This window comes from Sturnira hondurensis, unplaced genomic scaffold (assembly GCF_014824575.4).
Source record: "Sturnira hondurensis isolate 20B ecotype Veracruz unplaced genomic scaffold, ASM1482457v3 Scaffold0006413, whole genome shotgun sequence".
Lineage (NCBI taxonomy): Eukaryota > Metazoa > Chordata > Mammalia > Chiroptera > Phyllostomidae > Sturnira > Sturnira hondurensis.
In genome coordinates, this window is record NW_028079044.1 from 26,814,438 (window position 1) to 26,875,520 (window position 61,083).

The window sequence follows — 61,083 nt, forward strand, 5'->3', positions numbered from 1 at the left end:
TGTCCTTTTTCCGTGTTTAGATACACACTGTATCAGAGTAGCCTACAGTATTCGTACAGTAACATCCTGCACAGGCTGTGGTATTGGAGCAAAAGGCATACCACACAGCCCACGTGCACAGGGGGTCATCCCAGCCAGGTTCATGTGAGTACACTATGTCCCCACAAACTGCTCAATGATGCATTTCTCAGTACATGTCCCCATCCCCACTGTTAAGCTGTGCACAGGACTTAAGTTTAATGGCAGGGAAAACAGTCATGCACTGCACGACGTGACATTTCAGTCAGTAATGGACCGCATATATGATGGTGGTGCCGTTAAGATGACCGAGCTAAAAACTTCCTACTGCCTAGTGACGTCACAGCCATCCCGTCCCAGCACAACGCATTCCTCTCTCGTGTCTGTGATGCTGGTGTGCACACACCTCCTGTGCTGCCAGTCCTATAACAGCACCATTAGGTTTGGGTCAGGTGCGCTAAGGTAGCTCAAACTGAAGTTTGAAGTTTTTACTCCTTTAAAACTTCAAAGCTTGAACCATTTTATACTCAAATTTTGAGAAATAGAATATATACTTCTCTACCTTCCTACAACATAGAGGAAAAATTTTCCTGGTGATTGAGAAATTACTTTCATCTTAATGAACTGCCAAGCCACTTAGAGTGTAAGTCTATGATCAGATGAAATATAAGTGATTCGAATGCCTGTGGGTTACACAGATTTAAACCATGGGGTGGAGGTGGGGGGGGGGTGGTTTTGAGTGCCAAAACAGGAAGCCAAAAGTGAAAAGCTTTCCAAGGTACAGAGAATTTATAAAACTTAATCATGCAGACTGACAATGTCACAGGAATTTTTGTTTTAAAAGATATTTTCAGAGAGGGGAAGGGAGGGAGAAGATAACACCAATGTGTGGTTGCCTCTCCTGCACACCCAACCTTGGACCCAGCCCACAACTCAGGCACATGCCCTTGACTGGGAGTGGAACCAGCAACGCTCTGGTTCATAGGCTGGCACTCAATCACTGAGCCACACCAGCCAAGGCAGGAACTGTTTTATTTGGGTTTACTTGCTTCCAAAGGCAACAGAGCTGGTGGTGTTCAGACCATTCTCAAAAGTGCATTTAAATTGTTAGGGATAGCCCTGGCTGGTATGGCTCACTTGCTTGGAGCATCATCCAGTAAACTGGAAGGTCACAGGTTCAATTCCCAGCCAGGGCATATGCCTAATGTTGCAGGTTTGGTCCTCAGTTGGGTGCAAACGAGGGGCAGCCAATCGATTGTTTCTCACATCCATGTTTCTTTTTCTCCTTTTCAGTAAGAAGCATACCCTCAGGTGAAGGTAAATTTTTCACAAGTACAATACCTTGGATAAGGTATACTAAGATGAAGTCTTTATTCTTAAGACCTTTCAGAAACAAGACTTAAAATGGCTGTGGCTGGTGCGGCCCCGCTGGTTGGAGCATCCTCCAGTGCACCCAAAGGTTGTGGGACTGACTCCAGCTGGGCAGGGTGTGTATGGGAGGCAACCAGTCAACGTTTCCCTTTCTCCCTTCCTCTCTCTACAAGCAACAACAAAAAAGTCCTCAGGTGAAAATAATTTTAAAAAGCCTTAATATGAATGCTAACTTTTTGACATTTAATCAGTATAAAAATCACACCAAAGACATCCTCTTCTGTACAGAGTAACTGCTGTCACTGTCTTCTACCATATAAACAAGGGCTGAAGCTACCAATCTCCCAACCTATTAAAACTTCAATAATATAGCCATAGACTGGCATCATCTCAAAAAAATATTCAGATGGTTTAACAAATAGATACACCTTCTTTAGGAACTAAAAACAAACTCTAAATACATAAAATACTTTAAAGGTACTATCTAATGCCTCATCCTTTCCATTAAACCAAGACACTCCGGACAGTTATTATTAGTACCTTTGTCATAAAAGAGGTTCTTATGCTAATTCCATCTTATCAACTATTTACACAAGCCAAGAGAAATAAAATAGCATAACATCACTGTGCACTGTTTAAGGAGTTTTTATTAAAGCAAGAATTTTATAATCCAAATTACGATTCCTTGCTCAGTTATCAATTCTGTTATTTAAAACAGAATTGACATTCTGAGCTATTCCACAGTAAAGAATTACAAAATTAAAGAAAGGAATGTTTTAAATTTTTGTACTTTGTTGAAAATTCTTTTCCCAGGGTCTATAAAACATTAATTTGTTTTTATATTTTACTATTTTTTTTTGTTTTTTTTTGTTGTTGTTTTTAAATCAGTCAGTAATCTAGGACTAGCATGTTTGCTAGACCTGGCATTTGCTCGGTATATAAGGTCCAAAGTTTCCTTTCCTTTTTTTTTTATTTATTTTCTATTTTGCAATGTTTTTTTTCCATAATATTTAAGTTTTTCGATGTTTAGATATTTTTCTTCGGTGAAGCGCAAGTTTCATGGTCCCTGATCAATCTGTAAATGTGGGGGAAAAAAAGATTACAATCATCAAGCTTGCAGTGAGACCCAATCTTAATTATTCCAATCACTAAAAAGAGAGAATCATTACCTAAGTGATAGAGGTGCTAGGAATACCTACAATGGCTATCCTATCATAATACAGAAATGTATTAAAATTAACATAGTACACCTTAAATTTGCCTGTTGGGTATCAAACACACTTCAGTAAAAGCAAAGCCCACGAAATGAGCTTGATAAGACAACCAACACTAGCACTTGTCAGCAGCAAATTAAAGCAGTGGGCCAAACTCAGCCTGCAGCCTATTTCTGTGAAGTTTTACTAGAACTGAACCACACTCACTTGTTTACACACTGTCTGTGGTGGTTTTCACACTGTAACAGCGAGAGTCACTGCCAACAAAAACTAGGCCCACAGAGCTCAAAATACTTCCTATCTGGTTCTGGACAGAAATGCTTCGTCAATCTCTGGTCCAGGTTATACATCTACATTACCCTGTTTTCTTGGGAGTCACGAAGGGCACTAACAGCAGAGGTTCAAGATCAACTGTCATTGCTGCCACCCAAGAAAAGGTATAAGCTAGGAAAGCCCCCTAAGAGTTAAGTACACAAAGGGCCAACTCCTGTCAGAGGCCATTTAATAAAACTTCCTATACAAAATGTTTAATCATGCTTTAATTTTAAAAGTTTAAGTCAATACCAGGGTAACAGGTAAAATTTAATTCTTTTCTATTTCTACTTGTCCTTGAAAAATCAGCACTACATTTGAATTTAATAGTGAAATAATTTTCTGCTGTTTCAAAATATGTGCAAACTGTTATAAAAGATTAAGGAAACAAACTCAGAACAATGAACATGAGGGCAAGCTCACTTTAAACAGTTGGAACACCAGTGGCACTGTTCACTGCTTTCTGGGCGGCCTCCTTAGCTTGGTGGGCTTGTAGCACAGCTACAGCTTCATCGACCTTTAAAAAAAAAAGGTGGCTCTGAAAAGGAGTAACTAGAAGAATCTCAACTTAACTATACACAACTGTCCATCAAAGGTGAAAGTACAAAGAATTGTTTTAAAAATATATATTTTTTACATGTACCCTGACTGGGAATCAAACCAGCAACCCTTTGGTTCTCAGGCCGTTGCTCAATCCACTGAACTACACCAGCCAGGGCTAAAAGTAGAAAGAATTCTTAATCCAAAAACCATTCTAACTGTATGTATCCCTATCTGTTGGGTTCAATTCCACCACTGTTCTAAGAATTATGAACCCTCTTTTGTACTTATTCTCTCCCACCCAAAATTCTCCAGAGTTGAAAAATATTAGTTAATTATCACTATCTTTTTTCCCCAGTAAAGAAGTAGCAGTTAAGAGAGCCTGGATACTAGAATCAAACTGGATGTGAAACCAAGTTCTGCCACTTCCTAGCTTTGTGAACTTGGGCTAATTATTCAATCTCTCCATGCTTGTTTCCCCCCCACTTATAAAATAAGCATAATAGGTTATTGTTAGAACTTGCAGTTAATACTTCCAAAGCTCAGAACTGTGCATGGCTTGCATAGGATGGGGTAAAAGTAGGTTTACAGTTGCTCATTTGGAAAACAACACAATAATTAATAAATAATACTACAAGCACAAACTGTTTCATGTACTCACAACTGTAAACCTTCTTTTGCCCCACCCACGTATAATACTTCAAAAGCCTGGAAATACACATAGTTAAGAGATTACTAGATAAATTATAAATTTAGATTACTTTAGAACGGAGAGACTTACTTTAGAACGGAGAGACTCCGGAGACTCAAGCATATGGAGAAGTTCTGAATTATCAATCTCCAACAACATGCCAGTGATTTTACCAGCAAGAGTAGGGTGCATGGCTTGAATGAGCGGAAACAGCCGTTCACCTAAGGACAAAAACATTTAAAAAACCCTTCAATCAAAACAAATCACTGAAGCGCACCTACCATGTTAAAACAGGGATTAAGAACCTTTTGCATATAGCAAATACATGCTAACCCATGAATGACTATATCAATATTATCTTTTATGGAAAAGCCATTACTAAAACAGACTGAGATCCACCCCAAGACAATTAATTCTTGGCAGTATCAGTTTATATTAAATTGTTCAAACTCCTCCCAAACATGCGGTAGGAGTGCACAGCAAGTAGGGTGCAATACCCTATTACTCTATCCATCAGATAGCTGTCTGGGTTTAGTTAGGCAAACCACCTGTGCCGTCATTACCATGCACACCAACCCAGAGCAATCTTGCCACCATAGTGTCATTATTAGGTGCAAAAGAGGTCTAGGTATCTATTTTCTACTCTCAAGTGAGACAAAGGTACCTACCCAACATTTGCTTTTGCTCTTGAGGAGGGGCAGATGCCAACATGGAAGCAGTCAAAGGCTCCTGACCTTGTACATGAACAGCAGGCTAGATATAAAACAGGAAAATGCCTAAGTTTACAGTAGAGAAAGAGTAATGGCAAGTCGAAATGACAGTCATCACTGCAAAATCCATGAAGTGATAAAGACTGAAATCTAAACAAAGTGAAGCTCAGTGAATCAGAAATACAGCCTAAGAAAGCTATTAACACTTATTTACTCAATAACCACATGGGACAATTCCCTTTAAAAACAAACAAACAACCTAGAGTACTCTTTGGAATCAGTTTTCTGTTATGATCAATGACAGTTTTGGTACCAGGGGGTCAAAAAAAGGGTAAGCCACATCTCACAAACTTGTTTTTATTCTTTTTTTTCCTTTGAGAGCTGTGCCAAGCAAAGCTCTCAAACCTCACAAATAAATTCGGAATAGGAAATGCTGAATGCTGGCCTAATTCCTACAGTATAAGGCAGATGAGACATTGTTACATGCTATCAACTAATGGGACAATTAAGTTCTAGATCACTTAAGCTCCCCTCTATCACATGGTTGTCAATTTCTTTGATTGCAACCAAGGTTCTGTCGTGTTTACGAAGAAACCAGTCAGTCTGTACCTGCTGCATGGTAACTTGCGGCTGTGCATTAAGATGCTGTTGAGGATTGCGAACTCCCGCAGCGTATTTATACTGTGGAACGGCGCGGACAGCAGGAGTAGCTGCAGCAGCTGCAGCTGCAGGACGTGGACCCATTGTCTGTGTTGATGTGTTAGCTAAAAAACCAAAAGAAAAACAAACACCCCGCATATTTTTGTATATTTACTCTGCAACTTCAAAATGGAGATCCATTTTTACAGGCAGGGTTAAGACTCACCAACACGCTGTGTGGACATAACTCGTGGGACCTGTGAAGAAGTTGGTCTCATGGTACTAAATGGTGGTCTAGGAGCGGCTGGGCGGATAGCACCGGGCATATTTTGGAATGCTGCATTTAAAAATACAGACACACATTAACTTGGCAAAACTCAGTGAAATGTTCATGCTATTTTAGAGTTGAGGCTTGCACAAAAGGCTAAAAGTGAACAAATATAAACATGATTTTAAAAAAAGCTTTAGTCTCACTCACACCTGTAGTTAGTTTCTCCAGACTTAACAGATCAGAACAGCACTAAACAAACACTCATGTTAAGTACTTATTAACAACCGAACATGACACATGAACCTCATCCCAAGTGCTCCTGCAACACGGCGCTGTTCCACGCAGGCTACTGCCTAACCAAGCATGAAATAAGAACTGGATCCGAACAAAAATAAAACAAATAGGAAAAATCAGACAAAGCCCCACCCCCCACAGAAAACCCTCAAGAAACAAATATATATAATATATATATAAAAGTTATATTAGAGAGAATTATATATATGAGAATTAAAAAGAAAGTTGGATCCATTCTCAAACTTATATAGAACCATCAGACTAGCATAGAAATCACTCTCAATAAAGACAGGAATAAAGTATTTTTCAGATCTTTTTTTTTAAGGCTAGGATTCCTAGAATGATTACTAGTAACCATAAATTAAGAAAAAACAAGTTAACATACCATTGAACTATAACAGCTAATTGGTCTCATGTATTCTAGAATCATGTATATTTTCATCCCAAATAATCTATCCCCTTAAGAAAAAAAAAAAAAAAAAGAAAGGCTTACGATGAGGTCTGGCACCCTGAGCAGTCCAGCGAGGACTCGGTCTTAGTTGAGCAATTTGGCTAGGAGGGTAGTATGCAGCACGGTTCTGAGTCTGCAGAAAACAAGTAAATATATCAGTGAAAGAGAAAAGCAAATAATGCAACTAGCTATATGCTTTCAAAGCATTTAGCAGGTTCTCACACTGTTTAAGAATTTTTTAAATTTCAAGTAGTCCCATATATTATCACTTTTGGCACAAACAAAACATGACCAAATGCAAAACTCTACCTGTGGGATAGCTGCCATGAAGTAACCTGAAGGAGGTGCTGGCTGGTAGGGGTTGATCACGGGGTTCGGCACAGCTCTCACACTCGCCATTCTCTGCATGTACTGGTTAGTGAGGTGAGCCTGGCGTTCTTCTTTGCGCTGAGCTAAAGCTACATACAATGGCTTGGTAGCCACGATTCTACCATTCATCTCTGTAACTGCTTTAGTGGCTTCTTCGGGGGAGGAGAAACATACAAAACCAAACCCTTTGCTGCGACCACCCTCCATCATAACCTATTGAAAAAAAAATATTAAACAAGGTTAATGCAATGGTAGAAAAGGGCACAAATGGAGAGTATTAAAATTATAACCACTGACTCAAATAAATAAACCTGTTAATACTTCCACCATTTTTTCCACAATTTTTCCTTAATATCCAAATATTAATGGCAAGCTACACACACCCATTATCCTAGCCAAAGGAGGAAGTGAAGGGGTAGAGGTACAATAGCAACTTCTTAAGATATTATTAAGATCTTCAATAAGGTCTAAATATCTAATACATTCAAGGCCTACCTAAATTTAACCCTTAGCACCACTGGAAATATCCACAATTAAAACCTGACTCTTCTAGCAATTCAAGTTAACAAATGCTTCACTACTCTTTAGAGAGGAGGTGGTGAGGGGAGGGAAAGCAATCGAATCTTATAAAACTCATACAGCAATAAAACAGACTCCAATAATCTCGCTTACATGTGAGGAAAAAAAAAGAAAAAAAAAACACCCTCTCCCATCCCAAGTTCATGGATACAAAAAACATGGTGTGTGCCAGCTGGGGTAAGAAAATTGGGTAAGGGGATTAACGGTACAAATTCCTAGCTACAAAATGAACCATGAGACAGTAGGACCTATAATTAATAATAATGTATATTTGAAGTCTGCTAGATCTTAAAAGTCTTTTCATCACAACATACACAAATACTGAGAAGCTCTGTTGTAAACCTGAAACTAACATTTGTAAGTCCATTACATCTAAATTTTTACTAAAGATTTTCCTTATTTATTTTAGAGAGAAGGGAAAGAAGAGAAAGAGAGGGAGAGAACATCAATGTGCAAGAGATACACAGATCAGTTGCCTCTCACACACCCCCAGCTGAGGACCTGGCCCACAACCCAGTCATGTGCCCTGACTGGGACTTGAACCACTGACCTCTTGGTTCACAGGCTGGCACTAAATTCACTGAGCCACACCAGCCAGGGCTCAATTATATCTAAATTTTAAAAAGAGTCCAGAAACATACCCATGCAACTATGGGAATTTAGGAAGTTAAAGTTAACATTTTAAAAATAGTGGGGAAAAGATGGACTTTGAACTATTTAATACATGGTACCCTGGGATAACTGGAAAGAATTAAGTTAGCTCTCTTATTCACATCACATTACAAAATGAAATCACCAGACAGATTCTCAATCTGAACATAAAATGCAAAAATATAGGAAAACTCTGAGGTGACACAAGATCCTGAAGTCCAAGACTGAAAGAAAATATTTGCAACACTAAACAAAGGGCTGACATAAAACTGTCCCAACTTAATCAAAGACGACCAATGCAATATAACAATGTGCAAAGAAAGGCAAAAACAATAAACACACGAGAAATAGACCACCATTTTCTACTAAACCGGTAAGACTAGTTAGTAGAAATCTGTTTACCCACAAACCGGCAGCTTCAACCCTAGAACTTTAGAAACACGGGCACATGTGCAGAGATAACTACAGAATACGTATGGTACAACCCTGTTTTCTAAAACAGATATAAACTGTTTGGACAAGCATGAAACATTAACGCCACCTGAACTCCCTCTCGGAGACAGAATGAGGAACACAGGGGTCGTCCTTTCCCTTTTTCCCTTCCGCCTCAAACAATGTGTTTTCTTGGCAAGCATTATTACCTCCTCCTCTAAAATAAATTCCTGCCAAATTTTTCACCTCCTTTAATCTACAAAGGACTTTTAAAAAAGGGTTCAATAAAGATTCTCCTTTGTGAAACATGTACGCATCACCATACATGCAAAATAAACTGATGCACAATATTCACCTTAAAAAACTCTCAGGGAACAATACTGAGGACAAACACACTCAAGAATAAATTCTATTATACTCCAGGTACCCTTACAAAAGCACAGGCTGAAACACAAGGCAAACACATTACTTGCTCCCCCGGTCAAGGGCGTTCCCAGGAGAAGCTGAGTAGAAAGATGAGCCACAGGTCATTCCAGAGCACTGAGTTTTAATTTTTCCTATACTCTTTTGAGAATACAACTAAAGTTTTAGGCACTTCTCCCACCCCCTTCACATCCCCACAGCAAATACACACGCACAAAACTACATACGGAGGGATTCTTGAACCTTGAACACCATAAAAACCACCTAGGAAAGAGGTACTTCAACCAAAATTCCGGAAATTAGAACAGAATCTTAATGCTGTATTTCTCACTTTCTAATTTCAAGTAAAAAGAAAAATGACCCCTCTTTACTTTATAGGGCTTCAGTTTGACTCCCCAGAATGAGTAAGTAAACACAGATTAGCCAACTAGTTAACAAGAATAGTTCACTAATAAACTGCCTACTTTAGCCAGTAAAATTATGGGTTTAATAGAGTGTACAATGGTGTGTATCACTAAGGGTCGATTGATTAGTTACAGTCATCTACTGCAGCCTTCCTCAGGAGAGAACTCAGAATTCTCCATCTGCAAAAATAAACCATGGGGCTACATATCCGCTTCAAATTTCAATGTTTTTTAAGTGATGAAGCAAAAATTTGATTCCAGAAAAAAGACTGGGGGGGGGTGGGGTGGGTAGAGAACCCTATGTGACTATTTGTTTACAAATTAAGAAACACTTATCAATGTGAAATTTAAAATATTTATATCCATGGATTTTTTTCCAGAGTCTTGAAACAAACAAACCATCACACGCTTACCTTTGCACTAGTGATTGTACCAAATGGAGAAAACTCTTTCCGGAGACGTTCATCATCAATGCCATCATCAAGATTTTTCACATAAAGGTTAACACCCTGAAAACACAAAAACAAAACACTGTACAAAACAGGAGGAAACACGGCAGTACTTCAGTCCATGTTCTTCTCCTTTCCCCCTCTAACCCCCCAGGTACCTGGCAGTAAATGAAATGAACATAAAAAATAGATTTCCTCATCCCTGTCTTATTTTGCTTGTTCAATTAAAAATGAACCTGGTATCTGGTGATCCTATCTTGCTTCATCTGTTCAAATTTGCGCTTAAGTTCCGTCTGCCGTTCCACTTTTTTCTGAGCTCGGCCAACGTAAATTTGTTTTCCGTTAAGCTCCTTTCCATTCATCTCATCCACAGCCTTACAGAAACCACAAAAATTTTAATTACTAACTTGAAATATGGAAGTTCGTTTCTTTAACAATGAAGAAAATATATTAGGTTATGAAAGCTAAAGATAAGAACCATCACAAAAACTAAACCTTGATGTTTTAGAAATATAAAGATTCCCAATTTATGCCCTCAAAATATATAAAATGCACAATACATGTAGAGATAAACCTGTAAAATAGCCAATGGCATGAATGCAAATTTCAACATAAGAACAAACCAGTTTTATACTCTCCCTTTGCTAGAAAATACAGAAAACCCACAGTGCTTTTTATTAGTGTTTAATATTAAAGTCTTACTTTCTGTGCATCTTCATGCCTTTCGAAGCTTACAAATCCAAAACCTTTGGATTTTCCATTTTCATCAGTCATTACTTTCACACTCAAGGCAGGCCCTGAAAAAGTTTTTTAATAACTCAAAGACATGCCACACAACATTTAGTTTATACACTTCCAATTTCAACACTCAAAAACAAAGCCCTGCAAGGGCACTAAATATTCTCCTCAAAGACCCTTTACTTCCACTAAGAAACTAAGTAAATACTCCATATTCCCTGAAACATTCCTACTTCCAATTATGGAGGTATGTTTTCCCCATAACTATAAAAAACGTAGTGTTATTTTATTAGTAGAAAACAAATGTGTGTCAATTTTTTTACCCAACATTTTTTTTTGATGTCAGAATTAACGAATAACAATTCCTCACGCCCTGGCCCACTTAATTTCAACAGGTAGTGAAGGAACGTTAGGGTCTGCTGTTTGGGAAGACAGAGAATCACCTGAAGGAGGCAGCATGTTTCTGAACTCACATGCCTCCCTCCACCCCCTGAAGCGAAAAGACACTTAACTGAGGTGAGCAGTTATCTCAGATAGGCAGGGCAAAATGGCAAACAAATAAACAAACAACCAAACAAGCCACATTTGATGACAAAGACTTTACAAGATACACTGGCACAGGCAGGCTGCTACTTTTGCTGTGCCTCAGTCCTAAGGCTGCAATTCCCACCTCTGCTCTGCAAAACCACAGAGAATGTAACCGACAAGTTTACATATTGGTGGTCAAATGGACATCATTCATCTGGGATACTAAGTGGTTAACAGTACCCAATCCAACTCTAAAAATAGCTTCTAATTAAAAAGATGAAATATACAAAAGCCAATCACAAAAGAAAATCTGAATAAGATACAAAGTCACATTTTCCTAATCTTACTCAATTCATCTTTGTGCAGAATAACTTTTTTGCTTAAAGGAGTAGAGGTTCAATGTGGCATGTTAGCTTGGCAATAAGAAATTATTAGATTTCCTAATTCTTTATTATTTTAACTGCTTAAAGAAAATTTCAACACAAGGGAAAAAAGGGTACGGGGCAAACAAATCATTTACTACACTTTAAGTTCAGGGGTGTCCAACTTTTTGGTGTCTCTGGGCTACTTAAAGTTTAATCAAGTTATTTTGAAATACAAGGGAAGAATCATTAAGACATCATGGATTCAGAAGACCACTCCATGGAGATATCCTTGGAAAATCTGGGCCTTGTCTGTAAAAGTCAGTTTACATTGCTCAGATGTGATGCTACTGATGAGATGGACCAGAGCCTAAAGCCCGCCAGCTTTCCCGTCCCATAACTAAAGACTGCACTCTATCCCAAGCCGGCTGTGTCACATGCACACCTGATGAGAGGGACCTGGGTGTGAATAAGTCCACCACAATTTAAGATATTAAATCTGGTCCAATTACAGTCACACCTTACTGTGCTCATATAATGCTATTTAATCTTTAAATGGGATAGATTTCTATTTATATATCACTTTGTACTATAATCGACTATTAGTAGTTTAGTCCACATAGCTGCAAATATTTTAAGTACCACATAAGTCTCATTTCATTTAGTTTTGGTGTAAGGACCCAAAACTAATACTGAGCAATTACTCAGAACTTTTGAGTGTAAAAATTTAATTCAGACACATTACCAAACTTGCCAAAGAGATCCTTAAGGCGCTCATCATCCATGTCTTCTCCAAAATTCTTGATGTAAACGTTGGTGAACTCTTTTGCCCTAGCTCCAAGTTCTGCTTCTCGTTCTTTACGAGACTTAAATCGTCCAACAAATCTAATAAAATATGTAAGGACTATAAAATTAGGTTCCATTTTATGAAGTTCAGATTAGTTAAGCCCGATGAATTTGTAAATGTCACAGATAATTCAGAATCTGTACTAAAGAGCACACTATAAAATGGAAGTAGAGCCTCAAGTGAAGAAATAAAAACCTAAAACAAAAAAAAACTTTGTAACTACAATCATAAAAGAGTATTTTTCTTTATTGGATTTTTGAGAGAGATAGAGAAAGAATCACTGATTTGTTGTTCCACTTACTTATGTATTCATTGGTTGATTCTCTCATGTGCCCTGATTGGGGATTGAACCCACAACCTCGGCATTTGGAGACAACACTTTAACCAGTGAACAACATAACCGGGCAAAAACCATTTTTCTTAATACATACTTCTCTCTTCTGTCCAGCTAATCCAGGGTTAAAGAGATTATACCTTTACTACAGATGAGTGGGATACCAATGAAAAGATGTAAAAGCTTTCATTCTGCTATTTGGCACTTTGTTTGCAATCTCCTAACTTAAAATCTAACTTAATTCTGTAGTCTTAACACAATAACCTGGCATAATTTTCTTTGCAAAATTACCAAGACAGTGCTTAAAAATCTAGTGTTCCCCGCCCTGGCTGGTGTAGCTCAGTGGATTGAGCGTGGGCCTGCGAACCACACAATCTCGGTTCGATTCCCAGTCAGGGCACATGCCTGGGTTGCAGGCCAGTTCCCAGTTCCCGGCAGGGGACGGATGAGAGGCAACCATACACTGATGTTTCTCTCTCTCTCTCTCTCCCCTTCCCTTCCCCTCTAGAATAAATAAAATCTTAAAATAAAAATTTAGTGTTCCCAATATAAAAGTAGTACACATCACTGAAGAATATACATAAAAAGTAAAAAAAAAAAACAAAAAACTATATTCCCATTCAAGTCATGATTCATTTTTAATGTAATGTCTTTGTTTTCTGTGTTTAAAAACATTAAAGGAGATACCTATGTTTTATTTCCTTATATCAACCCCCCACCCACCCATATGGTGGTACTTTTCCATGTTATAAATGTTCTCAATGGGAGCATATTATTATTCTATTATGGCCATCATTATTTACAAAACCTTTCTGCCTTAAGACAGAGTTGCAGAATTCAGTGGTTCGAATAGTGTATAAATGATTTTAAATTTATAGTCAAACTGTTTTCCAAAATGATAGTATCATTTTACATTCAGAACAGCAACAAATCAAGTCTTTATTTAACACAGACCAACACACAAACACGTTTTCATCTGCCAGTGCTAATGGTGGTGAAGATTTTTCATATAAAGATGTACTCTAAGCCCTGGCTGGTGTGGCTCAGTGGACTGAGTGCTAGCCTGCGAACCAAAAGATCAGGGCTTAGATTCCCAGTCACAGCACCTGCCTGGGTTGTAGGCCAGGTCCCCCTTTGGGGCCATGAAAGACAACCGACTGATGCACCTCCTGCACATCAATGCTTCTCTCTCTCTCTCTCTCTAAAAATAATGAAATTAAAAAAAGGATGCACTCTTTGTAAACGTTCATATTAAGGAGTTGCTGGTTTTTTTAGACTTGGGCACTTCACATATTACAAAGTCTCTTCACTGTAATTGACAGACTACAAACAGCTAACACGTGCATGACTCCTCCGTGTAGACTGACAATGCCACTTTGATGCACTGGTTTAAGAGAACCATGCCTTTAGAGTGACGCAGTTGACTTATAACCAAACCCAATTTGTACATCATCATTACACAGCAACATGGACCTCACAGCTCATTTCAGTATGACCAGACAGCAGAAACTGGCCAGACACACTGGCACTGAGGGTGAGACATTTGATTTGTCATTTGTTTGGGCTCATAAAATCTGTATTGTTACAACCTGTAACAGAAATAGTCTTATACATGTTTTATCAATGCCATTATTTTAAGTTTGCAACTTTTAAGATCAAATTTATTTCAAAAAGTTTAATCACAAAGACTTCTGGTTTAATTCAGCTTTTTATTTAAGGGGATGGAGTTTCAAAAGGTTGGGAAAAAACAACTTTAAAGTCCACCAATAATTCCAGCAGTATAACCAAGTAAAGAGCCACCCTGGGCTCAGAACTTAAACCACAGGGTTTGTATCCTAGCCCAACTGGGTTTGTATCATGCCAGCTTTTAATTATAGGCAAGTTAGTTTAGCCTCAGTCTCCTCAAATATAAAATGGGCTAATCGCTACTTCTGGAACTATGATCAAGTTTCTGTTTGAATTTTTATTCAACTATGCACTTATTTTGAAATAGCTTTATATCCTGGTATAAAGCTTTTTTATGTTTTATAAACATAATATCCCCCCTTTATGTTTTTTTTGTTTGAATGTTGATTATTTCATCAATTCACTTTATTTGTATGTTACATTGAATAGAGAAAAGGCAATTATAAAATCTCTCCCAAGATGTGGTTTGTTCATTTTCATTCTAACTACATCTCTTTTATTTTTAATATTTGCCCCAGGATATTCCTTTTTTTCTTTTTTAATTGACTTTATTTAGAGCAAGAGGAAAAGCAAGAGAGAGCCGGGAGAGAAACATCACGTGAGAAAGGATACCCTCTATCTGTTGCTTTGGGCCACGCACCCTGACTGGGAACTGAATCCACCACCTTTTAGTGTAAGGGGTTAGACCCAACCCCTGGTAGCCAGGGCCTAACTGTATCTCTTTAAGAGCACAAGTACATTAACTTCAAAAATTAATTTGTTGGTATAAGCTATTAAAAAGAGATTTGAAGTGTGATTAAATATTTATACTTACACTTTGCGATCATTTAGAAGCATCCCATTCATTTTTTCAATAGCTCTTTCAGCTGCTTCCTGTGTTTCAAAATGCACAAACCCGTAACCCTTGGAGCCATTTTCATCACAAACCACCTAGGGAAAAAATGTGCACCAATTTTTCATTACTTACTATTAATTGCTAACCAATGCTCAGAGGACAAGGGGTGGCTTAGGGGACCTGATACACCAGCACATACTCATATTTGAAAATTCATGTATAACTTTTGACTTCCCAAATACTTAAGCTGTCCCTCAGTATCCTTGGGCCGGGGGCGGGGATTGGTTCCAGGACCCTCCACCCCATGGATACCAAACTCTGTGAATATTCAAGTCCCCTATATAAAAGGGTGTAGAACAACCCATAGTCAGCCCTCTGTACCCAGTTTCTCAACCACAGAAAAAAAAAACTGCATTAAGTGAACCCACAGAGTTCAAATGCATGTTAAGGGTCAATTGTAACTTGTCAGTAATAGACAGTATGGTTACGGTTTTAAGGAATAAACTACAAGTGGCTAAAACAGTGTGAATGTTTCCCTGTCACATTTTTGCTTACCTTACATGAAAGGATGTTACCAAAAGCAGAAAATGTATCATACAGTGCTTTATTATCAATAGATTTGTCCAAATTTTTAATGAATATGTTGCCCACTCCACTTTTGCGAAGTGATGGATCACGCTGAGACCACATGATGCGAACTGGCTTGCCCTTAATAACATCAAAATTCATGGTGTCCAAAGCACGCTCCGCTGCAGGAAGAACAATTTCCATAGTGACTTATTACTTCAAAACTTTTATGGGCCACCTGAAATTTTACGAACTATTGTGTGTGGGAGGAGTGGTTGGTTGGGCACATGGTCTACTTCTAATTTCAAGATGGCTAGACCTTACCTCACACTAGTTGAGATTTAAATGGTGTGACACATAAAGAGAATAGGAAAAACCTCAAATTTCCCATCGGTAAAAGGATGACATCACTAATAATATATTTCAAAAACAATTTCTTCATTTAATTTCCATTATGTTTATAAAAGCACCCTTTTGTTCCTAGTCGATGTTAAGCATGATTCCCTTTCATATAAAATCTGCTTAACGAGCTATATAAGACATTAGACAATTGAAGAGTATCCACAGAATAAGAGTAGTCTATGAATTTATAAGCATGTTAACTTCTTCCTTATTACTTGCCAAAATTGGTCTTTTCATTGGCAGCTTATCCCTGCCAATTTTACATAAAAGTTAGTCAATTTGCTTAAAAAATATTTTGGGAGGGATCTCAGTGATTTCATGGCCACAACTTCCTGCTGCCATATAATCCAAAACAGGGAGGGCTCCATCTGTCAGGACCCAGATTTGAATCAGGCCTTAAAAACTAACATGAAGTCGGACATACTTAGCCCTGTTAACCCATAATTTCTGAACTACCAGGTCTACGATACTCATAATTCACTATCAATGCTTCCTTGACCTATAAAGCAATTTTAGCATAGATCACTTTTGTACCTAACAGCTGATAAATTAACCAGTTGTTTTTGGATAATGCTAAAAATTTCAAAATCGACCAGTTATTTCAAGATCGATTTCGAGATCTATTAAAAATTATGTGCACTTATATCATTAAAGAAACATTTAATAAAGAAGTTGAGACTCTAAATTAAAGGAAAAAATCCTTAATTAAAAAAGACCAGTCCCTCAAAGGGAGAAAAACACAGTTTATTTTTAGTTCTACAATATCTACACCAAGTTTCACAAATCTCATGCCAATGTAACTGTAAAGTTATTGGGAGGAGAAATTTTCTGGCCACTTCTTTTTATAAATGAAAGCCTCATTTTCTAGAAGGTAATGCCAATCTGCAGTCAGCTCATTATCAATTGACCACACCTACTCAGCTCTCTAGTTTTTTAGCTGACTTTGCTTGAGCCTCTTTTTTGAATGAGTCACCTCTTCCTGTTAAATTGAAAACTAGTCACTTTCAGAAACTATTCTACAGGTCCGACCATGCAGCAATAAGAAAGAAAAGGAAAAAGAAAGCACTGAAAAAACTATCTGGAAGGATAGTAATTTGTACCTACAGAAACCAAATAAATGGAAGATGAAAAACGCTGTCTGCTTTTGAGGCGTCACAGCACTACTCTGGTGGTACAGACCGATATAACCGTGGTAAGCCAATATTCGACTTTTCAAATCCTAAGAAATTAAAGCTACCATTTTCCAGTCTCTAGGATTTGTTAAGGTTTTTCTATCAACTCTTTAGATTGTGATTACCTGATCCACAGTTATGTTCCCTACTACGACTTCCTCTTCTATTCAGTGATCAATCTTGCCCAAAGTTGGGAAGAACTGCTATGGAATGACATTTGGTGCTACTGCTTACAGAGCAAAAAGGGCAAGAAACCTGCAGTGCAGTTTAAAAACTTCTGGCTGTCACTCAACAGCCTGCATACCCGAAATCTCAATATTCATTTTACCCAGCGAAAAGCTGATCTTTAAAGTAACCTAAGTTCTACTAAATAAATTTAATTTAAAAAAAGGCTTAAATCCCACCCTTAAAGCCTTTTCTACAAAAACAAAAAGAAATCCCTTATATATTTTATAACACTTTATGTATATTTAAGTAGCCTGGAGGGGAATGCAAAACTGGGCCATAAAATCAACTTGAGGCTGACTTGCAATTCAATTGATTCAGACATAGAGAAAAAACCTTGGCAACAAGCATCAAGTCACATATCTTATCTACTAAAAATTGTTTTTGTGAACAGTTTAACTTCAAAATAAAAATACAAAGTTAGCAATATATTTCCCCATAAGATTCAAGCTAATTCGAAATGTTATTCAGTTCTCAATTACTTAATCACCCCCCACGTTTTCTGGATATTCTGAACCACTTTTAAAAAGAAATCAAGAAACCTGAACTACTCCAATGCCACATCATAATGACCCAGTCCACAATGTGCTCACACTAACATTTTACATCCATATTTTTAAGTAAAACCCCTCAAAAGTCAAAGAAACTATTTAGAAAAAAGAAAAGTAAATTCTGAACAAATCACCAGTACTATGAAACTACTCTAAGAAAATGACTAAAATGACCCAAATTGCCTGAGAAAACGATGGCCTTTAAGGGGTCACCCTCCGCATGCCCTCCTACAACCTTGCTTGAAGTAGGAGAAAACCCCAAAAGCTCTGCTCATTGGTAATTTACATTTCTAGAGAGCCATCAATCCCTGGTAAGTTATTATGAATGGAGTCAGAAACTTAGGACCTCCACTACGTCACCATGTTAACTTTATTCTAAAGCCCTGTGTCTGAGCCAGTAGCACAAACAGGCCTCGGGCCTGTGAGGTTACCGGGTTCAACACGTGGTATTTTTCGAGCACCGACCCATAGCACTTCCTCCCGGTGCCGGGTCGCAGGCAAGTGAGCCAGGTGGTAGGAGCGCCTCTACCTATTACCGTAAAAGGGGGTTCGGCACTCGACCCCAGAATCCCGCGTCTACTATCGGAAGCGCCGTGGAAGAACCCAACCTCACCAACCCTTCCAGCGCGTCATCACCCTAAAGTTTGAAAGCGGCTGAGGCCGAGAAAATGGTTGCAAAGGAGGAAGTGGCCAGGCGTGGAAACGGCGTGCGGCTGCCTCCTGCCCGTGTTCCCACGGGTACGGGGAATGGGGTCTGGGCGCCCGAGCCTCTCCCTGCCGGCCCTCCGGTGCGGGGTTAAGTGTGACATGCCCTCCCGCCGCTCCCCACCCCGGGCCCGCCAGCCTAGCCCGGCAGCCTGCCGCCGCCCGAGCCTCATGGTTACCCGTCCGCCCGCCGGGCCCGACTCTCACCGTCCGCCGGCTGCTGGAAGTTCACATACGCGTAGCCCAAGGAGCGGCGGGTGATCATGTCCCTGCAGACCCGGATGGAAAGGATGGGCCCGGCCGGGCTGAACTTCTCGTAGAGCATCGCCTCGGTCACGTCGGGGTGTAGGTCCCCCACGTAGAGCGAGGCCATAGGGTAGCTGGGGGCGCTGGGGTTCATCTCGGCACGGCTGCCCACAGGGCCACAGGCCGCGACCTTTCCGTAAGAGAGCTAGTGCTGGGGCCGGGGGCCGGAGCCGGGGGGAGGGGAGCGGGGGCAAGCGCAGAGGGACAAAAATCAACCGGAATCGAAAACTACTCAACAGCCGCAGAACGAGGTCGATCCGCTGCCGCTGGCCACTGGCTGCCGGCTGCAGCTGGGGAGCGAGGGTGGCGGTGTCGGTCCGGGCAGCGAGAAGGCCTCGGTCTCTTGGTTCCTTCTTGGAGCTGCTGCGGGGCCGCGGGCGGGTCGGTCTCGGCTGCTTCACCGGGTTATTTTATAAAAAGGAAGAAAAAAATAAAAGTCTCCGGCGGGGGAGACGCGGATTTTTTGTAAATTTTTTTTTTGGTTTTTTAAAAGATTTTTTTAGATTTTTTTGGGTTTTTTTAAATAATAAATGTGTGTTCCGAGCCCGGAGCACACACTCCGCACTCTCAGCACTAACCGCCGGGGAGAAGGGGAAGCACCGCCTCCTGCACCCTCTATTTATATCCCACGCGGCACTCGCCCCGCCCCAGCGCGTCTGACGCTAGGGCCCTACGTGAGCGTCAGCGCCGGAGGAGGAGAAAAGAGAGTGAGAGGGAGGAGGGGAAAGAAAACGGGAGGAAGAACAAGCGAAGAGGAAAGGAGAGGTGGCGACCGCGGCGGCGGCTGCGGATAGGGGGTGGGGTTGAACCGGAGGGATGGGGGTTCTGCGCATGCGCCGCAGCCGGGGGCGGGGCCCGCGCTGCGTGGGGGGGCGTGGGGGAGGGGAGGATCTACTCGCCAGTGGCTCTCAGAGTAGTCGGGTGGGACAGCCCCGCCTTTCTTACACCCCGCCCCGACATCCACCCGGGAGAAGCGTTAACCCGTCAACACCGCGGTGGGCGGTGCGCCGGGCTTCCGGGTTCCTCGGCACTAACGACCCTACACGTGCACGGCAGCCTGGGCCCCCTCCGGCCTCAGCCAGCCCGACTTCGCTCGCCCCCGCCCCTGAGGAACGCCGGGCCTGAGTGGACTGGCGTGATCCCATCCAGGCCCAGTATCCGAAACGTGCGTGAAAGGAGCCAAGGCTGGCTTTCCCCTTCTCCTACCCGGACCGTACTACGAATCCCAGCGGGCAGCACCGCCCCGCGCGTCGGCCGCAGGAGCGGTGCCTGCTGGGAACTGGAGTCCCCAACGGCCGCGGCGCCCGCTGACCCTAAGTGGTCGCGGGTCCTGGCGGCCCCCAACCGTCCTGGCGCTGAACCCCGGTTGCCACCCCCGCGGTGCGTTCAGTAGAGTGGGGGAAGGGAGGGGTTTGTGAGTCCTCGTCCTTTGACTTTCTGTCTAGCCTTAGATTTTCCTCAGCCTCTCCATTGGATTCTGTCGTTGGGCAGTGGCTTTAATTTGGGAAAGCTGTTTTGGGGTTTTTTCCGCTTCCCTTGTTAAAGTAAAGTGATCACTATTAATTTAAGATGCCAGGTTGGAATCATTGATTCCTGCTATTTCTACCAGAAGTTTTCTTTGAGGCAGAAGACAGCACTCGAGAAAAATCGTTTTTCCTTAAAGTATGAGTCTATCACAATTTTACATGGCACCACAGACTTGCAACCATTTAGGAAATAGTTTCAGACGCAGTAGTACCAATGTTTAAAACAGCTTCGTACATTAGTTGTGGCCTTTAATAGGGCTGGTAAATTTAATGAGTTGATAGCCGTAGAAAATGCCGGTTAATAGCAATGACTATGTCAACATACAAATTCCCACTTTAAAGTAGTATTTAATAGTTTTTAAAGGACTTGCATAAACATTCTACCATCTGTTTCCTTCAGCGATCTTCTGTGGGACGTGGAGCAAGTAGTAATTTATTTTACTGTTAAGGGAACGGTCTCAAATTGCCAGTGCATTCTTTAATTCAATAAACTTCAGTCCACATCAAATAAATTGGCAGGTAGGGACTAAGCATTATATTTTCATTTAATTAAAAATTAAATCAGCAAAGTCCTATGTAAGTGCTCTTTTACCCCTATCTTGGTAGGAAGAAGATAGTATTTCTGAAAAACATGTTGCCTAATGTGATTTATTAAGCAAAAAGAGCAAAAATCTTAGGACTGTGCATTAAGAAGACACATCTATCACTAGATTAATCATGCGATTTATTAGGATTCTGGTTAAATACAATGTATCACTATATTTATAGAGTACCGACCAAACGGGTAAATGAGGAAGGTGGATGACAGGCTAAAACAAATTCCTGTCCTCAACAGGCTTAAGATGAGTTCCTCTGGTAATTATAAATATAAGCACTGAAATCAGTATAATAAGCATCCAATCCCAGCATTTTATCTATGACCATTTTCTCTTAGATTCTATCTGCTTTCTTTAAAAGAAATGGGAGGGTACAAAGCCCATTGTACTTTTAAAGAAAACAAGATTTCATTTTAGTATTTTAATTAAATTACTGAACAGAGACATGAAGAACCAAACAGAGGTAAAAGAAGGGTTGTACTCAATTAAGAGGTGAAGGGAGATCACCTCTGATAACTTGTAAATTTAATTACACCGAGTTAAAACCATCTAAACCATGCATAATTACTAAGATTATCTATCCAGGGGGTTTACATATACTTATGGTAGAGGAAGATGAGGGTACAATTTCTGGTGGACCTCACTAAAACTTGATTGTAAATAACAAAGTTTAAAAAAGTGGTTTGCTTGGAATCTAGAAAATTTTGTCAGAGAACTGGAGTTTGGCAAGCACTGTGTAGGGTGGGTTTGAGCCCTCCAGTCACTAGAAAGGGCTTACTAAGGTTTCACTAGGGCTAGGATTAATTAACTCTCAAAAGACCTCCTTGTTATGAATCCTTTTGAACAAGCAGCTTCCCGATTGATAAGTCTAATTAACAGCTAAGCTTCCATAGCACCCTGACACAAGAAATGGATGCCTTGTATGGTAGAGAGAATTATTCTAGTCACTAGAAAGATATACCAGTTCTTTGCAGATTAATAAATCCTTTGGAAGGAAACTGGTCATCAGGACTCTTACGCAGCTGTGGTTCTTGCCATTCAGGGCCACTGTTATATTTTAGGGAGGTGCAGCTGAGTATGTACAAAGGAGACTAGAAGCAGAGTCCATCCCTGAGGGGAGGGTGCTGCTGGTTGAATCAGGAGGAGTTGGAGCCCATCTCAGTTGGAAACAGAAGCGGGATCTGGAACTGGAACCAAGAACCTGTTCCCATGGTCCATCGATCAAGTCACCTCTTAATCGCCAACCAGCTCATTTCTCTCAGATTAGAAACTTCTCTGATCAAAAAAAGAACAAAAAACCAAACTCTCCCTAATGGCATATTCTTCTCTAATTTACTCTGTCACAGCCAAACTTGTTATTTCCACTTCTTGTCTCCCCGTAATTCCTCAACTCCTCTTACACAATTAATTCCTCCCACATCTACTCAAACTACCCTTTCAACAAGTCGTCAATGATTTCTCTTCTCTTTGATATCCAGTGGACTTTCTTCAGGTTCATTTTGTTCAATATCCACAGAAACTGGCCCTGTTTTCCTCCCTCTTTTTTAACACACTCTCTTGGTTTCTGGGCTACAACTTCCTGGTTCTGCCCAGCTCTCAGACTATTCCCCATCTCCTAGTCACCCTTCCTAACCACCAGATTGGGCTGGGTACTCTTCGTTTGAGCTTTACCTTGACCATCCCTCTGCCACTACATTTACCACATTATTTTAAAATAGGCTGCTTATGAGCTGTCTCCCAAAATAACTTGTAAGCTCTAAAATGGAGCCTGTGTTCCGTTTATCTGTATTCCGACCACTGAGCACAAAGTCTGGCACATTGCAGATGTATCGTTGTTGTTTGTTTCTCATTTAAATTTAACCACAGGGAAAAGGCCAACCAGGCTTGTGGACTGACCACCCAAGGATTGGGGTTAATTGGGAGCTCTCAGCCTGAAGTGCACATGGGTACCTAGGGCTATCCTTGTTCAAGTTCAGACCAATTGGCAGCCTGCCACAGTGCACTACTTCTAAACTCCACAGGCAACTGGAAGGAGCACTTCCTAACATGCTGGCTTGTTCCAGTGCTGTGCTGGTAAGTACTAGTACTCAGAGTCAGGCAGGGAGGGACAAAGAAGGACTGCTGGTAAAAGGAGTTTCTGGGCCACCAAAGCTGAGAACACTGTACAGTGGCAGCCCCATTAATGTTCTGTCACCCTTCAAGGGCCATCAGCCTCATGCTTTGACTTTAGCAGTATGATAGCTTCTGATAGAGGTAGTTAAGACTACAAATAAAAGAAGATATACTATTTGTCCATTCCTTTTAGCTTTTTGATTCACTATCATTTTTCTGATCATTTCTTTTTGGTCTTAAAAATGTGCTATCTATGTTTATCTGGCTTGTCTGTGTATATCTAATTTTAGATTGAGAAGCTGTAGGACAGAATAATGTCTTTTTATGTGCAGCATCTCACTGTGGGGGGCTAAGAGTGTCTAATGACATCAATACCATTCAATTAACCTGTTTTAGCAAACAAAAGGTAGAGTTTTCTGAAGAACTTGTTCACTTGAACTTCACTAGAGATTTATAAATAATTTTCAGGCTATATCCAGGATATATTCAGAATATATCCAGACTACAGTGTTTCACGTAACGTATGACAGAGTCGACTGGACTTTAGGTCACAGCTGAGAGATGTATCTGGGCTGAATCCTAAGAGGATATAGCAGTCCCTTCCCAACTGAAGGGAAACACTTTATTTTGATTCTTAAGACAGAAAAATATTAAACAATGCTCATGATAAGACCCAAACTATCCAGTGTTTAAGAAGATTAGCTATTTGCTTCACTAGATTTATAGGTTGGTGAGGAACACAACACCTATACAAATTTGTAATTCATCATGCCCACGATCAGAAAGATTGCCTATAGAAGAGTCCTCTTCACATTTTATGGGTTCTTCCATATGTATTACATATTTTCCTCATATCAACCAAGAACAAGGAAAGGAATTTATAAAAGTTTTAAATTGGTTCTGACATTGTGTGTCAGATGATGTCACAACATTAGTGCTGAGAAAATGACTGCAGAATAAGATCCTGCAACTGAGACCTACGTAGGGTCATAAACATACAACTGTTTTGGGAGAAAAGGGTAATTAAAGGCTATGTTGTAGAAGAGAGTAAGAAACTCAGAGAAATCTCGGAACACTTAGATTTGTAATAAAGTGCTCTTCTAATGGCATAGCCATCGGTATAAAACCAGTATGTCTGTTATAATAACATAGGGAGCACTACAGGGGTATGGGTGTACTGTAACGGGCATGCCGCTATCTGCCAAATAGGATCATCATGAGACCCGAATAAGATGCTGTGTGTAAACAAACATTACATTGTGTACAGTGCTACCATTTATTAACTCATTTCTGTAAATATAACTACACATTGATTTGGCAGATTATAAATCTAAATTGATAGCAGAAGTAGTAAACAGATACAAGTACATACACATATAGACATGGAAAAAAATACAACTGCTACTGTTGTAAACTAACTCGGAGGACAGAAAAATGCAATGGCAACATTGAGACAAGGTAAACATTAGATGGATAACAGAAAGAAAACCCTAATTTAAGTCAATTGCCTTTCTAAGGTATGAATTGTGTGTGGAGGGGTCAATGTGAGAACTTTGAAATGGATTATACACTAGAACCATGGTTCCTAAGGCACAAATAACCCAATTACATAGGGTATAAAGAATAACAAAAGTACATTTAAGATAGAAGAAATTTTATTAACATTAAGAGCTAATGTTTATTGAGCGTCAACATGCCTCCTTATCACCACTCTATCGGTTGTAAAACTACAATATTGTAAATGAGGAAACTAAGGCTTAAGATGTTGAAAAATTTATTCAAACACAGGCAAGTTTAAAAGATGAGGTCTTTCATCTGAGAATTGATTGGGGCAGTACTTGAAATAATGAGAGGAAAAGGCATTGTAAGGTGGAGGAAATAATATCAAGAATGTCATGGAGGTGAGGATAAGGAAGATGTGTGTGTGTTTTGTTTTTTTTAGAGAGGGAGAGAAATATCGATGTGATGGAGAAATAATGATCAGTTGCCTCCCGTAAGCACCCCAACCAGGGACCGAACTGGCAACCTAGGCATGTGTCCTGACAGGGCATCAAACCAGATGCCTTTCACTTTTTGGAATGAGGCCCAACTAACGGAGCCACACCAGCCAGGGCTCAGTGGGATTTTGTTTGAAAGGTAGATTGAAGTCACTTTCAAACTGAGGTCTCTGATAGGTGACTAAAGGGCAACTATTCTGGGCTGGTGATTAAAAAGGGGTACATACACACACACACGCACACATACTTCCTTCTTTCAGTATGTATTTACTGAGTGATAGAACCTTGGAGAAGCTTGGAACACTGCAGATACAGAAATGGAGAAGAGAATCTCTACCTTAAAGAATGTATAATGACAGTACCACTCAATTCACCTGTGTGTGGATTTTTTTTAATCATAGTGAATGGATTGGATTGCAAAGTTCTCTAAAATAAATCAAGAGATTTATAAGTAACTTACAATAATTTTTTTAAGATTTTATTTGCTTTTAGAGAGAGGAGAAGGAAGGGAGAAAAAGAGGGAGAGAAACATCAAGTGTGGTTGCCTCTTGAGTGCCCCCCACTGGGGACCTGGCCTGCAACCCCAGCATGTGCCCTGACTGGGAATTGAGCCAGTGAACTTTGGTTCGCAGGCCAGTGCTCAATCCACTAAGCCACAGCAGCCAGGGCCCTACACATAATTTTAAGTTACTTCTCTGTAGGATTACCTAGAGTAATTTATAATATACCTTATTATATAAAATAAATCAGAGTTGTCTGGTTTCATGAGGTATTTAAGTCTAACATTAAGAGGCCCATCTGATGTGAACGATGAGGGAGTATTACAACTCCCAACTGAAGGGATATACTTTCTGGAGGCCTCTATAATGGTACAATATTACATGAAGTACATATAGTCTAATGAGGTGACAGACATGATTAGCAACAATTATAATGCAATACAATAAGTGGTATAGTAGTGGGGTTAGCACAAGGTGCTCTCGTACAAAAAGCAGGTATATTGAACTCAGCTTTGGGTGTTTGCAGCTAGAGGCATGAGAGGAGCAATCAGGTTGGATTTCGTGATTTAGTAACATCCACCATTTAGCAAGTTGACCTGGAAAAGGTCAGCACATAGTGAGACCCCAGGTCCAGGCCCACTAGCAATGTTACTCAGTGATGCTGCACTTCTCTGGGTTAGGCCCAGTAGAGAACTGCAGTGGATCTTATGAGTCATAAACCTTTCCTATATTAGTTTTGAAATCCCCCTGTCTATTTTGTACCTACCTTAGACTTAGGTACATATCTAACTTAGACTTCTTACTCCCTGCCTCTTTTCCTCCATTCTCCCCTTTCCCCCTTCCAACTGATAACCCTCTAAATGATCTCCATATCTATGATTCTGTTCCTGTTCTGGTTATTTGCTTAGTTTGTTTTTCTAGATTCAGTTGTTAATAGTTATAAATTTGTTGCCATTTTAATGTTCAGAGTTTTGGTCTTCTTTTTCTTAAATAAGTCTCTTTAACATTTCATGTAATAACGGCTTGGTGATGGTGAACTCCTTTCTTTACCTTGTAGGGGAAGCACTGTTTTTGCCCTTCAGTTCTAAATGATAGCTTTGCTGGATAGAGTCATCTTGGTTTTAGGTCCTTGCTTTTCATCACTTTGAACACTTCTTGCCAGTCCCTTCTTGCCTGCAAAGTTTCTTTTGAGAAATCAGCTGACAGTCTTATGAGAACTCCTTTGTAGATAACTCTATGCTTCTCTCTTTTAAGATTTTCTCCTTATCTTTAACCTTTGGTATTTTAATTATGATGTGTCTTGCTGTGGTCCTCTTTGGGTCCAAGTTGTCTGGGACTCTCTGTGTTTCCTGGACTTGTATGTCTATTTCCTTCACCAATGTAGGAAAGTCTTCTTTCATTATTTTTTCAAGTAAGTTTTCAATTTCTTGCTTTTCCTCTTCTTCTGGCAGCCCTATGATTCAGCTGTTGGTGCGTCTGGAGATGTCCCAGAGGCTCCTTATACTATTCTCATTTTTTTAAATTTGTTTTTCTTCTTGCTGTTCTGGTTGCTTATTTCTTCCTTATGTTCCAAATAATTTATCTGAATCCTGGCTTCATCCTCTCCACAGTTGGTTCCCAGTAGATATTTCTTTATTTCACTTAGTGTACCCTTCACTTCTTCCTCATCTTTTTTATGTTGTTGCCATACTCAATGAGTTCTTTGAGCATCCTGATCACCAGTATTTTGAACTCTGTGTCTGATAGGTTGGTTGTTTCATTTACTTCTTTTTCTGGGGTTTTGTTCTTTCTTTTATTTGAGCCATATTTCTTTGTCTTCTCAATTTGGCAGTCTCCCTGTTTCTGTGTATTAGGTAGAGCCACTTTGACTCCCTGTCTTAGTAGCATGGCCTATTAGAGAAAAAGGACCTGTAAATTGTGTGGGGCAGAGCCTTAGGTAATCGCCAGGATGGGGCAGCCTGCTTCACTGCTTTGTGCTGTATGTAGAGGGAAGACTATGAGAGGGGACAATGCTGCTGCCTGGCTTCTGGAGGTTTGCCTGGCACTCACCCCATTTCCAGTCACTTCACTTACTCCCTGTATGTGACTGGCACCCTTCCACTTACTGCCCTGGTGCTGAATCCCAGAGGGGTGGGTCTGCATACGCGGTAAGTCCGTGCAGGCCCTTTAAACAGTCTCTCCTGAAAATCGAGCAGTTTCTTCCACTGTCCCATCCCACACTGATTTTTACAGCCAGAAGTTATGGGGATTTAACTTTCTGGAGCTGGCTTCCTGAGCTCTGTGGTCTGGTCTGGGGCTGGGATGACTTGCTCCCAAGGTTTCCTTCCCGATTTTTATCCACCACACAGGAATGTGGGATCCCCCATTACTGCTTCCACCTCTCTGTGCCACATCTCATCCTTGCCTCTCCTGCCCATCTGGATGAAAGTGGCCTCTTTAAATCCTTGGTTGTTAGACTTCCATACAGGTCGATTTTCTCAATGTTCTGGGTGTTGTTTTGAGGTCTAGTTGTAATTCTTTCTATAGTTGCATGAGGAATCGAAGCATATTTACCTGTGCCTCCATGTTGACGAGAAGTCCTCTTAAGCCTACTTTTAATCTGTCAGAATTACTTAAGGTTTACACAGTAATACCATTGCCTTTTCACTAATAATTTTAAAACATTGTCCATTTCTTCCTCTACAAAATTCTATTTTTAAAAGATAATGTAAAGATAGCTTATCTTCCATTTAACTATTGAGGACATAATTTACATTTGAAAAACAAAAGTAAGAAACTGATAGCTACTACATTCAAGAATTCAGAAGTGTCAGTTGTCTGTCTGCTGATGCTCTTACATGGACAAAGACAAAAGGATCAAACCACATGCCTATAACTATTACGTAAGCATGCAGAATGAAGACTTATTACGAGCAGTAAAACAAACTGGCTGGACATCCTTAGTGAGATGCATTCTCAGAGAAAAGTGATGAAAAGTTTGAATGTTATGTAGTAGTTCTACTAGCATTAATATTTGTATTAATGTCATATGCTTTTATTATCAGATAAAAGAAATGAATGATTGTTCTAACTGTTAAGAATCCAACATTTTTATTTAGTGTGATAATTGTGTTTCATTGAATTATTAAAAAGGGAACTATAATTATAATTTGCATAAATAATTTAAAGTTGAAGTAACATGCTGTAATGTGAGAACTAAGTTGGAAATAATAATATAAACTAATAATATTTACTAAAATACATTTTTTTCTAGCTTTGTTCAATGAACTGGCCAAGGAACAGTAAACACTCCATCATCACAAACCTAATGATATGCACTCCTAATACCAAAATTATGGGGTCAAATATTATTTTTCACTTAAGGGAAACAACGTGTTTTAGAAAAATGGCTGATTCATGTCTGGATCTGGGAAGGTACAGGTGAATCTTGAAACATTTTAGGCCAGAAAGCAAGAATGCTTTAAAAAATAATGGTGTTGCATGGAAGAACACAGAAGCCAGTTTAAGGAGACAATGACTGGCTAAATTCTGTCAATTTGATTATCAAAAGGAAAACAATGGCTATAGTTATTTTAAATGTGTTAGTTTGTAAAAAGTTGAGTTTCTAATTATAGCAAAAATGAGAAAAGTTGACAAACTGCACTAAAGATGTTGAATATTGTAGAATCTCATGACTCACACTTACCATGTTAGTACTATTTGACTCACTGAGTCTGTGCAGAATATCAAATTCAGGAACTATCAAGTATGTTAGTTTTACTTAATCTAAGCTTACAGTTAGAAGAATAATTCTTAGCTCTTCACGCATAACTGCCAGTGTCTATACGAGTGCAAACTGATATTTTTGTAGTAACAAAATTGTATCCTAAACTGCCTTAGAAATACAATGCTGGGAGTTTTGATTGCACCTCAAAGTGCCATTCTAGTGTGCCATCTTGGGAAAATTAGTTTGGAATATGTTTGAGCTTTTGTATTCCCAAGTCTCTATGTATTGATCAGCTAAATTTTAGAGCTAGTTCATAACCCTGGTTGTATTTTGCATAGGACTATATAGCAAGCTGGCTGATAGAACTTTCCGTGATGGGAACATGTTCTATACCTTTGCTATCCAATAGGATAGCCATTAATCACATACAGCTAATGGCTGTTGAGCACTTGAAATGCAGCTAGTGGGCTGAATTTTAAATTTGATTTATTTAAATTAATTTAAAGTTAATAGACATGTGGTTCATGAATACTGTATTGGACAACATAGGTCTTGATCTTAAATCTCCTTTTAATTATATGGGATAAATTTAAGTTTACCCAGGAATACAAATTCCTTCCTACCAATTCTGGAGTATTGTGATTTCCCTTAAGATAAGGATGTATACTGAAAAAATTAGGATTTTGATTTTTTTAATAGGTAATACATTTGCATTGTTTAAAATATTAAAAATATAAAAAGGTAGATAGTAAGAATTTTCTCCCTCTATTCTCCAGCTACTCATAGGTGTGACCCATGTTACCAGTTTCTTATGTGTCCCAGAATACGTGATGAATACAACAAGTATGTAAGTACTGATAGCATGCCTTCACTGGGTGCGAGGGTTTTTCCTCTCAACTTAAAAGTATTTTAGGGACCACTTTGTACCAGTATATCAACAGTCTCCTTCCTTATGAGCGTATAGCCTTCAGAGTCTATTTTGAAGGATACCTGAAGGTGGTCTGTCTGCCTTCTTGACAACTGACGAAGTAGGTTGCATTTGTAATGTGAAGAATACAAGTTTCACAAGAAAAGTAAGAATAAAAACAGGTAGAACCTATGGCAGTGCCTACTTAGGCATACCACCCATGTGGAGGGTGGCCAGATTTAAAAATGCCTAGTTCTTTTCTTTTAAACTTATATTTTGAACCAAATCATGCTAAGCTTTGTGAGGTGATCCAGGATATTATATTATGATACCACTATGATTTAGAAAACATAATTATAATTTCAATAATATGTAAGCCTCTTTAGCCCCATTGCACATAGAGTAAAATCCGAACTTCTCACCAAGGCGTCCCAGGCTTTGCGTGACCTGGCTCCAGACTTGTGTATAATCACTAGGCTCCAACCTCATAGGCCTCTTATCACAGCCGGCCCCTTCTGCCTCTGGGCCTGTGCCTTCCCTCCTCTCTCAGTTTCTTTCTGTGGCTCTCTGCTTCAGCCTCCAACCTCAGTTTAAATGTCATCTCCTTCTTGATGTCTTTACTGCATGTGCCATCTATAGTGCTCTGTCACCGCAGCCCCCACACTACTACTATCTTCATAGCACTTACTATAACTTACAGTTATTTTGTTTATTTATTTTGTTATAGTTATTTTGTTTGTGATATCTCCCATTGGAATGTAAGATCCCTGATGACAAGGAGTTGATCTGTCTTCACCAGTGTACTTCAGGACCTAAGCCAGTGCTTGCTGTTTCAAACACTCCCTCATAATTAAATAAACATAATGAATTACTCTAAAAGAAACACTGGTTTTAGATGAGTTTTTAAAATTGCATTAATGTCTGTCTGGAGGCCTATTTACTTCTATAAGTAAGAGTCATTCAGTGTGTTTACATCACTAAAGCTACTTGCATCTGCTCCGATATGGCACCTATGAGGTGCTGCTGCTCATGCCATGATGCTACTTGCTCTTCATCTCAGTCTTTTTTTAAAGACTTTGTTTATTTTTAGAGAGGGGGGAAGGAATGGAGAAGGAGAGGGAATGAGACATCAATGTGTGTTGCCTCTCACGTGGCCCCAACTGGGGACCTGCCCTGCAACCTTAGGCGTGTGCCCTGACTGGGAATTGAGCTGGTGACCTTTTGGTCTGCAGCCTGCGCTCAATCCACTGAGCTACACCAGCCAGGGCTCATCTCACAGTCTTTTTGAGTCACTAAGTCAACATGTATTGGTCATTATGTCAACATGTCAACATTTATTAGCTAACTGCTTATCTCGTCATTAATGAGAATACACGTGCTTTATGCATGTAATAAGAATATGGTGCTTTAAAATTTGTAAAAAGTTTTTTACTTATGTTAATCTGATCTTCAAAAACCTCCTTTACCCTGTAAGGCATCTTCTGGCCATTCTACTGGTAAGGTTACTGGAATTCAGAAACAATTAAATTTGCTTAAAACAACATAACTGGTAAAACATGGAGTTAATAAGAAAACTTAACTCTTCCAAGTCAAACTTCTAAGTCCAAATCCTTGGGTTTTTCAGCCACACCACAGGGATTCCAACACTGTATTTGAATAAAACTTGCTAGTTTACAAAGTACTTCTACACAAACTATTTCATTTGATACTCTTTTACCACCCTTGTGATTCACAAGGTTGAGTAATTTCCGTACTCTCTTTAAGGAAACAATACACATGCAAAACCAAAGACAGAGGTTACAGAGTAATACAAACACATGGAGGTTAGTTACGGAAATATATACAGATGCCAAGGAGATTGTGAATTGTATATAGCATTGTATATAGCCAAAGGAGATCTATTATTATAGAGCCTGGGAAGATGTGAGTGCTAACAGAATTTGGAAAGAAGGAAGAAACTGGATTCAAGGGGTCGGAAATGAGAGGTCCTGCCTTGCACATACAGGCAATAGGTTATGTGGCAATAGGCTATCTAGAGATAGATGTGCATGTAGGCACAGTGTTGATGTGGAGAACATGGCCAGCAAATCAACTCGGCGAAAACAGAGGGGCTTCATCAAGAAATAATGAAAGCGGCCCTGGCTGGTGTAGCTCAGTGGATTGAGCGCGGGCCTGCGAACCACAAGAAATAATGAAAGCATAAAAATGCCAGTGGAAAACACAGGCAGTAAAATTTCAGATACCTCATGTAGCAATATTTTTGCTAATGTATCTTCTAGGGCAAAGGAAATGAAGAAATAAACAAATGGGACTACATCAAATTAAAAAGTTTCTGCACAGCTAAGGAAACTATAATGAAAATGAAAAGAGGACTGATTGTATGGGAGAACATATTTGTCGATGATACATTGGACAAGGGTTTAATCTCCAAAATATATCAAGAACTCATATGACTCAACACCAAGAAGACAAACAACCCATTTAAACAATGGACAAAGGGCCTGAATAGACACATCTCCTAGGAGTACATACAGATGGCCCATAGACATATGAAAAAATGCTCAATATCACTAGCCATCCGAGAGATGCAAATTAAAGCCACAGTGAGATAGCATCTCACACTTACCAAAATGGCTATCATTAACAAGTGCTGGAGAGGATGTGGTGGAAAGGGAACCCTAGTGCACTGTTGGTGGGAATGCAGACTGGTATAGTCACAAACATGTGGAAAACAGTGTGGAATTTCCCCAAATAATTAAAAAAGGAACTGCCTTTTGGCCCAGCGATTCCACTGTGGGGAATATACCCTAAGAATTCTGAAATACCAATCCAAAAGAACCTATGCACCCCAATGTTCATAGGAGCACAATTCACAATAGTCAAGTGCTGGAAACAGCCTAAGTGCCCATCAGTAAATAAATGGATCAAAAAACTGTGATACATTTACACGGTGGAAAACTATGCAGCAGGAAAAAAGGGATTCCTGCCTTTTGTACCAGCACGGATGGAACTGGAGATTATTATGCTAAGTGAAATAAGTCAGTCAGTGAAAGACAAATACCATCTCATCTCACTTATAAGAGTCTAATGAACAAAGTAAACCAATGAGCAAAACAGAAGCAGAGGCATGGAATCAGGAAATAGAATGACAGCTGTAAGAGGGGAGGAGCCAAGTGGGGACTGACTGAAAGAAGGGGAAGGGATTAGTCAAAGAATACACATGAAGCACCCATGGACATGGACAATGGTGTGGGGGTTGACGTTGGATGTGGGGGGGTGAGCTGGGTGGAGGGGAGCAAAGTGGGGGAAATGGGATGTCTGTAATAGCATAAACAATAAAACATCAACAATGAAAAAAAGAAAGCCGAGGATGCTAAAATGGGTATTTCTAGTTAGTAGAAGACCTTAGATGTCAGGGGAGTTGGATTTTATTTGACACACATTGGGAAGTTGTTAAAACCTTATGCAAATAACAGAGATGAAAGCAAAGTTTAATGGCTCCTGGCAGCTATGTGTAGAATGGATCACAGCAGGGAGCCACCGAAGGCTAGTGCAGTAATCCTGGTGGGTGCAAGGTGACAGTCACAGACCATGGTGCGACTGAGGGAAAGAGAAGGAAAGCGGACTCTCAGAGAAGGCTCATCTGGACTGGATGATGGATTTAGAGTGGGGGGAAGTGAAAGAGTGGGAGACGACCGGGTTCCCAGCCTGTGGGACTGGGCTGATTGTGGGGCAATAAACATGTTAAATCTGAAGGGAAGCCTTTTGGCTGAGGCGGAGAGTAGAGCGGTGGGATAAAGAAGCAATGAGCTGTTTTTGAAATGCAAAGTTGAAGGTGGTGCAAGGAGCGTTAGCTGAAAGTCTGGAGGCAACCAGAGAAACAAGTCTGGAAAGAGAGAAGTCAGGGTTCACATTCTCTTTTTTATTTTTTTAAACCTCTGACTCTTTCCCAAACTGCAAATGCTGCCTACTTAGACAGTTTCAAATTCTCTTTTCTTGGTAATTCACTATTGAGAAGAATTCACATTTATAGATATGGGTATTTCCTTGTGACATTTCTCTGTGGTAGTATTTTTTTTAAAAAAGAAAGGATTTTTAAAATGTATTAAGAGTTTTCAGTCTGAAATGATTACTTAGAAGCTACTTTGGTTTTTTAAAGATTAATATTTATTACTTTCAAATTCAAAATTTGTGCTGAAGCCTCTAAATATATCCATTTTTTATTTTTTATTTTGAAGATTTTACTTATTTACTTTTACAGAGAGGGGAAGGGAGGGAGAAAGAGAGGGAGAGAAACATCAATATGTGATTGCCTCTCGTGAACCCCCACAGTGGGGACCCAGGCATATGCCCCGACTGGGAATTGAACCTGTGACCCTTTGGTTCACAGGCTGGCACTCAATCCACTGAGCCACACTAGCCAGGGCTAAATATATCCACTTCTTAATTCCATTTATAAGTCTAGCAAATTGATGTCTGATCCACTTAATCATTTTAAATTGTACATATTAATTTAATAATTGAATATTTTTGAAACATCAATTTTCTGATTAAAAAATCCTTCCAAATTCTTAAGTAACTCTCATAAAACCAACAAATTAAACAAATACATGTTGTAAGTTCTCTTAAGTTCACAATATAGCATATAACTTTTAAAATATTTTATTTATTTTTAGAGAGAGGGGAAGGGAGGGAGAAAGAGAGGGAGAGAAACATCAGTGTGTGGTTGCCTCCTGCGTGCCCCCAAATGCAGACCTGTCCTGCAACCCAGGTGTGTGCCCTGACTGGAAATTGAATCTGTGACCCTTTGGTTCACAGGCCAGCACTCAATCCACTGAGCCACACCAGCCAGGGCTTAAAAGATTTTTAACTTAAAATCAAGTCTAAATCAATTAATTACATGCTGTAAATCAGTGTTGCAAGGTTAATTTTCACATAATTTATTAAACATTAAAAGAATTTCTATTGAATACAAGTAAACATTGAAAGTACTAAAAATACCATATATGTAGATCCCATAAGACAAAAATATCATACCATTAGGTTGGATAGCCTTCCCTACATGTCTATTAATTCTAAATCTTCCGAGAATTAAAAGATGCATACTCACTAAGAAAACAATTTTATCATCCCAAGCAAACCTAGGAACGCCTTACCTGGAAATGGTTAGGTTTTTACTTGCTTAGTTAGGAGGTTTCTCTTTGCCAGAGTGTCTCTTGGCCTCTGGGTCTTCAGTTTTTGCCTTCTGTCTAGTGCAGTGATTTTTAACCTTTTTCATCTCCTGACACACATAAACTAATTACTAAAACCCTGCAGCACACCAAAAAATATACCTTTTGCCCATCTGACAAAAAATAGGTATAATTTTGGTCCATTCACACCAGATGGGTACTGTTGTGTTGGCTGTTGTCATTTTTTTAATACAAACAATCTAAGGGCCCCTGACTAAACAGATATTGCATGTTTTTAAAATTCTTGCAGCACATCAGTGTGCTGTGGCACACCGGTTGAACATCGCTGCTCTAGGGGCGTTGGAAAGGAAGGGGGTTTGGCTTTCTCAATGGAAGTGTGGTCAGCCAGATTCCAGTTCTGCCCTTTCTCCCCACCACCCCGAAAGGCTGATTTTTAAGAAAGGGCAGAACTGGACTAGGCCAAGTGTCATTGAGATCCTTCTGCAGTCTGAACCTCTTTGATTCTTCATCATCCTGTAGTGGGGAGAAAAAATACATAGTTAAGATTAAAAGCAGTCAATAGAACTCCTTTTAGGAGAAAAAAACTGTCTTTAAAGAACTAGGTTCAATGGGGCGGGGGGCGGGCAGGGTTGGGAATATAAGACAGAAACCTGTACTTGAACGAGAATTAAATTAAAAAATTATATATATATATATATATATATAAAAAAGAACTAGGTTCAGCAAAGTCCTTTCTCAGGCCATTTTGATTGCCAAAAGGTGTTCCTGAGGGGATGTGGGAATAAGCTGGAAGTCCAGTGGCTTACATGAGGAAGAAAAATTTTTGAGTTCCAGAGGGCAGGCAGAAAGGGAAGGAAGAAAAATTTAGAGTGAGTGAGGAGAGAGGGAGGCTAGCTCAAGGATAAGGCTGATGTCGGTGGACCGGCTCTATGGGGAGGGACCGTTAACATTCCTAGGTACAGGGGACATGTAATGTTCGTGGTAGTTTGTTTTGCCGTGTTCCCTTTCCTATCTGGGCCATGGTGGTGTCTTATGAAAATTAGTCTGATAGTGATGTCCTGGGGTTGGATCAGAGCTCAGAGAGACTTGAGGTGGAGAAGAGTTGGGAGCCAATCACAACTGCCCAGGAATGAAGACTTTATTGTAGTTCCGATCGGAGGGAATGGAATTGAAACAACAGATGGAGGAGAGATTCAGGAACATCAGTACGAGTGGGAGCTGGAGCCAAAGTGAGAGAGAAGGTGAAACCAGTATTGGAAGGAATGAGATCAGACAAGTGGGGGCGGGTGGGTGGGCAGGAATGAAGTGGGGAGAGAGCATGGGCTAGCCATGTTGAGTATGACATGCTGGGACCTTCAGGGGGAATTCTATGGCTGGAAATTATACCGCAGAGTGATACTGAAACAGTGTGAGTATTTTCAAGGAACTGAATTTAGACAGGAAAGAACAGACTGCACTTCAGGACCTTTGAGAGCTCTATGTGTTCAAATTTGGGAGATGGGGAAGAGGGGGAAAAAAACCTCTGAGGAAAAGAAACTATGGGAAAGGGAGATCTTGGGAACTGCAGAATTGTAGAAACCTAAGGAATAGTATAAACGAACTTATCCCTACATATATGGTTCAGTTTAGCTCATTAGCCATGAATTAAACACCTCAGTGTACTTGACAAGAGAATATGGATATAAATAAAACAAGATCCTTGAGGCTGGCAGGGGAAAGTCACTTCCTAACATGGGGGCTGAGGGGAGGGGATCCATCCAGGAAATGGTCTGCCTGCATGTAGGTGGGGGTGTGTATTGGGGAGGAGTCGGGAGTCAATAAATCTCGAATTTTACTGCACCTCACACTCTCCCTGAGGGCCTGTTAAAACACTGATTACTGGGCCACAAGTTTCTGATTCAAAACTAGAAGTAGAGCCTGAGAGCCTGCATCTCTAACATATTTCCAGGTGATGCTGGCGCTGCTGGTTCTGGGACTGTTCCAGGTTGATGGCGGGCTGGGGTGTGATGCACAGAAAAATCAGTGCTATCCTTTGCCTCCCTTCTCTGTAGGTCTCAGGGTCTGACCACTGAGTGTCCATCACTTCCTCTACAGTCTTTTCACCACACCGTTAACTGTAGTGGTAACTTCTAACTTTAAAACATGTTTACAAGGCTGCTGCTTTTGAAAACTGCCAGAATGGAGGTGGAGGAGGGGAATCGTTAAACCTCTGCCCCAAACCTCCTCACCCTGCAAGGCACTGACCCCAGGAGACTGCTAATGACAGATAAATAAATGTTAGTTCCTACTTTCTATTTGGCTGCTACAGGGAGGGCCCCATCAAGACTGGAAATAAGTGTGAGTTCTTGAACTATAAAATCTACACTTGACGGATCAAAGCATAAGCCAAAAGGAAGTTCTTTGTTAACAGGCCTCTTCAGTAACCTCATTAAAGAACTAATGAGAGAGAGAAGCCTCAGACCAGGAGATGGGGGAATTTGGTCAGTTGGGGAAGTAAAGAGGCAATTATGGAGGCTAGCATTGATAGTGACTACCCAGACTTCGGCCAGGAAAGAGGGAACATGAATGAACAGATGTCTAATATTACGGTCCCGTTGGCTAGTCCATTCCTGATGTAGAAATAGAGATGTCACATTTTTTTAGCCTGATTCCGTGAGTTTGATGTGTGCAGCTGCTGCTGTTCTGATTCTCACTCATATCCATAGGTAGGTCTCATTGTAGGGAAAGCATTCACTGTTGTGACCTCGCTTTCTCTCCTCTTACCTCCCCATCTTCAAAGGGGCATGAGATGATAAGGTCGATGTCACTCTCCTGTGTGGGAGGCAGACTCAAAGCCCAGTGCCACCTGGAGAGAGGTACTCAGTGCCTGCTTCCTGATCGACTGAAAAATACATGCTTTTCATTTATATCATTATAATTACTTTCTTACCATAGGCAAAGATACCACAGTTGTTATCCCAAGAGAATTCGGTTTATTTTTAAACTACGGATGAATCTGAATTTTTATAATCATCGGAGTCTGAGCAACTGCCATGAGCAAACATGCTTTAGCTGCACAAATCTAAACTTCTGCAGAGGGGAAAGCAGATGGGTAATAATACTCTATGTCTGTACCACACAATACATTTCCACGCTCTCCCAAATTATCACACTTGCTCATTACAACTTGTTGGGACAGGCAGAGTTGATGTTTTAATTTCCTTTTTATAGGCTTAGTTCATCAAACATTTATTGATCTCTTTTTATATACCTGGCCCTCTTCTGGGCACTGGGGATATTGAGAGGAAAATAATGCAGTTTCTATTATTAAACTGCGCACAGTCTAGTGGAAGACACAGATATAGCAACTAAGTAAAGCATGATATGGTTAGCATTATGAAAGTGGTGTGAGCAAAATGTTAGGGGCACCAAGAAAGAAGTAAAGAAGGGGGTGAGGAGAAGCAGACGTCACTGAACGCCTGTGCAGTGCCAGGTACTGGGCGAGGTCCTTGCTACACGAAGCGTGGACCACCAAACACCAGCATCTCCATCATCTGGGTGCTTTTAGAAATGTACCTGAATCTCAGGCCCCACTCCAAAACCACTGACTCAAAATCTGCATTTTTGCAAGATGCCCAAGCTATCTCTGCCCATTAAAAGTTGAGGACCACTGAGCTAGGTGACTTATAAATTTTACTTAATTCTCAATCCAGTGAGGTAGTTACTATCCTCCCCATATTATAGGTAGGAGATGATGTTACATCATTTGTGTCACAACAACTTTGTCACAGAGCTGGAATCTGAACTCAAAACCCTGACGGGTTCCCAGGCTGCATGCACTATCCCGTTCTGTTCCTTGCTTTCTAGGGGTCTCAGAGAGGCTTCCCAGAGGAGGTGATGTCTGAGCTAGACTTGGGAGGGCCTTGTTTGGAGGAGGAAGAGCATTCCAGTCAAAATACCACTTGAACAAATGCTTGGTATGGCAATGGAATATAGGGCCTGTCATGGGGAGTGGTAGGAAATGAGGTGAGCAAAGAAGATTGGAATCAAATTATAAAGGGCCTTGAATGTCACCCTAAGGAACTGGTATTTATCCTATGAAGAAGACTTTGCAATCTGCTGAGGGGTTGTGATTATAGGTAGACTGCTGGTTTCAAGAGCCCAGCCTGACCACTTATACGCTATATGGCGTTAGGCCGTGTTGCAAGTTGCTTTCTCTTGACTCAGACACTGAGATGGACTTCGGAGTGCAAGACAGCTATTAAGAGATCAAGGCTGTGTGAGGAGGAAGGGGAAAGCAGGGCTGGGCAGAGGAAGAAGTCCAGAAGCAGCCCAGCAACATCTCAGCCAACCTGATGGGACGTTCTTAAGCAAGAGTGGCCTGTCCAAGTTGTCCTGTATCAAGCTGAAGTGGCCAGGCCTTTGTCCAAGGACCCTGAGATTGGTTGGTGCTGGAGATGGAGATTTGGGAAAAAAATGTTCGTGGTCAGAGCTTGGATGTGAACCGATTGCCCAGAGTGCAGTATGGGAAGAGGGACCAGTGCTGGAGAGCACAGGCATTTAGGAGCTGAGCACTAGAAGGGAAATTAATGAAGAGTTGTCGGAGTGGTAAGAGGCCCATAGACCAGGAGGTTAAGGAAGTCAATAGACAAAGGAAGGCGCTTTACAGTCAAGGTGGGTGCCACTGTCAAATGCTGCAGCAGTGACACGTAGGACAAATAGTTAGAATTGGTCTTTGGTGACAAATGAAAGAAACTGAGACTCAGACAGCTTAAAGGACATACATACCCAGTGTCCTACAGCTAGTGGGTGGCTGGGCTAGACCAAACCATGCATTCTAGCTCTAGTTTTCCAGGCAGCAACTGTCTCTCTCCTCCTGATGCTCTGTCTATGCTGGAAGCCTTAGCATTCTCTCTCACACCAGGCTAGGGTATAAAAACTGTCTTCTTGTTTGTGGCTATCTGCCCATCTGTAGGACTGTTTTCCAAAATTATCATGGTTTTTTCTGCCTCCTGTGTACCTGAGCTGACCCCCATCCCCGCCACCCTGGGTCTAATCGTGACACACCAGGTTGGTTTATGGGCTTCCCTCTCCTGCCAGGCGTTCCGCAGCCCTGTTGCTTTTCATCCTTGTGTTCCTTGTCCTGCACTCAGCAAAGTAGTTGTCACACCTCTCTACCCAACATGCCAGTGCTGGAAAGAGGAGCCTGATGACCGTAAAACATGATTCAAGTTCAAATGAATGGCACCGCTGATGCTACCTTCAATGCATTTTGAAGTGCAGACAGCTTGATTTGCTGAAGGTGCTGGACACCTGGGTCAAGGACAAATCCCACTAATGCGACCTTATTTCCTCAGCTGCCTGCTAGTCAGGAGGTTGATTTTGGATCTGGCACCATACAAAGTCGCATACCTTCAAGGTGCTCAATTTGATTTTTATTTTATATTCTTAAATCTTTGACAATTGTGTATTAGGGTGCTTTTAAGCTAGCTGAATTCTATGGCAGCTATCAGCCTCCTGCAATTGGCGAGTGCTTTTGCCTGTTAGAAGGACTCATAGCTACAGGCACACTCCCACCATGTACCAGCAAGCTCATTGTCAATCCACAGCTGTGTGCTGACTGCAAAGTGGCCCCAGGTTTTTGTGTGTCTTGTGGTATCACTATGGGAACACAGTCATTATGATACAGCAGTTCCTGTCTTCTATACTTTCAATAGTTTTATTTTTAATGGTTTCATTTCCTACTGATACGACAGAGACTCTTGATAACCATATGTGAATATATCCACAAGTGCCAGGTTCCCTGTTTCATGTGTGAGCATGACTTCGAAATCTAAATTGAATAAACCCAAATCTGTGATGCGGTTGTGTGCTCTCAAAAAGGTGAGTCAGAGAGGACTCCATCAGCTCTGACACACCGGATGACCTTGAGAATTTAGTGACTTCCTGTGACGTAGAACAAACCAGATTAGTAACTGTCAGCAGAAACAGATGTGAATACTATGAGGAAATGCTACTACTGGTTCTAAAATATGTACTGAATAGGTTCACACTTCACTTTCTGCCGCTGCCACCACAGTCCAAGCCATTACGGCGCTCTCACTAACCGGGGCTATTAACCAGTCTACCTGCTTTCATTCTGACTGCCTCCTTCCCTTTTTCACAGGGAAACTGGAGTCATCTTGATTGAAAGTAAACCGGATCATGTCACTCATGCTTAAAACTCATGCGTCCATCTCATCTCAATAAAATCCAAGCCCATCCTCAGGGTCCATGAGACTCTGAATGATCTGGCCCTTGTCTGACTCTCCCGTTTCATGTCGTTCTTCTCTCCTCCCCCTTGTAGTCACCTGTCTACACCAGCTCTCCTCCACCTCGCCAGGATCCAGTCACACTGCCTTTTCTGCTGCTCGCACTCAGGGCCCCCGTGTGCAAGCATGCAGGTTGTGCATTGCCTAACTCAGCGAGGGCATTCGGTAGGCTTCGGGGTGAGGGATGCCCCGAACGCATGCCACGTGGCAGCCCAGCTCACACATGCTGAGTTCGCTGTCAGTGCCAGGCTTGGTGCCTGCTGATCCTTCTGACTGGCACCTCCATCTGCAGGTTCTGCGCACACCTGGCTTCTCTTGTCATCCACTCAACAAATATTTCACAGAGCACCAGTCCATACCAGGCACAACTGACTACGTGATTTGCAGGACCTCAGGTAAAATGAAAATCAGGACCTCTTCAAAAATTGTTAAGAATTTCAAGATGGTAACAGTGGGGTATTAAACTAAGTGCAGGCCTTCTTAGTTGTGAGGTCCTGTCTGGCCACACAGGTCACACCCCCATGAGCCTGGCCCTGGCCACAATCTCAGCTTAAATGTCACTTTCCCAGAGAGGGCTTTCCTGACTATCCAGGCCAGTGAGGGAAGGCAAACTAAGGACTCACTTTTTTTCCAGGTAAAATTGTGGCATTTGAAATGACAGATGAAACAAGGATTCTTGGTTCCACTAGCACTGTGCTTTTAAGGCTAAACATCCAACTGACATAAAAGGTTTTGTGTTTCTGTTTAATGAGGCCTTGAGAAGGTTCTCATTTTTCTATAAAGTGGCCTTAAAGGCAATGATGGGCCTCAGATGCCAAGGACTTTGGTGTGCAAGTGTCACAAAGGACCCATTACAGTATTATAAATTTGAAAAGAATTCTATGGTTGAATTTTTAAAAATTTAAAAATATAAAAATTTTAAAAAATATAAATTTATAAATTTATAAATTTTTAAAAATATAAAAAACAACAATGCACATTTTATGGAGCTAAGGACTTTATATGTGATAATGAATTCAATTGTATTTTAAAATTTAGTAGAAATTACACAGTTACTAATTGGCTAGTTTATGTTTCCCTCTGCCTTTGGATGTTAAAGGTTTTTGCTTTGATGAATAAAAACAAAATTATTTAAGTATAATTTCATCCTTGAAAAGACAAAATTTTGTTGTGTTGTAACACTGTGAAGTTCCTTATTTAAAATACAGTTAGTTCAAAATACATTTATTGCTTTCATTCATAAAACATTCATAAAAATTGGATTATAAAGTTCCACATAGGGTCTTTGACTCAGAAAAACAGGCTGCATAGAACTGCCTCTTAAAAAATAAGATCTCACCTTATTATGGGTACTCTACTCCCAGGAATCCAATACTCTCATTCTAAATAACAGGAGTAGCAAAATGTTCAAGAATCTGTGAGAGCGAGATAAGACACGAACATGTAAATTCGGAGAGACTGTCACTCCTGACACCATCTTCTGGCCAGGCAGTGCTATCTGAGAGCTTCAGACACAGTTTTCCGCAGCGGGTTATCCTGAAGTTACTGCCAGGAGCAAAGCATATAGTTGTAAAACTGCAACTTTCTAAAAGCTCTTGTAACCAGGGGAGGACACAAGTTTCTGCCCCAATATTTGCTTATTTTGTAAGCAATCATTGGAAAGGAAAGAAGGAAGGGAGGAAGGGAGAAAGGAAAGGAGAAAGAGGGGATGGAAGATGCCTAAGAATAATATGAGTTTACACTAGTGTAAAGTTTGAAAGCAAAATTAGACAGGCATAAAGTACCTCACTCAAGAAGTCTAGTCCTAGACCAAACTATGAAGAAAGCGACCCTGACTTCCTCCCTTCTTGTCCTACCTGCTCTCAGAAAACTAGCTGAGGAATAAAAAAAAATAATAATAATAAAAAACTAGCTGATAAACTTGTTATAGTACTAAGGTATAAATGACTAAAAGGATTAATGAATTATCTTCTGTAAAAATATTTGCTTTAGAGCAGAGAAAAAATGTCTCTTCCCAAAGAGCTGAAAGTTTTCATGGTAGCATTTCAGCAGATCCCAAAAGTCATCCACAGACAAACTATTCTGTCTTAAGAGAGTCCTCTGTATTTGCTGGTTCTTTTTCTTCTCTCTCTCTCTCTCTCCTCTCCATTTCCAAATAATTTTAGATTTAGACAGAAGTTGCAAAGATAATACAGAGAGCTCACCTGTTCATTTCTAACATTAACATGCTATATTTGTCAAAACCAGAAAATTAACATTGGTACACAGTACTCCCCACTGAACACCAGACTTAATCAGGGTCTCACTAGTTTTCCCACTAATGTACTTTCTCTGTCTGATCCAGTCCAGGACTTAAGGTTCTCATTAAGTCATGTGGAGATAAAGGTCACCAATGTGTGATGACTCTGCATGTATCTCTGACCCTGATTCCCCTGTAGAACCTGAGGCCGAATCTAAAGCTACTAACTCAAAATTTCACTTGGTTTCCAGTAGGAGTCTCACACTCAACACCTCCCATAGTGAACTCCTGACTTGTGCCCTTAAACCTGCTCCTCCTTAGGTTTTCTCCACCTCAGAAAGGGTAGCTCCTTTCCACCAATTGCTCAGGTCAAAAATCTAAGAATCACCCTCTCTTCCTCTTACACCCCAAATTCAATCCACCAGCAGATCCCATGAGCTCTACTTTTGGAGCTATTCGGAACCACTTCTCACTACTTCCACTGCCATGGTCCTGGTTTAAGTCACCATCTCTCAACCTGGATTATTGCAATAGCCTTCAAACTGTTCATCCTGCTTCCGTCCATATCCTGTCCCTACTTCTCCACCATCCCAGTTTATTGTCAACACAGGGATACTTTAAAAATGTAAGTCTGATCATGTTCCTTCTTTACTCAAATCCTCCAATGGTTTCCATTCTCAAAGTACATAGAATCCAACATACATAGAATTTCTAGTACTGCAAGGTACTGCATGATCTGCCCCTCCCCCAACTCTCTGTCTTAATTCCCCAACACACTCTCATTTACCCCACTCCAGCCACACCTGCCTCCTTGCTCTTCCTTTGACTCACCAAGCATGTTTTGCCTCAAGGTCTTGCACCTGCTATTGTTTGGAATGCATTGTCCCTAGATATCTTTTTGGCTTGCAGGGAAGAAAGATCGGGTAGGTTGAGCAAGGCAGGGTGACAGATTCCTTTATGTTTTCCAGGAACTGTCCTTATTTTAAAACTGAAAAGCCGTGTACTTCAGGAGCCCCTTGGGTTCCTGGTACAGTAGGACAATTGGTCACCCGGTAGGGGTAGGTGTGTGCAGGGGGGCTGCACCCATTTAACATGGAGGTCAGAGCAGGCCTTGTGGACAAGGAGACACTGGGCTGAGGCTTGAGAGAGGTGAGGGGCTGACTCTGCCATTCCTCACTGCTGTATGGTTCCTGGGGGCCAGCCTGCAGGCCCGATGAACGCAGAGAACAGACCCTCGCAGTTACAGAAAGTGCACTTAAAATGCTGTTTTTAATCGTTGAGATATGATGAACTCTAAGAGAATAGTGGCCGAGGAAGCTCTGGAGTCCTGCAAATTTGAAGTTTTACCTCTGCTTTGCAACTTGAACAAGTTAGTTAATTTCTCAATGACTGAATTTTCTCACTTGTAAAAATTAAAAGATTACAAAAATCTCGAGTCATTGTAAAGATTAAAGGAGTCACTAGACGTACAGGGTTCTGAACCATTCTGACACACAGCAAACACTCAGTCGTGACCTATTACTGTTCTTTTCTCACCAGAGTTTGGTGGGCCACTGATGTCATTCCATGGAAGTGCGGTTGAGTGTCAGACACAGGGCAAGCAAGACCTCTGGGAAGGCAGTCAGGGAGAAAGGGGGCCATGACACATAAGAGTTAACTTAGGTACTCTTAAGTGACTTTTATTTTGAGATCATTGTAAATCATATGCAGTTATAAGACATACTACAGACCTCCCATATACCCTTCACCCAGGTTCCCTCAGTGGTAACTTCTTGCATTCATTCTATCCCAGCCAGGAAACTGATATTGACACAATCCATAGTGGGTACTCAGTATTTTGTTACCAAACTAAGCCTGTTCTCCGATGGGATTGAATGACTGGGGCTTCCACCTTGGGTGGGGCAAAGAAGGCGGGTCAAAAGTACTGACCACTCCAACTCCAGACCATCATGTGAGTGCCTCACCTTGCCCTCCCCATCCCCATATGTGGCAGACCACAAACTGAGCCTCTGATAGGGTCATTTCTTAGCAGTGTTCTTTGTTGCCTTGAGCATAACTAAAGTTACCACTTACTGAATGTGTACTATGAGCACTATGCTAAATATTTTTCATGCATCATCTCAATCTTTACAACAGCCCTATGGGGTAGGTGATAATATCGTCCCCATTTTATACATGATAAAACTGCGGTCTAATAAGGTTAGGCAACTTGCCCAGGTCATGTACCTGGGAAGTAGGAGATCTGTAATAAAGACACAGGACCACCTGGTTTGATTCCGAGGCTGTTATGATGCACCCACATACACCCCTCACACTCATGGCTGTGGGCAGTGCAAAGGGGCTGGATTAACTGTATCTTAGGCAGGCATTTTCTTGCCTTTCTCAGTGAGCTCACAGTTGAGTTGCAGAAGCAGCATATAAAATTGTAACTGCTCATATCTGGCAGTATTTATAAAACAGCAATGCAGGGTGACCTGGCAACCCAGAGGGCAGGGCAGCTGGGAGAGGCTTTCTGTGGGAGGCAGATGAGGGAGATGGGCTGTACCTTGAACATGGGCCTGGACTTACACATATGAAAATCCCATATCTGGCAGAGCTCATGCTGTTACAACACTCATGTCTGGTTTCACCCTGCCTTCCCAGGTCTCCCTCCTCCACTTCAACCAGACTGATCTGTGGCAAACGTTCTTCAGATTACACACTGATCCTAAGAGCTGACACATTCAGAGTGCCTGTAATGTTCCAGTCACACTGTTCTAAGTGCCTTACATATGATAACTCACTTAATCCTCACAACAACCTATAACATAGGTATTATTAGCCCCATTTCACAGGTGCAAATACTGAGGCACAGAGAGGTCCAGTATGGAATTTTTTGGACTGTAAGATGCACCAGACCATAAGATGCACCTAGAAGTGGAAAATAGGAAAAAATTTGAAGCAAAAAAATGTGGTGAAATATTTTATAACATAAATAACATAGGCTGCTGGTACCCTCCCCTGCCCAACAGCGAGCCAGGTAAGGTACATTCAGATTATAAGATGCATCCCCATTTTCCTCCAAGATTTGGGGGGGTGCATTTTATAGTCCAAAAAATACAGTAGCTTGCCTGAGTTGACCCAGTTAGTGAGAGCTAGGATCCGAAGGGAAGCAGTTGCGTCTAGACGCCCTGCTTTCCAGCACTATGCTCTAGCTTAATTTTCGTTTTCCTGCATGTCAGCCTTTGTGGAGGCCCTACCCTCTACTTTGCAAGTCCTTTTTACACATGTCTATTGATTAAATCTCGCTCAGTCTAAACTCAAGTTAAATAGCACAGGAGCAGTCACCACGAGGGAAACAAGCACTTTCTGAACAACAGCCTTCTCTAGTTGGCCCTGGGCCTAGTGATTCACATTTCATTTTCACAGCAGTCCTGCTGGGTTTTCATAAGTGAGGAAATTGAGTCTCAGAGACACCAAGTAACTTGCCCAAAGACCGAGATTCCCACCCAAAAGCTATACTCTCCTGTGTAACTCATGTCTCAAATCCCTCCTCCTCACTGAAACCAGACCCACTAACTACCCCAGGCTGGGTTTCCTTCTACAATGACCCCTGATCATTCATTCATTCAGTAGGGAATGCCTACTATGTGGCAAGCATGTCCTAAGCCACAGAACAACAACAAATAGAGCAGGTACAGTCCTTCACCTCCAGGAGGTTCCATTCAGCTGCAGGCAGATGACAAAAAAAACAAGATAAAGTAAAATATAGAGGATATTGGGTATGGATGTATGCTAAGGAGAAAAAAACAAGGTATAGGAGAGAGAGCATGGTGTGTGTGTGAGTGAGAAAGAGAGAGAGAGAGAGAGAGAGAGAGATCTTACGTTGGCCAGTGGTAGCCTCTCTGAGAAGGATGTCTCCCTCAAGGTCCGTCAGTCACCATTTGTTTGAATATGCCCAGCTACAGAAAGGGCACTCCCTTTAAGGGCTCTCATTCCATTTTTAACAAACTCTGATGGCTCTGAAGTTTATCAGATCTTCTCCCAGTGACTCTACCTTCCTCCCAAGTTCTGCTTTTGGTTGCTTCTCCCAGCAAGCCCGACACACTCTCAAAACAGACAGTCCTTCACCTGTCTGAGTACGACTATATTTCCTTCCAGTAAGCTCCCCCTAATCCCTGACACTCTCAGTTCCTTCAACTGTTTCCTGAGTGACATGGTTTCAGTACCCCTCGCCCTGCTGGCTGCCGTCCTTTGAATGCACTGCCCTTTATCCAAGAGCAGAACATTTCACTCTACAGTGGCTTGATTGGTGCAGAATATTCCAGATTATTGCTCCCTCGCTTTGAACTCAGCATGACATAAAAACAAGAATTTTAAAACTCTTCTATTCAGAACTCAGTCCTCACTGCAGGGAGCCAGTCTAGAATCTTCAGAACCTGGAAGCTAGGGGGAAGTCTTTCCTTCCTCAAGGCGCTTACATTCAGTGGGGGCTCCTAGAAAAAGGCAAGAGAGGGAGTCCCCAGTGAAGAGAGGCGGTGTGAGGAATACTCTGCACTTCTCGGAGAGCAGAGGTCCTGGCGGTGGGCAAGGGGCAGTGTCAGGGGGGAAGGGTGGAGAGGCTAGGTGGCTCACTGCAGTTTGGGTTTGTCTGCCTGACTTCTCTTATGCAAGAGGCTAAACATCTTCTCATTTAAGAGCAATTTATATTTCTTTTATATATCCTTTGAAAAACTTTCAATTAGTTTAAGGTTCTTTTCCTGGTCTATTTCTAGAAGATATTTATATAAAGAAAATAATTCTTTGTGTTATATGCTACAACTACTTTTTCCCATTTTATCATTTATTCACTTTGTTTATGTTATTTTTTCTATGTGGAAGTTTTATTTTTTAACTAGTCAAATGTATCAATTTTCACTTTGGGTTTTTTTCGTACTTCTTCACAAATATATTTAGAAAAGCCTTTTCCATGCTAACATTATAAAAATAATCTCCCAAGTCATCTTCTACTACTTTTATTATCTAGCTTCTTCCATTCAAAGCCTCACTCCATCTGAAATTCACTCTGGGGCACCACTTATTATTCACTTCCTATGCGTGACAGGCCTGGGGTTCAGCATTCCACACACACTGTCTTATTTAATAGCAATCATTATGGCAGCCTCTACTTTATAGTGATGAGGACATCGAAGCTTAGTGAGGCAAACTGAGCCAAGATCATACATCTAGTGTCAGAGTGGGAACCAAGTCAGCCTGAGTTCCATTTTTATACTCTTCACTATAATATTGGGTTGGCCAAAAGTTCATTGGTTTTTTTCTGTAAGATGGTTCTAGTAGTGTTTGGTTGTGTTTAACTTCATTTGAAAGAATTTTGTTAGATTGTATTGTGACAGCTGTCATATCAGCGTGCATTGATTGATTGATTGATTGATTTTATTGTAGAGAGGTGAAGGGAGGGAGGAAGAGAGGGAAACATCAATATGTGGTTGCCTCTTGTGCGACCCCTACTGTGGACTTGGCCCAGAACCTGGGTATGTGACCTAGACTGGGAATCGAACACTTGTTTTGTGTTTCAGTTGGGCAACCTTCAGTTATAGGTGACCCTTTGGTTCGCAGGCTGGGACTCAATCCACTGAGGCACACCAGCAGGGCTCAGTGTGCATTAAAAAAAAAAAAAAAAACTTATCAAAATTGGTGAATTTTTTGTGTGGCCATGATAATATCAAAGATGGAAGAAAATATGCAACATTTTTGGCACATTATGCTTTATTATTTCAAGAAATGTGAAAAGACAACTGAAACACAAAATAAGATTTGTGCAGTGTATGGAGAAGGTGCTGTGACTGATCGAACGTGTCAAAGTGGTTTGTGAAGTTTTCTGCTGGAGATTTCTCGCTGGACGGTGCTCCAGAGTTGGGTAGACCAGCTGAAGTTGATAGCAATCAAATCAAAACATTGAGAACAATCAATGTCATACCACAAGGGAGACAGCCAGCATATTCAAAGTATGCAAATCAATAAAGTTATTGGTGAAAATGAAAAATGTGTCTTAGATTTTACAGAAAAGACCATACGGACTTTTTGGCCAACGCAATGAGAGAGGCATTCCATGTTGCTTGGAAATACCCAAATGAATGACCAGGCATTTTAGGAGGGACTGTGGTGGGTGTGTGATGACGCTGCCCATGCCATGAGGAATGAAGAACAGGATGACGCATTGGGGCGGAGCAACGGATGTTAGCCAGAGCCATTCTCTGTCTTGGCAACTGACTCATACCCCTGCCTGGAAACTGAAGATTCAAATTCTTCTCCTGGCAAAATTATAAATGAGTAGATTAGGTTATACCAGAGTAGAAAAGGCTGAGACTATTAAATCCTTGAATGTAAGAGTCTCTTGAACTTCCCATGTTATGGGACAGCATAGATCCCAAAGTTTGGATGGAGTTCAACTTGCAAGTAGAGCATAATTATCCAACGTTTGGATTCTTTGATATATATCTTATCACATTTAACATCTCTGAAATTAGGACACTTGTTCTAATTAGTGGTGTCTTATAATTGCCGTTGGCCAGGTGACAGGTAAGATGTAGCCGTGGCCGCCGCACATGTGCTGTGAAGCACCAACGAGGGCCCTCCAACACGAAACCCCGCAGACCACTCTGACATGCTCCGTCAGTCACAGCGCCTTCTCCACACACTGCACAAATCTTTTTTTTTTTTGCATTTCAGTTGCATTTTTACCTTTCTTGAAATAATAAAGCATAATATGCTGAAAATGTTGCGTATTTTCTTCCATCTTCAATATTAAAATGGCTATACAAAAATTCACCAATTTGATGAGTTTTTTAAATATGCACACTGATATGACAGCTGTCACAATACAATCTAACAAAATGGCTTCGAGTGAAGTTAAAGATAACTAAGCACTACTAGAGCCATCTTACAGGAAAAAAACAATCCAGCGTTTTGGCCAGCCCAGTACGATGGACAATGGCAAGCCATCAATGTCTCACTCAGCAAATAATCTAAGGACCATTTCAGGAGGTAATGTGATCTTGGTTGTTTTCTGAAACCCTCTTTGACACCCGAAAAGGTAAGAAGGGACCAGCATTAGAACTTCTGGTTGGGGGGAGGAGAATGGAGTTACTGGCTTGGAAGAAAATCATTGAAAGAACTATTTAAAGAAATAATTGCATAACTGACATTCCTGGAGGATGATCGTGTTTGGAAAAATAAAACATGTATACCAAATTCTGAACTGAAGCACATTTTGTAAGACTAAACACTGAATAAGAACCTCTTTATTTCTGTTGCATTTATCAGCATCTCTCGGAGGAGGCAGGCCTGCTAAGCCCCTCTCAGAGACTGGGGCTTAGTAAATTTGAGGTGGGGTCTGGGACTATACATTTTAACAAACATTCTGGGTGATTCTGACGTACCACCCTGTGAGAAACACTTAAACAGAGGAAAATAATGGGAAATAATTTGGTAATTATATTTTTCCTATAATCTGTTAGTATTACATATCTCTTCCAAGAGATATGTATCCTAGTCCTACTTGATTTGTCTTGATGGTTCAAACATAGCTTGTAGACATCTGGGCAAATGGAGGCGTAGGTAGATATACTTTGTTTCCTCACACAACAAAAAGAAAGACAACAACAAATTTAAAAACAAAACCCAGCCAGAACTGCCAGAAAATCGAACTGTGTGGAAGTCCAACAACCACAGAGTTGAAGAAGAAGCATTCGTTCAGACTGGTAGAAGGGGCGGGGACGGGCAGCCAGGGTGGAGAGGATGCGCAGCAAGGCGGCAGCTGGAGGACCAGTGGGTGAGGTGGCAGCTGGTGCACCAGGCGGTTCCACATCTGCATGCGGACAAACCAGCTACTTCAGCTTTGGGAGGGTATGGGTTTAGGGGTCAGTCAGACATAAAAGTACACGGGGTCATTGTGTCACTGTTGCACATTTTCATTTTGAGCTCAATCTATAGGAGACTCTATCACTGGATGTAATTAATCTCCTAGGTTTCTACTTTTTTCTCTTTTGCTCTTTACCTGGGTGTTCCTAACTACACTTACTTTTGAAAGCAGGGTATAGAATTTCACCAAGGTCCTTACTAAATTTCATTTGTGCATTCCAGCCTGTTGTTCCCATCTGCCAACTTCATTTGAATCATGACTCTCATTGATCATATTAACTATCCCTCCCTCTAGCTTTCTGCCATCTATAAATTTGATAAGCCCAATGTCTATACCTCTATCCAAGTCACTAATAAAAATGTAGAGCACCTTCGGGACGATTTCGTGGACTCACACAGCCATTAATGAATCCCTCGGGCTGGCACGGGGCCACGGGTCAACTCTGTCTGGACAGCTTCTTCTTAAGCTCTGACTCCTTTCACAGGAGGCGCAGTGCAGTTGCGAGGCGCCCCAGCTTTGCTCTCGGAGCAAACCGCCAAAACCCCGACCCCACCACGTCCTGGCCGCATGACCCTGGGTGGGTTACCTGATGAATCTCTGCTCAGTTTCTTATCTAGAAAATGGGACAGTTGTTTTTACTTTGTAGGGATGGGTTGAGGATTGAACGAATTAGTACTCACAAAACAACACAGCTTCTGACACATATTAGGTTCTCAATAAATATTAATGGTTAGTTCTATCAATTTTCCCAGATTTCTCCATCTTGCCCAATGCCTATCATGAGACATTTTGTCAAATGCCTAACAACAACCCAACACAAGCTAAGTTCATCATTCTACTGTTCTAGCAGACTTATAAAAAAAAAAAAGAATTGAGGTCAGTTTAGTATGTGGAGTTTCCTATTTATAATTTATAACTTGAATATATTCAACAAGGGACCAATGCAGCTTAAAATAAAAGACACATACAGATTTATTTGGGGTGACTCCTAGCTGAATGTTAATGATCAACACTCCATTTTTATGTGCTTATAAGCACTGTTTGTTACCCCTTTTCAAGTCGTGCTAGGAATTCACATTAAACTGACAGTTTTATATATTTTTGAATCCCTGTTTTTGNCTAGCAGACTTATCAAAAAAAAAAAAAAAAAGAAAGGAAGAAAAAAGAATTGAGGTCAGTTTAGTATGTGGAGTTTCCTATTTATAATTTATAACTTTAATATATTCAACAAGGGACTGATGCAGCTTAAAATAAAAGACACATACAGATTTATTTGGGGTGACTCCTAGCTGAATGTTAATGATCAACACTCCATTTTTATGTGCTTATAAGCACTGTTTGTTACCCCTTTTCAAGTCGTGCTAGGAATTCACATTAAACTGACAGTTTTATATATTTTTGAATCCCTGTTTTTGCTGTGAAATGGCAACCGATATTTGGGTAACTCTAAGCTTCTAGTACTTCTGCCATCCTCCAAGATTTCTTCAAGATTGACAGTGATGTGTTTGCAAGTTACTTCATTACCCTGGGTGTATTTATTTCACAAGTTCTGAAGAATTTCACTCATTTGAAGCAGCTGGTACTCTCTTGCACTTCCTCGTTTATCCGGAGCTTCATTTCCTTATAGCTATTGCTCCGTCCTTAACAGGAGTGGTTTTAAATCGTTAGAGGACATCAGCATGCCCTGGAGGAGGCAGAGCCTGTTAAAATTGCACTTCCCAGCCTTTCTCAGAGATTTTGGCTTAGTAAATTGGTGATGGAGTTTGAGAATATACATTACAACACTGTCGGTGATTCTGATGTACCTCCTGTCAGAAACACCTTAAATAGAGGGAAGCAATTTGGTAATTTCTTTTCTTACAACCTACTAGCATTACACATCTCCTCCAAGAAAAGTTTCCTAGTCCAACTTGATTGGTCTTTATGCTCCAAACATAGCTTGTAAAAACCTCTTTTGTTGAGCATTTCACAAACCTTATATTATTCTGGATTTTGACCTTCTCGACACTACTCACAAAGCTTATGCCTTTTAAAAATCATTGCTGCCGGTTATGGGCCATTCCTGCCCTTGTTAGTCCGTGTGAGCCCAGGGAGGCCTCACTGTGCAGCCCCGCCTTGGCTCCTTCAGATGCCACAGGACAGTAGTCCCTCCCTTTGTGGCTTTCAGCCGGGATTCACTGGTAAAGAAGTGAGGGTTGGGGAGCACAGAGAGAAGAGCTACATGGGCCAGTTCTTAGGATGCCTTCCAGAAATCACAAACAAACCGAAAGCCTGCACATTACTTGGCATGTAATAGGCTTTCAATAAATATTCGTTGCTCTGAGCCAAGGATAACAAATACGTGACAGGCCCATGGCACTCCCTCTCCTGTGCTGGGCAGTCGTCGCCGGTGCATCTTGGTGCTCTTTCCTCCCGAGCCTGGAAGCAGCTTCGTTATTCTTCAAAGCATGGCTTTCCATCAGATCAGCCCAAATTGGCTTGCAAAATGACACTTACTTGCCAATTCCAAACAAAACAAAAGCCTTTTTCTCCTACAGTTCAGTTGTTAACTCCATGGAATTAAAAAAATTATAAATATAAAATACTACTTTAAAGGTCAAGTTTGTATGATAAATACTAAGAAAAAAATACAGGGAATTACATTGGAAGGCTACGACCTCGCCAGCATCTCACGATAGATAGCTGTCTGGGTTTTCCTAGCTTCCGAGACTCCGGAATGGTACTGCCGATATAATCATGAGAATGATACTAAAACTCATCATCTCATCTCACGAGATTAGCGAAGCCTGAAACCTTTCAAGCAATGACTCTAACACCACAGAAACAGGGCCCACGTTTCAGTTGGGTCCAAAACGTGGGAGTTGAGAGCCCTCGCTCTGACACACATCAGGAGTCAGGGACGGCATCATTTGACCTGAACGGGAGATAAATAAAAGCAGGGCTGTCTGGGAGCATTTTCCTCTCATTCCTCTTACCTCTCCTTCCCCATGTACCCTTGGAACACCGGTTATTCAAACAATCTTGACATTTCCATTTGCACTGATAAAAGTTCTCTGTTCTGTATCTACACAACTGCCTGGAGTAGACTGAAGTAAACCCAGGCAGACCCTTCTGAATCTTTCAAGCATGGCCACTGTAGTTGTTTTCTCTTAAGTTCCTATTTTAACTCCTAGACCGAAAGCTAGAAGACTTAATGGTACATTTAGGGCATTTATAAGCTCTGAATTTTCTGGAGTCAGTCTCAGAGGGAAATTGAGTGTTAAGAGGCTATGTACAGAAATGCTTATTTACTGGATCCCACTGGTGAGCGAGATCCTCTAAATCAGAAAACAAGTTTTACCATAAATTAATGTTTAATTTCAATCACTTCTAAACCCAGCAAATGGATTAAAGGCCTTACCTACCTCTCTCTGCCTTCACGAACAGCCTCCCTGGCTCCAAGCTGCCGTGAGACCAGCCCAAGAGCACAGCTGTCGCCCACGGTGCGGTGGGGGGAGTGGTAAGCCTCCCACGAGCTGCTGTGTGCTGGGCGAGATGTCGCCAACGCGCCTCCTCCGGAGTTTTTGGGCAGATTTTTAAAGTCTTGTCTACTCTGTCTTCTGGTGGAGCTGTCAGGCGCCATCCTGGCTGTTACAGTGAACCTGCTTTTTTTTTTTTTTTTTTGCTGTTTTTCTTTACCATTTTTTAAATTTAATTGTTGTTCAAGTACACTTTTCTGTCTTTTACTCCCATCCCAGCCCACCCTGAACCTGCTTTTCAAAATGCATGTTTCAAGTTATTGTTTCTAGAGGTTTATGGGCCAGAAACCAGAGAAGGAGGTTTCTTTGAATTATATATGAAATAACAGTTAATAAGCTCTGAATGAGGTTCAGGGACCTTTTGATGAATAAAGTACACTCACTTAGGTGAGGAACCTTTTGCCATCTAATTAAACTAGGTAAAGTCATTTTATACTTACTCTTGGTTTCTTGGGTACTTGAGTTTGTTGGAAAAGTAATTTCTGGATAATGTGTTACAATTTAAAATAATTTAGTAGTGGTTAGAAAGTTAAGTTTTCCTGGAAAACATTTTTTCGGAAAATTTCAGATATGTTCCTGAAAAGTCTTATGCAATTCAATTTTTATAGTCTATTTAAGGGAACCTCGCAATACTCCTTTTCCTGAAGACTTTAAAAACATATGTTTGCTCTTCCACATGATAACTTGCCTACAGCAAGCAGGTCATGTTGGTTTTCTAGGTCCTAAGTGTGCAGCCCGACCAAACCTAGGAAGATCAGGGAAGAACCTCCATTTCCAGGAATAAGGCAGGATAGGGATCGGACCAGTCTCCTACTAGAAACAACCAAAAGTGCTGACTAAAAATTTTGTGACTTCTTAAAAGCATCAGAGACCTGGCAGGATAGTAGGAAGTAAAAATCCAAAATCATAGGAAAAGCAAGATTTCTGAAACTTAAGTGGCCGCCTAAAGCTGTTTTTGAACTAAGGACATTTGTCAATTTGGGCAAACTTGACTTTGGGTTCTGAGAGCTTCTCAGGACAAGGGGACAGAATCAAAGCCCTGGGCCCACCCCTCCCATCACTAACGTGGGTCAGACCCTCAGGGAAAGGGTGAAACAAACTAAGCGTGCCTCTACCCTCTGGCCCAGACGGCAGGAAAGGTTGCCCTTCACAAGGAGCAGAGCAGGAGAGGTGGTAACTAGGGAACTGCTCTGAAAAGTCACAGCTGTGAATGGGTGCTTTTGCAGCTTCAAATCTACGTTGCTTTAGTGAGTGAGTAAATAAATAACAAAACTATAAAATTATAAAAAACCTCTCAAGTTGTGAATTTGAAGTGCCCCTGTGAGCCTAGCAGGGGCAAAAAAGGTTCTTTCTGGAGGAAATTAGTACATCCTAGGCTTCAAAGAATTCCTGTAAATAAAATTTTAAGAATGATGGGCAACATACAGTTAAAAAAAAAACCCAGAAAACAAAACACCAAACCTACAAATGACATAAACCATCCAGAATGAAAATTGGGAAAAAAGGACCTCCAAAGACTTCAGATTTTGACATTATTAGACTGAGTTTATAAAAGCAACTATGCTTCCTAAATTCAAAAAAAAATAGAAAACATATATATACAAAAGGAAATTATAAAAATGACCTAGAAGATTTGAGAAAGAACCAAATAGAACTTCTCAAAATATAAAAATACAATAATCAAATTTAAAAACTCAATAGGCATGTTTAAGCAGTTTAGACACAACAAAAGAGAGTTAAAGAACTAAAATGTAGATCAGAAGAAGTTATTTAGCATACAGAATGGAGAGACAACAATATAGCAAATATAAAAGAGAGGCTAAGAGACACAGAGAACGCAGTGAAATGTCTAACATTCATTTAATCAGACTCCCAAAAGGAGAAAAGAGAAGGGCTTGGAGAAAAATAATATTTGAAGGGATAATGGCTAAGAATTTTTCAGAACTGTTCAAAGACATCAACCCACAGAATCCAGAATAATAAGCAGGAAAAAAATGCAAATCTATACCTAGAGTCATCATTATGAAACTTGAACAGACCAGAGGCAACCAGAAAATAACTGAATCCTCAGTAGTAACAAAGGAAATGGGAAAGAAAGCCAGAAGCCAGTGGAATGAAACCGTCAATGCTCTTACATAATTGCCAACCTAGGATTCTATACCCAGCAAAAGAATCTTTCAAGAACAAGGTCGAAATATAGTCGTTCCCAGACAAATCAAAGCAGAAAGAGTTTGCCACCAAGGCACTCTAATCCAAAGCCTTTTCTTTAGGTAGAATACAAGTGATCTCACAAGACAGACCTGAGATAGAGGAAGAAAGAGCAAAAAACAACAGTTAAATATATCACTACATCTAACTGTATGAAACAACAATAATAATGTCCTGAAGGGCAAAACTTACAACAATAAAAACATGATAAAATATCTGACAACAATAACATGTCAGTAAGGGTAAATACAATTAAAATGTTTTTTTTTTTTTTAAGATTTTATTTATTTATTTATTTTTAGAGGGAAAGGAGAGAGGGAGAGAAACATCAATGTATGGTTGCCTTTTGTGCATCCCCTGCTGGTAGTTAGCCTGCAAGGAACTGGTTTGCAACCCAGGCATGTGCCCTGGCTGGGAATCGAACCGCGATCATCTGGTTCGCAGGCCCGCGCTCAATCCACTGAGCTATGCCAGCCAGGGCCAATTAAAATGTTTTAAGGTCTTGAACTATGTGGGAGAAGGGTAAAGTCACTGATTATTTTCAGTCTTTAAGTTAAGGATGCATGTCAATTTCTAGGAAAATCACTAAAAATAGAGAGTATATAATTTTCACATCAGTAGGAAGAAAAAATGGAATAATTTCTTAATTCTTCTTTTAATAATCTAAGACTGCAAGAAAGGAAAGAAAAGGCAACACATACTAGATGAGACCAATATAAAATATGATGGTAGTTTAAAACTCCACCATATAAATAATTTCCTTATATGAGCAAAAAATACATGCAATATTATTCCATGTATGTAAAGTTCAAAAACAGACATAACTAAAGGCAATTATTTAGGGGTCAGGATAAACTAAATAATTGCCCCCAAAGATGCCATGACCTAATAGTCCTTGGAACCTTTGAATCTGTTACCTTCAGGCAGAAGGAACTTGGCAAATACGATGAAGTTGATCTGGAGACAGGGAGATCATTCTGGATTATCCAGGTGAGCCCAGTGCAATCATGAGAGTCCTTTAAGGAGTGGTGGGAGAATCAGAGTCACAGAGAGAAGAGAACAGAAAAGCAGAGAGGAGAGAAGGTGTCCTGTTGTTGGCTTTGAAAGAGGAGGAAGGGCCACAAGCCAAGGAACTCAGGCAGCATCTAAAAGCTGGAAAAGTCAAGATAACAAATTCTCTCCTAGAGCCTTTAGAAGGAACACAGCCCTGCAGAGTCATGTCAGACTTCTGACCTAGAACTGTAGGGTAATTTTAAGCCACTAAATTTGTGGTAATTGTTATAGCAGCAATAGAAAACTACTGGAAGATAGATAGATAATAGACAGAGATGCTCCTTAATTTATGATGGGACTTTTAGAACATAAACCCACCATAATTGAGGAGCATATCTATCTATCTATCTATCTATCTATCTATCTATCTATCTATCTATGATGGGGTTACATTCTAATAGCCCCACCATAAATTGAAAATACTGTAGTCAAAGATTCAGTTAATGAAGTGGTACACTACGGAATATTGGCTATCCATTCTCACAACTGTGTGGCTGAATGGGAGGTGCCCTCACCGTTGCTCCCCAGCATCACACAAGATTGTCACACCACACATCACACGAGCCAGGAAAAGATCAAAATTCAAAGTTCTGTTTCTACCAAATGCAGATCACTTTTGCACAATCATCATAAAATCGTAAGTTGAACAATTCTAAGTCTGCACATCTGTATCTGTATCTATATCTGTGTATATGACAAAGCAACGAGGAAAAGCAAGGAAACAATGACCCCAGGAGTCAGGATGGCGGTCCATCTAGTGTTCCAGAGAGAGACAGGGACCCAAGGCGCTGGGTGGAGACGCAACCTCATGGGTGGAGGTTACACACACTATAATTATTCTTAAACCATAAAGTGTAAAATGGTTTAGGCACTTTTTCTGTAAAAGCCAATATTTCATAGTAATAAAAAATTTAAAGAGTCCAAATAAAGACTAGGAAGCTTGAAATTTAAGTGGGACCCATAGAATACTGAAGTAGTAATGAGTTTCTAATAATTGAGAGACATTATCCAACCTGGAGCATATCCCTGCTCCTCACGGTGGCCCCTCAATACCTGCTGACATTTGACCCTTCTCTGCTCGTCAAACCCACACAGAATTGAGTGGGAGGAATCTGGAAGAACAAAAGTCGGCTGTGGGCTCTCTCTCTTATTTATATGTGGACTTGAGCAAACTACTTAAACTCTTGGCTTCCTAATCTATAAAATGAAGCTAATAGTTGTATCTTCCTCTATGAAGTTGTTACAGGAAATAAATGAGACAAAACTTTTAGCACAATACCTATCTAAAAATGCCACCTCTTTTTTCAAATTTCATTTACCCATCCTCCTCTCCCCACCTTGCCCACATGTGTTTATGGAGTGCTTGCTTTGTTCCCTTTGCTAGGTTCTGGGAACGCAAAGTCAAATAAGCCACGGCCCTATCTTCAAAGAGTTCTTAGTTTAATAGAGCAAGCAGGTGAAAAATGATTTTACTGCAAAGGGTGAGCAGTACAATTAAGGTATAAACAAGGAGCCGAGGCATTACAGGGGAAGGAGTCATTAACTGCGCTTGTGGTGGAGTAAGGGGACTCGGCAGAGAAGCCTGCCCAGAGGGGACACTAGAACTAAGTCTTGGAGGATGAGTAAAAATTTGACAGCTGGAAAAAATGAGGGAGGGATATTTTTGTAAAGGGATTAGCATAAGCAACCTAGGAAGGAGTTAATAAGTTGGGGAAATGGCAAACTGTTGGGCGTTTGAGTATGGAGGAGGGAGAGGAAGTCGGAGCAACCAGCTGCGGTCAGAAATTGAAAGAGTTTGGGCTTTCTCTGGGCAATGCAGGGCTAGTGTAAGCAAAGGTTAGGACCATCTGAGCCGCACTGTAGAAATATTACTCTGTCTCTGTGCAGATGGGCGGGAAAGATCCTGAAGACCACTACCCGCAGTAGTCCAGGTGAGAAGGCTTGAACGAAGGCAGTGGCCATAGAATGAATAAAGGGGACATACATTCAAGAGACATTCGAGAGGTAGAATTGACTGGACTTGGTAACCGGTGGATTCAGGGTTTGGGTAATTACCAGATTAGCACGTGCTAATGATAATAATGATGGTGGATAATAATAGCATTAGCCAAGACTGAGGAGACCAATAGAGCAGGTTGTGAGGTGATGATATTAGGAATTCTGTTTTGATTTACTGAGCTTGAGGTGCTTGTGGTATGTCTGGGTAAAGATTTCTAGTGGGGAGTTGGGAACTTGGTTCTGACACTCAGAAGAGAAATGAATG

The 61,083-nt window shown here is 40.8% G+C and overlaps 1 protein-coding gene and 1 long non-coding RNA gene across 3 annotated transcripts; one reads left to right on the top strand and one right to left on the bottom strand.

The window, feature by feature from the left end:
• Window positions 1–2,032: 2,032 nt before the first annotated feature.
• On the bottom strand, window positions 2,033–19,684 carry PABPC1 (poly(A) binding protein cytoplasmic 1). 2 transcript variants are annotated; one of them, XM_037048290.1, is made up of 15 exons: window positions 18,978–19,684; window positions 15,704–15,897; window positions 15,128–15,243; window positions 12,201–12,331; window positions 10,521–10,615; window positions 10,055–10,192; window positions 9,783–9,878; window positions 6,821–7,093; window positions 6,554–6,644; window positions 5,722–5,832; window positions 5,466–5,620; window positions 4,815–4,899; window positions 4,237–4,367; window positions 3,339–3,432; window positions 2,033–2,464 (listed from the first exon to the last, which is right to left on the bottom strand). In XM_037048290.1, exons 1-14 carry the CDS (start codon window positions 19,168–19,170, stop codon window positions 3,340–3,342), a joined length of 1,902 nt encoding a protein of 633 aa, XP_036904185.1. In that variant the 5' UTR covers window positions 19,171–19,684; the 3' UTR covers window positions 2,033–2,464; window position 3,339. The 2 variants fall into 2 exon arrangements, with proteins under 2 accessions (XP_036904185.1, XP_036904184.1); XM_037048289.1 differs by having other exon boundaries at window positions 12,192–12,331.
• Window positions 19,685–19,942: 258 nt separating this feature from the next.
• On the top strand, window positions 19,943–31,260 carry LOC118988562 (uncharacterized). Its single transcript, XR_005066804.1, has 3 exons — window positions 19,943–20,456; window positions 30,290–30,360; window positions 31,148–31,260. It is a non-coding gene; the product is annotated as an uncharacterized LOC118988562 (long non-coding RNA).
• Window positions 31,261–61,083: the final 29,823 nt, after the last annotated feature.

Coding starts and splice junctions, on each gene's coding strand:
- PABPC1 (XM_037048289.1), bottom strand. CDS start 19,170: ATGAACCCCAGCGCCCCCAGCTACCCTATGGCCTCGCTCTACGTGGGG. Junction 7,094..9,782: donor GTACAATCACTAGTGCAAAG/GTAAGCGTGTGA, acceptor TTTTTTCAATAG/GTTATGATGGAGGGTGGTCG. Junction 5,833..6,553: donor TCAGGGTGCCAGACCTCATC/GTAAGCCTTTCT, acceptor TTTTAAATGCAG/CATTCCAAAATATGCCCGGT.